The sequence below is a fragment of the Eurosta solidaginis genome, chromosome 2 (genome assembly GCF_040869045.1).
Source record: "Eurosta solidaginis isolate ZX-2024a chromosome 2, ASM4086904v1, whole genome shotgun sequence".
In the NCBI taxonomy this organism is placed as follows: Eukaryota; Metazoa; Arthropoda; class Insecta; order Diptera; family Tephritidae; genus Eurosta; species Eurosta solidaginis.
In genome coordinates, this window is record NC_090320.1 from 27,882,001 (window position 1) to 27,954,089 (window position 72,089).

The window sequence follows — 72,089 nt, forward strand, 5'->3', positions numbered from 1 at the left end:
ACTATTCGTTCTGTTGGCGGTTCTCCATTGCAATATGTTCTCTAAAAAAAAAAATTAAATAAAGTTTGACAATTGCCTTCGTTTAGTTGACGAGTAACGTAAAGCTAGGCAATGAACGAAACCGTAAGCTTCAGTTCGTTAAGCGCCTCGGTCGCCAAACAGAATGAGGCTAAATACTTCACATGAGTCAGCTTTTTGCGGCTGTCCATAAATTATTAATTCCATTTTGAACTAATTATTTACAAAACATAATTCTTATAACCTTTTCACACAAAAACTTAATCGAATCACAATTTTATTTAAAGAAATAATTAAGTTTCCCTTTTCATACAGGACCTTTTGCTACATTAAGCGAACATCTGTCAGCAGCCCCAAAAAAAATATTTCGTTTTTACGAAGAATTGTTAAAATGGAAAGCAGTCGTTCCCTTCTTAACTATAAATACAATCAAAATAAAATGCATGCGCAACTACCCATAGATGTTGCACCTAACCAACTATTTGCCTATTTTTGAAAAAGCCATTTTATCTTTTGCAGCAAATGCAAAGAAAATTTAATTTTGAATTTTTTCGTGTTTTTCTATTTTTCGTAAATTATTGAAAATAATTTATTTTTGATTGTCATTTGTTACATTGACAATAAAATTAAGCACCGAGCAAAACCAACTGGATTTTTCACTCGATTAGGCATTCAATAAAGCAATAATGAGATAATTAAGAATTTGTATTTTGTATGGAAAATTGAGTTCGATAAGGGCTTTAATATAGAAAACTTGACTAATTATTTTATTAAGCCTCTGTGTGAAATTGGCATTAAAGTATATACAAAAAAATGGTGAAAAAATATTTTTTCGAAATATGAAAAAAGGACCAAAATCAGAAACAAAGATCAACGTACAAAATCATTTTATTAGTACCAGATTTGGTACGAAAACATCAATTATGGCAGCACTGCACAGAAGCTTTCTTCCATTTGACACACGTATATGGAGAGCGATTTTGAAAAACATCACCACTCTGTATTCGAATTTCAATCTCTATTTCGGTGACATATCATCCCTTTTTCACAATTATATTTTTCCGGTACGTGTCCAAAGAAAAGAAAAAATGATTGCTAACCGACATATAATTTTATGTGTGGTCATTTTTGCCACTATCCATACAAATCAGGCAAAAGTTGTGAATAAAAATATAGAGCGCTCATTGGATATATCCAGCCAACTAGTTAAAGACGTCTATAAAATAACAGCAACAAACAGCGATGGCAAACCGATTAGCGTGTACACGTTTATTGTGCCTGCAGCAGAACGAAAGAATTTGGCTTTCATATCAGTAAAAGATGAAAAGAAGAAAGAATTGAAATTTACGGAAAAGTTAGTTGATGGAAATAATCAATTTATAATTGCATTCTCAACCTCAACAGCAACCGAAATTTTCACAATTGAAACGGTATACATTAAAAAGCTGACACCTCATCCCAGAGAAATACCACAATCAGGGAAACAACTTGTGCGTTATGAGGGTAATCTCTACTTGTATTCACCATATGAGACGGTCACACAAAAAACAAATGTATTGCTTAGTTCAGCAAATATACTTTCCCATACACAAGTAAAACCTTTTAATGTGGCAGCTAATAAAATTAAATATGGCCCCTATGAAAATATTGCCGGTAAAAGTTTGCCTTGGGATAACAGAGAAGTTATACTTATAAACCGTCCTTACAAATTTCTTTATATATTTTAGCTTTCACCAATCAGTCACTATTCATACACTATGAAAATGAACGCCCCTTTTTGACCACCACACGTCTTGAAAGAATTATCGAGTTGTCACATTGGGGAAATATTGCAGTAAAAGAAAATATTTTCATGGAGCATACTGGCGCTAAACTGAAGGGCTCATTTTCGCGTTACGACTTTCAAAAGGATGTACGTCATGGCAATGCTATTACAGCGTATACAACTTTATTACCCGCTGCGGCTGCTGATGTTTATTATCGGGATACAAATGGCAATGTTTCTACCTCTAATATGAAAATTTTGCATGATTTTGTTGAATTGGAATTACGTCCACGATTTCCACTATTCGGAGGCTGGAAAACTTATTACACTCTAGGCTACAACATTCCTTCTTTTGAATATCTTTTTAACACAGGCGACAAGTATATGTTGAAAATGCGACTTATTGATCACATCTACAATGACATGGTTATTGACGAGGCTGAGATTAAAATTATTTTACCTGAAGGTGTTTCTAATATCGAATTGCAAACACCATACCCAGTGAAACGTAGACCCAACGAAGTACATTATACATATTTGGATACTGTGGGTAGGCCCGTTGTAGTATTGTACACTAAAAATCTAGTCGAAAATCATATTGCAAATTTCAATTTGAAGTACACATTTTCGAAGGTCACTCTGTTGCAGGAGCCACTATTGGTTGTTGCTTTCTTCTTTATTTTGTTTATTATTGCTATTATAAGTTTACGTCTTGATTTTTCATTCAACACTACACATAGTCACAAAGACTAAACTAGTTTACTATAGCTATATGTACTCGTAGGAACAAAAATTAGGGTACTGCATTAACTAATAAATACATAAAACCTTTAATGTTCTTTTTTTCTGAAACACTTGTGGAAAGTTGTAAGGATTTGTATATAAGACGTCAACTACTAAAATTATATTTAATTGTAACAGTATGACATTGGATGATAAACACTTTATTGGGAGCACAACAACGGTCCTAATTTTATATCCGGGTTAATATAAAGGAAGAGTGGAGATTAGGCTAAGAAACACTAATAGATGTAAATATTGCCTGGGTTTTCAATAATATTCAATGACATCACTTCGTGCTTATAGCTTACTCATAGCAGAACTCCGTAACTGTATTTTTGGGCGATTCACAGTAAAACCTCGTTTGCGAGCTGCGAAAGATGAAAATCTAGGTAAGTGGCGAAAACTGAAAAGGTGCTCTAGAGCAGTAACTTCAATAATAAGAAAAAACATACCGAAGTTTGGCAATCAACGTTGACAAATGTGAGCGTTTCGAAAATAATCTCTTGTCGAAAAATATTACACAGGCATGAAATAAGAGCAAAAGTACATAATTCACGATGATTGCTACAACAACAACATGATCGTAAGATTCGTTTGGGACCTATTTATGCAAGACACCCCCCCCCCCCCCCCCCTCATTGTTTGGCTAGTACCACAAACTGATAACATATGATAATGATCAAGAAAAGGATTTCAAAGTCAGACATTATTCTGCCAGTTCGACGAGAAGTCACGAAAGAGCTGGCTGTCGTTCTGTCCTCATAGGAATAGAGAGGGATTAAAAAAAACACGACCCAGATTAAACTTGCCTACTTAATACTTTAGTTATGCTGGCTTTAAAATTATAAGGACTATTATTTGTTATTGATAAAATGATATATTTTAAATAAAAAGAAAAACTATTCAGTCCATCTATGAGTGCAATTTTGATTTGTACACACATAGTACAATCTCATTTCTTCTTCAGCACGACGTGTTTGCGCTTGAAAGAATACTGCTTCCCTGTGTGAACATTTAGGGCAGGCATGATCTTCGGTACGTGGCAACGTTGGATCCGAAATAACATCCGGTACAATATGCGTCAGTTCACTGCAAGCAACAAAAACATTTGTTTAGCCCACAAAATCCAATATGCAAGTAACTTAAAGGAATACTGTTGAACTTACTCAATTTCGTGCATAATTTTGTTAACATAAATGCAATTCGAATCGGCTTCCTGTTTGTAATCACAATTTCGACAAGCATACAATAGCACTTTATTGTCCTTATCCTCTTTAGGATATAACATATTATTACTGGAAAAAACAAAGGAAAAATATATATTTTTATACATTCTTCCAATGTGCGTATCTACCCACTTACCATTCTTGACAGAAACGGATACCCACAAAACCGGGGCCTTCTGAATTGGCATTATCGAATATAGACATTCTGGGGTTTTTTTTGTTCTATTGACTGGAGTAATGCAGTTTTAGCCGCTGATGTTTATGTAAAATAAAAAAGCCCAGAGAAAACAGAATCAACCTGTCGCTATTTGCAATAAACTTTTTGATAGTGGTGTGTAACAATATACCGATATTGCACAAATCCGTTCGATAATTAAAGCTGCCGCGCAACGCACAAATTTGCTTGATGGTTACCATAGCAACGGGTAGTTGTGTACGTATCGGGCGATACCGTGCTCACACGTATTTGTTGTCGGCTTCGCGTTGATGAAAATCAAAATTTTTATATCTTTTCGCTTGGCAGCTGGTCTATTTGATCGTGGCCGACATCATAGTACAGGTCTACAAGTAGGATACGTAGCAGCGCGCACATACACAGTCACGCTCACCTGATAAAATGCTTGTTCTTGTTCGTTTTTTGTGTAGATGCTATTTGGCACTGTTGTACTTCTTAGGTCCAAGAAAAGTGTAGTAGCTACTAGCGAAAACTGTGTAAAATTTTTATTGTAAAATTACAAAGAAATATCCTTATTTACTTTCAAATGAGGACTTAATTACATCTCTCTTTAAAATCCATATGTTTTGAACAATTTTAATTAACAAATTGTGATACTTTATTAACGGGGACGATTGCTAAAACACGACCAAAACCTGTTGACCAAACTTTTTTTTTCGCGGAAAACTTTTGAACGGGTACAAAAACTTAGCACTCGTGTTTGTATTCTTAATGCTCGAATAACTACGCGTCCTCAGATACCCCAAGTCAAGACTTTTGTATAATTTTCTGTAGGACGCATATAGGTGCAATACATTTTCATACTAAATTCGTTCAAAAAAATTTACCATCACGGCAATCCATATCTGATATTCCGCTCCTTTTTTTGTTTCCCTGCGTCGCTTTCCACGACAGCAACCGCGGTAATTTTGACACTTCGTTCAGTGTCAAACGCATGTTCCACTGAGTTCCACACTAGTTTGACACTGACCGAAGTGTCAAACGGCAGTGTGTTAGAAAGAGAAAAGAATTGTTTCCTTCTCATACATATCATACTTGTAAACCTGTACTATGGCCGACATGGTCGAAAAGCATTAATGTGTTAGTTTTTTGAGAACGTGCATTGAGCAACTTCGAGGAAGAAAAAGATTTTACGTTGCGGTTTATTGAGACCTACGAATGCTTACCAGCATTGTGGAGTATAAAGTGTGAAGCATATTCCAACCGTGATGAAAAAAAATAAACAATATAATATTTTTTCCATCCACAATTTTTTATTTTCTTTCTTTTTTTCCGCCAAAATAACTGCAGTTACAAGCAATAAAAAATCGTCATCCGATCACATGTTTACGTCCGCATGCTACGAATTTTCAATACAAATGGCGCTTGATGCTTTCTGCTTGTGTGGTGGCGGGCAAGGGAGGTTGTCCGCAGGGATCCATCTGTGGTCCATATATATGGAACATGATGATGGACTCCCTGTTAAGGCAACTCGAGCATCTTTGCAAACTCTGCGCCTATGCGGATGACCTCCTCCTATTAGTGGAGGGGGATTCTCGCGCCAGCATTGAGCGTACCAGTCAAATAGTGGCTGGCTGGGGCGCCCATGTTGGCGTAGATATTTCGGTGGACAAAACTGTGATGATGCTGCTGAAAGGCAGATTGTCACAGAATCGCCCACCGGTTGTCCGCATCAGATATGCGACGAAAGTCAAATACCTGGGGCTGACAATGGGTGAGCGAATGAACTTCCTACCACACTTGGATGCTGTCAGGGACAAGATGCAGAATGTTTCGGGGCAGTTACGACGTATCATTCGGAGTGACTGGGGCCTGAGTCGCCGTGCCGTTCGCACAATATATCGTGGCCTATTTGTAGCATGTGCTACTTTTGGTACCACCATATGGTACCGAACGGTCATGATCATGGTCAGAGACGCGTGCTGAGCATACAGAGGTGCATGATGCTCACATGCTTGCCCTTGTGTCGTACTGTTTCCACGGATGCGATGCAGGTGCTTCTTGGTGCCCCCCTCTCGACCTGGTGGTTATACAGCTCGCTGTTTCCTTCAGGCTGAGAAGGAGGGCAAGTTTGCCGCTGTTGGAGGATGAATGGGCCGCCGACGATAATGTGGAGAGTGGATGGTTGGAAAATAGGCGTCGATTAGAAGGGGTGGTTAGAGGGAAGTGGCAGGAGCGCTGGGACAATAGTCCCAACGGCAGGGTAACGTACGGGTACATCCGGGACGTTTCATTTGTGGCGGAAAATCCAGACTTCAGATTTAATCTGAGCCTGGGTTTTCTGCTTACTGGTCATGGTCCTCTTAATGCTTTCTTGCATAAGAGGAGCTTGAGCGAAACGGAGGGGTGTGTATGTGGGGCTGCATGTGAGGATTGGGTGCATGTGTTGTGCGAGTGCCCGGAGTACTCGGACATAAGGGATTTGGGTAGTTGTGGGGTTAATGTTGAAGAAGGTAGGGTTGATGTTAGTGGAGCGCTCTCCACTAGTCGGACTATTGATTTGCTCAATAGGTATGCTTTTGAGGTGTTTAGACGGAGGAGACGTGGTGGTGACCGTGGTGGTTAATTCGTGTGTGTGTTCGTGGATGTGAGGGGGGGGGGGGGGTTCTAACCCCACCTCACCCCTAGGCGGCCGGTCCGGAGTAGGTGGATACTCAACCGGAAGTGGCTTCGGCTGCGAAAGTCACACCAAGACTTTAAAGTGGTACCACGGGGAACAGATAGCCCGCGGAGCTTGCTCCGTTTCTGTTCGGTTGCGGTTGGCCCCTTTGGGAGCATCGTGGTGCCATGACCCATAGAATGGAAGAGGTGTTAGATAGGCCTCCAACCCCATCAAGGTGATGATGTGTCCACTCACATTATCGATTGGTACCAAGGTAAGCGAGCCTTGGGGGCTGGTCAGACCCGCTTTGACCTGTGTACTTGGTACATGCGTGAGGTTAGGTCTTCGAAGACAGGCACTCACGTAAAACCTACACTCGCTGTCCAAAACATATGGATTTTAAAGAGAGATGTAATTAAGTGCTCATTTGAAAGTAAATAAGGATATTTCTTTGTAATTTTACAATAAAAATTTTACACAGTTTTCGCTAGTAGCTACTACACTTTTCTTGGACCTAAGAAGTACAACAGTGCCAAATAGCATCCACACAAAAAACGAACAAGAACAAGCATTTTATCGGGTGAGCGTGACTGTGTATGTGCGCGCTGCTATATATCCTACTTATAGACCTGTACTATGGCTATGGTAACCATCAAGCAAATTTTGTGCGTTGCCCGGCAGCTTAAAATTTTTGGCATGTTTTCAGGCACGATTTTCCGTCAAGTTCAATTCAGTTTGTCAGTTAAACTACTATTAAACTTTTCATGTCGTAAGTCAAATTTAAAGGGCTTATTAAACTTCCGTAACTTTAACGCCATATTTTTAACCATACCCATATCCATAACCATCTCCAATGTGAACGATTAATGGTGCATTAACCTAAAAATCGTGAAAATTTCATAAAAATGAAGAAAATGCAAAAAATTACAAACATATTCCACAAAAAATAAGTCTCTTAGTCATAACGTATCCAAACCAATGAATAAAATCTACAAAAAGTTATTAAATTCACCAACTCAAATATTTTTAGGTTATGGATATGGCGAAAACCCAAAAACCAATTGGCTGGCTACGATATGGTTATGGCTTTAGCGTTATGGTATGGCACCATTAATTAATTACATTGATTTCCATAAGGTTGGTTCGATCAGCTGTTTTATCTGGTTGTGGATAAGCACAAATCAATCACAGAAGATTGCGCGGCCGCTATATTACGTTACGGCGAACTTCACCGTCTTCTTAGTTTCCACATGATTACTTTTACATTGCAATATTTTTGACAACGTAATCTACAGAGCTGTAAAAAGATTGAATCAATTGAGTATGTATTCTCTCAGCATTGTGATTTATTGGTTGTATATTATAAATCTCCATTCTTGAATGGATCAAAATATCTTAACTCAAATCTAAAGTGTGTGTGTTATTGAATGGTAAAATATAATTCAATATAGAGTGGGAATGTAGGAACCATTCCCAATCTTTAATGAATGCCATTCAGTACTAAATACTTTTTCCCCAGGGTTCTTTTTTTTTTTGTATACTCATTGTCATCAGATATGTTAAATCAATTTAGGAATTGGGTGCAAAAAAAGGCGTAAAATTTATCAATAGAAATAATAGTCCCTTGTAATTATTCAAGTAGTTTAATATTTAAGAATTCATGAGCTTAACACCGGCTTATAATAATTGAATATTCAATCATTATTTTTGAAAAGAAAGAAAAATTTACTGGTATACTGCGATTTTAACATTTCGAAAACCGCAACATAATCATCATCAGTCAATTTTGAATGTTATCAAAGGCTTCACTGATATTCGGACCGCGAATCACACGGTGAAACTGCAGTTGCCTTAAATCATTGAAATATGCCAGTAAATGTTTCTTTTCAGTTTCCCTTTAAACTTCGCAAAGACAATCTATTGCTTTCTTGCTATATGTCAAAATGGTTCTATATGTCCTACTTATTTTGCTATTGTAGTAAAATGGATATTGTATATGAACACATTGTGCATTGACCAAATACAGTAAATTGTGGATATTTTTGCCGATAATATAACAAAAACAGATACTTGAGTTTAAGTCGTTTAAATTTAAATACATCAAAGTACATAGGTCTATCGGCGATTTCGTTAGAGCTTCCTAATTCCGAGAATTTCGATAAATATATGTCTAATTCCATGGCATCGTCCTACAGCGTTTCAGGCTTTTACTATTCACCTGAGTCACCTTCTTAGTTTTCCTTTATATGTGCCACGAAAAAAAAAAATGTTTCATTGGGAGGAACTCTTCAGAAGTTATTATTTCCCTCCCGACAAAGAGATTGACTGGCTCCATCGGATTACGGTTTTTTACAGCTGATGTTTTGACAGTGCTTGACGGAATATAAATATAGGGCCCGAGTGATCGAGAAGGACCATTAGTCTCTCAGCCTATTTGCATGGCATTTGTAGGTTGAATTCTATCTTACTTGAGCAGATTTGTATTCAAAGTTAATTTTTTTGCTATCAACAAAGCTACAACTACATATAGAGCCTACTTTAAATGACTGTAATTACAAACTATTGTGTTTAGAAGAATATTTTTCTTAGAAAATAGAGAAAAATAGTATATCGCTGTTGCAATTTGGAAACTCACAAACCATTATCTATACAGTATTTGACCATAAACCGCTAGGAAGAATATATGAAGGAACGTAAGAGCTTTTATAATATATATCTTTCAATTGTTTAATCAACAACTGAAGACGTTCAAATGTAGATTAGTACTTTTTACTGCAAGACTTTTACATGCCACATTGAAAACACTTATTTAGAATGAAGACAATTTTCGGAACAGGTATGTTGAAATCTTTGTCATTTGCTTTTTTATTATTAAATTTTTAAGAAAATTTCAATAAGAATATTCTTCCAGTTAACTTCTTTGTGATTTATTACCATTTAAATATCGAAAAAAACTGGTCATTACGGACAATAATTAAATTTGTGTGTAGATATTTTGAAGTGGCTTTAATTCAATGCAACCATGTGATATTTGAGCGGGTTTTGTGCATGTACGACATTTTTCATAACTGATTGGTACTAGAAAAGTGTGTGCACACTCAGCAAAGGCTGCATTCATTTGAATGCTTAACCTGTGTTGAAAAATGTTTGTGTTTCATTCAATTACTTCATTCTTTCTTCGAATGAGTTCAAGAGTGCATTCTTTTTTTCCCACTACTGAATGAAGAATGGGTTGACTTTTAAGCCAGATTCCTTAACAAGGAATGAAAGAATGAAGAAACAGCGTTCTTAAATCAATGATTTAAAATTTCAAATGATTGCACACTTTTACAGCTCTGGTACTCTACCGCTGTGTAACGGCCACTATATAACGGCACCGCTTTCGGGGAAACCAAGCCTTTAGCGGAAGCACGAAATAAGATAAAAGTGAATATTTGAGTTATAAATCTAGTTCCTAGGTATGGGACATATCGCACACTAACTACAAAAGATGAAAATTTTAAATAAACGGAGAGAAGAAAAACGGTTTATGTGAAAACGCCTGTAATGTTATACTAAAATCCAGTTTTACAAAGAAGGAGACCTTCATTATAAAATGAATTGACGAAATTTTGTTGTAATTATTTGTTTACGGACAAAATATATATCAATTTTGAATTATGACTATTTGCCTGAAATATTTTTATTTTACGTTTGGTACTTATTATTGTAAAAATAAAAATACAATTACGTTTGGTACTATATCCAATTATGCCCCTTTAACTGAAAAATTTACTTACTCTTTACGTATAAAAAGACACAATTTTAATTAATACACAACAAAGTTAAAACTTTTTTGCAACAAGATAGTCAGAATTGAAAATAATACGCTTTATGCATAAAAAAACTGTTCACTTGTTCTTAAGCACCTTGACACAACTAAAAATAGTACTCATTAGTTGATACAGCGCAAGCGATGCTATCAACGCCAAAACTGGCATAACGGTAATTTTCCAGTTAAAGAAAATAATGACAGCGAAATTTAAGGGGCAGTTAGAGATGTGTACTATGAATTGGTTTATGGAAAAACCCGATTTTGAAAAATTTTAAGTTATGACTCTTTTGTAATTAGTGTGTGGTATATTAACGACTAGACTAACTTTTATGGATTCATCGTTCTTCGAGTTCTTGTTTTGATTCCAAAATATAAAATTTAAAACATTTCTAAGCTACATTATTTATATACTCAGCGTGCTTTGCACACAGTGTATATTAACTTTGATTGGATAACGGTACAGGTATAAAGGAATCGAGATAGATATAGACTTCCATATATCAAAATCATCAGTATCGAAAAGAAATTTGATTGATCCATGTCCGTCTGTCCGTTAACATTACTGTTTAATATATTGTCTTCAAATTTGGAATTGTATAAGTTTCCTTTAATTTCAAATGTATGTATGTACTAAAAAATTACAATAAATACGCCTTTAATGTGCCCCTATGTAATCTGAAAAATATAATTGAATAACTTAAAATTTAAGGTAACCAACAAAATAGTGTTTGGAAAGTGAGCCAACATGACAGCAAAAAAACGTAAGTACAGATAACAGGACTTTCGGTACAGTGTGGTCAAAAACCGAAGTCTTAATTATAGGCTCAATAAATATTTTTACACATACCAAATTTCATGATAGTAGCTATTTTTTGTCAGAAGATAATTACAAAGGGACTCCTACTGTAAAATTTACTTTTTGTTGGTTACACTTAAATTGCGGGAAGGGCTCGATATAGATAATGAAAAACTAATGTTTCAGTAAAAAAAGATTACCCCAAGGTGACCCTAAACTGTGTCTGTAAGACTGCTCTAGTTTATTTTTTGCCATTAGCTACGCAATATTGTATTCTTTCATCTGATAACAATTCTGGTTGTTTTTGTAGCGATAAGGTTTCTCCCCGAAGGCTTTGAGGAGTGTTTATAGATGTGATGGTCCTTTGCCGGATACAGATCCGGTACGCTCCGGTAACAGCATCATTAAGGTGCTAGCCCGACAATCTCGGAAACGATTTATATGGCTTAATTAAACCTTCAGGCCATCCCTCCCTCCCCACCCCCAAGTTCCAAGGTGTTTGTAGAGACTGACACAGACCGACTTCCCCCTCACAAAAAAAATAAAAGGGGATTGCAAAGGATTTCACCTTTATATACAACCAGATTAGCTTAATTTTCGTACTTAACTCCTAATTAACTAGATTTCCAATATAAATTTATCCTATCGATAATCAGTAATTATGAACAAATTAATACTATCATATAAAAAGTTCCACCTCTAATTGGAAGCACAAAACAAAAGAGAAACGATAAAATTTGACAGTAAATAACCTAGTTCCGAGGTATGGAGCATAGGTAAACACGTAGATTATCTATTGACGATTTATTGTAGATTAGGTCATGTGTAAACGTAGTCTTAAATTCTACAAAAAAAAAAAAAAAATCGACTATGCAAATGTTTTCACTAATGCACGAAATTCTCATCCTCAATTTTCCTCTTGACAATAAGCACCCTGTACAACTATTTATTTATCGTTTCCTACCAACAGCTGACAAGTCAGCGCTAATAATTAAATAAAATATGGTAAATTATTTTTTATTTTTAGTCGGTTGATACAATTTTCGAAAACTCATTTATACATTCAATGTGGATTGTTTCGAGAAGGTAGACTTATCGCACAGATTGGATGTTTCAGCAACTTTTGATTGCAAATTAAGAGGTCCATTATTAGACTAAGTAGATAATCGTGCCTGTTTTGCTTAACAAAGGATATTGATAAATGATATGGTAATTCTATACGACATCATGGCATTCTAGATACCCGTCCAAAAATATGGTTATAGGGAGTGGTACCAAAGACGTGTTTTGGACCCATTCCGATATTTTTGGAAGTATATTAAGAGTACAATGCTGTCTTATCGAATTAAAAATGATATCATTGGTGTATAAAGTCCAGTAGTCCTGCATTAAAGTTTACATTTTGAAAAATGAGGATATTAGTTTGTACGAGCCATTTCTAAAAATACTACCACTATCTCGGGGCGTTTTTATCAATATTAATTTTTTTTTTCTTAGATAACAATGAATATTAATTCTAATGCACATATGCTATTACTTTCAGGTCACATCAAGAAATCGTCCAGCCATTATGGATAAAATTTTAAAACAAGACGAGTTATGGACCAAAAATCTAGTTACATTCGTACTAAAACATATACCGTACAAGAAAATACATTTCTATAGCAAATGTTTGGAAATATCTTGCAATGGCATTGCTTGGTTATCATGCTGGATTGCATTCATTTGGGTCTTCAATTGGGAATCCTACTACGAACTGCAATTAAATGTGCTTTTTGGTCTAATACTCGACATAATTATAATTGCAGTATTAAAAGCAATATGCCGACGCAGACGACCATCAGTAACTACAGATATGTATACATTGGGTCCGGACCAATTTAGTTTTCCTTCTGGTCATGCATCGAGAGCCATATTTTTATTAATGTTTTTCGTTGTATTGCATCCTGTACATGCATTGCTACGCATGCCCATAGTGTCATGGGCATTGAGCGTGTGCCTATCAAGAATTTTACTTAGCAGGCATTATATACTGGATGTTGTTGGTGGGATGGCAGTTGGTGTCTTTGAAGCGCTCGTAATAACATTATTTTGGATAAGCCAAAGTACGGCTGCAAATATTATAAATTATGTTACCAATGATTACCTACCTGACGGAGGAGAAGTATAATTGTTCATATGGTAACCTTTTAACAAAATGTATTCACAAGAAGCATTTTTCATATTTGGTGGGTTACTAAAGTGTATTGCAAGTAAACACACCGTGTTTGTGATAAAATTGTCAAGACCTAAGATTTTTATTACTAGCCATGGCGGAACGATACAAGGTGGCAGCATGGTGACATTCCTACAAACATAAATAAAAATTTAATGTACTTTGTTTTTGTAAATTCGATGGACAAATATCAAAATCATACTTCGCCGGAAGTTGATGTATCAAATGAAATAAAAAAGTTTATAATAGGCTGTCCTATGCTGCCACCTTGTATCGTTCCGCCATGTTACTAGCATTAATGTACTTGAAAACAGAATAATAAACTTGAGTTAAATTTTTTGCGCTTTAAACTTTATTTTTTCTTCCTATGGTTAATGTTGTTGTAGCAGTGCTTCGCCCCACCTAAAAGGTGCGACTGATCACAAATTGTCATCAATATCCTCTAACGGGAGTCCAAGGAAACTTGCTGTTTCAACAGGGGTGGACCATAATGAAAGGGGTGTTGGAAGCGCTGGTTCCACATTCCAATTAAAGAGGTGGTTGGTGTCATGTGGGGACACATTGCAAGCGGGGCATACATTTTGTATGTCGGGGTTGATTCTGGATAGGTAAGAGTTTAGCCTGCTACAGTATCCAGAACGAAGTTGAGCTAGAGTGACTCGCGTTTCGCTGGGGAGTATGCGTCCGTCTTCCGCAAGTTTTGGGTACTGTTCTTTGAGTAATGGATTCACCTGGCAATTCCTGGCATAAAGGTCCGACGTCTGTTTGTGGAGTTCACTGAGTACCTGCTTGTGTTTTTTTGCTTCATACGGAAGAGTTCTCAGGTGCCGTATTTCCTCATAATGCTTACGGAGATTACTCCCTAAGCCCCTAGGCGGTGTTGGCTCATCATCCTATGGTTAATAGCAGGGGTCCGTTTTGAACCGTCCGAAATCGTCCAAAAATATTTGATCCGGAACGAAAACTGAACCACTTTTGGTTTTAGAAGCGGTTTAATGGAATAGTTCATTCGATTCCGATTAAAAGAGCTTCCATATAATTTAATTTATAATTAACATAAATACTTTATTTCGAAACATTGAATGGATATATAGAAAACAAAAAACACATAAGTATATAAAACTAAACATAAAACTTTTTATGATCCACAAGACATACATGCTTCCTTATTTTCGAGTGAACAAACCATATCTGCTATATTTTGGCTACGATTAAGCGATTCGTCTGCTGCCTTCGCTGGTGATTGTTCAACGTTTGCATCGCCATTCGTTTCCTTACGACTTTTATCAATTGTAAATTGTATAGCATTTGCAGCAGGTTTTGTACGTAAGTAATACATTCCTGTCTTGAGACCAGCTTTCCAACCATAAAAATGTATAGAAGTAAGCTTGCCATAATTTGGTTCGGCTACATGTATATTAAACGATTGACTTTGATCGATGAATGCGCCACGATCGGCTGCCATCTTGATTGTCGTCTTCACCGATATCTCCCAGACTGTTTTGTAAAGTTCACGTATTTTTGGTGGTATTGATTCAATACCTTGTATTGAACCACGACTTGAAATAATTTTGGATTTCATATCTTCATCCCACAAGCCCAATTCAGTAAGATCGCGTAACAAATGATGGTTAACAACTTGAAATTCACCCGAAAGTACGCGACGATTGTAAATATTTGAAGTATAGGGCTCAAACGATTCATTATTGCCCATAATTTGTGCAGTCGATGCTGTAGGCATAGGCGCCAAAAGTAACGAATTGCGTACGCCATGTTGTTTTATTTTTTCCTTCAATACAGTCCAATCCCATAGCTCAGTCGGTTTTTTATCCCACATATCATATTGAAGTATACCCTTACTGACTGGTGAACCCTCATACGTTTCATAAGTCCCATATTTTTCAGCCAATTCACAACTTGCTTCCAATGCGCCATAGTACAGAGTTTCAAAAATTTGTTGATTTAAGAGTGCGGCCTGCTCACTCTCGTATGGATAACGCATAAGAATTAAGGCGTCTGCAAAACCCTGTATGCCAATACCAATCGGACGATGTCTGAAGTTGGATTTCTTTGCCTCAGGCAATGGATAATGATTTACATCGATTATTTTATTTAGATTACGTGTGACAGTCTTCGTAACTTCCTTCAAACGCTTAAAATCGTAAGTTTTTTCTGGTGTTACAAACATATTAAGCGCAATTGATGCTAAATTACACACTGCCACTTCATCTGGTGCTGAATACTCAACGATTTCTGTGCATAAATTACTACATTTAATGGTGCCAATATTTTGTTGATTACTCTTTCTATTACATGCATCCTTGTACAGCATATACGGTGTGCCTGTCTCTACTTGCGATTCTATAACGGCAAACCAAAGGCTTTGTGCTTTTACTTTCTTATTAGCACGCCCCTCTTGCTCATATTTAGTATACAATTTTTCAAACTCATCGCCCCATACTTCATGCAAGCCAGGACATTTGTGTGGACACATAAGCGACCAATCTTCATTAGCTTCAACCCGTTTCATAAACAGATCTGGTATCCATAAAGCGTAAAATAAATCTCTAGCTCTATGCTCTTCTTTGCCAGTATTTTTCTTTAAATCCAAAAACTCAAATATATCTGCATGCCATGGTTCTAAATAAATTGCAAAAGCACCAGGTCGTTTACCACCGCCTTGATCTACATAACGTGCTACATTATTGAATACTCTCAACATTGGTACCAAACCATTTGATGTGCCATTGGTGCCCGCAATTGCTGTGCCTTTTGCGCGTATACAATGTACATTTAGTCCAATACCACCCGCTGATTTGGAAATTAAAGCACATTGATGAGCTGAAGTGAATATGCCATCAATCGAATCGGCAACCATAGTTAAAAGGAAACACGATGATAACTGTGGTTGTCTAGTAGCTGCAGCAAAGAGAGTTGGTGAAGCATGTGTAAAATAACGTTCCGATAGTAAGTTGTATGTTTCAATAGCAGCATCAATATCTTCACCATGTATACCAATGGAAACACGCATTAACATATGCTGTGGACGCTCAACTATTTTACCATTGAGTTTAAGTAAATAAGAACGCTCTAGCGTTTTGAAACCAAAATAATTGTAACCGAAGTCACGATCGTATATTATAGCTGAATTTAAGCGATCAGCATTTTTCTTTACCACTTCATAGTGAAAATCTGATATTATGGGTGTAGCTAAGCCAGTTTCGTCGCTCACATGATAATACAATGCACTAATCACATCTGAAGATAAGAAATAGACGCAAAATTTAAATACATATATCTTTCAGTAAGTGATAGATAGGGTAAGATATCACATCTTATACACTGCTACAGAAAAAACGTGTACGGACCAACATATACCACATAGTGCACCAACCTATATATGTATATATTCACATTCTACTCGGCGTACTCTTATCTAAACGGTTCTTCTAGAAAAGTGCCATAATTCAAAACATATATATACACATATACATTGGGGTAGCCCATAGATGGGTTTCATGCTAAGGGCCTATTTCCAATAAATCCTTGGTGCCTCGATTTGTCAGATAAGCGTTTCATAAGTCATTAACATCTCAAATTTTTGCTTCGCTTTACGTCCTACAAACTCTTTCAAACAATATCACAGCCAAACTTCACTTTGCACTCATCTGAACTTAAATATTTCTTTTTGTATAAACAACAATTAAATCCATAGGTACCGTGTTATCATGTCCTACAAAACAATATCATATCATTTCTACCACATCACATCATCCATCAGTCCCATTTCAACGCGCTATATATTATTAATTCCCTATATTATCATAGCCTGATCGGTCGCATCTATTGGATGGGGCGAAGCACTGCTACAACAACAACAACAACATTATCATATCCTACCAAATTATATCATATCATAGTTTATTGCATTGCATCACATCACAACGTATGACAGCATGACATCATATCTTGATATCTCATCACACCTTAATACATCATATATGTACCGCATCAAAGCTTCTTCGCTTTGACAATCATCAATAAGTTCTTCTTTTAGCAATGCTTCGCCCAATCTAATAGCTGCGATCATTCATAAATTGTTATCAATATCTTCTAACGGAAATCCAGGGAAACTTGAAGTTTTAATAGGGTCGGATCTTAGAGTCATTGCTGTTAGAGGCGTTGAATTCATTGCAATTGAAAAGATGGTTGGTGTCATGAGGGATACATTGCATGAGAGACATGCAATGCGTAAGTTTGTGTTGATTCCGTATAAGTAAGAGTTTAACCTATTGCAGTATGCAGATCAAAGTAGTGCCAGATAGATTAACTTCTAATTTTCCGTATTATTCAATTCACATCAAATTATATCCCCCAACTTTATTATCGTATGACAATGATTTCCTGACATGGCAATCTTCATCACTGCCAAGAAAAACTATTATTACGCTCCCATTTTTCATAAGTCAAATTCAATCTATTACATTTTGATATTAATACATAAACATGTTAATTTCCTGTCTGACTTACCTGAGAAAACTTTGTTCGTTTCTTTGTGTAAATTTGATATAGCAATACGTGCAGCTAGCGTTGCATAGTCGGCATGTTGTGTTGTAAGACTTGCTGCAATTTCCGCTGCCAAGTTATCAAGCTCTTGTGTAGTGACACCGCAATATAAACCATTTATTACCTTTAATGTGATGGCTACCTATAATACAAATTAAAGAATGTAATAAGAAGTTAAGTACATATCTATGTAAGGCAAAATAAGCTACCGGATCAACGAAATCCATGTTGAGTCCATAGCAAAGCTTTTGTACGCGTGAAGTAATTTTATCGAAGTGTATATCCTCTTTACGTCCATCTAAATTTGTAATAGAAACGAAATATAAATTTTTTGAATAAAATATTAAATTTTTACAAAATAAAATTATATTCCAATAATGACTTGTTGTGAGTACCCTTATGGTGAAATTCGTTGTATATTACCTAATTAATTTATAAGTAACAACCATTTTTTATTGAAGAATCAAAAGGCTACAATGCACGCAAAATTCAAATTTCAGTTTAAGAGTATTCTACATATAAATGAGCGGTGACAAATGTAACTTACAGGTAAGAGGACATGCCTATGTTTCTAGGACACTATGGCCGTAGCAACAAAATTTAAGAAACCCTGCGGAATACTAAGTTCTCAGCGTTGATATAAAACTTGTTGTTTTTGTTGTTGTAGCGGTAAGGTTACTCCCCGAAGGCTTTGGGGAGTTTTATCGATGTGATGGTCCTTTGTCGGATACGGATCCGGTACGCTCCGGTAACAAAGCACCATTAAGGTACTAGCCCGACCATCTCGGGAACGATTTATATGGCCACATTAAGCTTTCAGGCCATCCCTCCCTACCCCACCACCAAGTTCCATACGGAGCTTGGGAGGGCCAGAGCCTCGTCTGTTAATGAAGCGGGATTCGCCGCTCGAAGGTGAGGTTAACAATTGGGTTGGAGAACCTTTATATTGTGCTAACCAACCCCTTTAATCCTTGATATAACTTCTGAATGTTGAATGCTTGGAACTAAGACAAATCTATAAAACAAATAGCCGTCCTTTGGCTCATTTCCTCCGAGGCAATCTTTTCATTTCCCAGCAAGCTTGCATAGATCCCACACAGTACCCACGTTTTAAATACAATTGCTTTTGCATTAGACTCCATATTGCAAATCTTACCTCGCTTAATTACGTATAATTTAGGAGACTTCATTTTTACAATTTTATAACAAAATTTCTTCACAAATACTATCGGATCATGCAAAATGCGACTAATTTTAAGCGGAAAGTTGTCAAAGGCGGGAAAATGACATATCCAGTTTGCTGTCAGTTGGAAATGCGTTAAAGAGAAACAATACAGAGTGTAGCTAATAGCTGATCAAGGCTGTATTATAGGTTGGCTTATTTTATCAGTTGCTATTTTTTTTTTTTTTTTCAATGCACTGGAGTAGAAGTTATCAAAAGGTGATGGAGAATGTAAAATGTAACATGTATATTTAGGCAAGGTGCACACGAGGCTACGCGTCATAGACGCGTACAAGATATTTCATAAAGCTACAATTTCTCTACGCCTCACGATCTGCACACGAAGCTACTTTCGAGCGTCGCTACAAAAAGCAAACAATTATTGAAAAAAATAAAAAATTAAATTTCTTCAGCTATATCCGTCCCCGAAACCAAAGGAAAATAGGTATTAAACGTTGTTTGCATCCCCGTGCCTTTGTAAATTATGAAAGGAAATTTTAAGCCACCGCGGACTAGAGAAAAGGGCGATTTCTAGTTTCCAACACTTTTTAGCCTTTTAAATGTTTCAACAATGTTCAACCAAGCTGTTGTGGTGTTTAACACTATTTTTCGTTTTGCTAATATACCTTTCACGCACTTTTATTAACTAAAGTAACATTTTTTAACTAATTACACAAATTTGCATACAAAAAAATGTAAACAAACATCTTGTTCTTCTTTTTTTTTCAAGCGTACGTACGCTCAGCGACCAACATTGCTGTACGCTTAGCTACACGAAAATTTCATGCTTTGTCGCTTTTATGCAGCTCTCCCTTCAAATACATGTGTTCGGCATCAAAGCGTACAAATTTCGCCTGCAGCGTCTATGACGCGTAGCCTCGTGTGCACCTTGCCTTATTTACTGCTGTGGGAGGAAATTTTTTATTGAAAAGTAATTTCAAGTCCCTGGCAAAGGAACATCATTTAGAAACAAGTTTTTCCAATTAGAAAAGAAGTTTGTCTAATCGGTGTACCCCTCGGCAGTGATTTGGCAAACACTTTGAGCACAACATAAATTGGAAGAGAAGCTCGGCCTAAACCTCTGTTCGCTCAGCCCCAAACGCAGATTTTGACAATCTGAACACAGGTATGTTGTTGCTGTACAGATGAGTCAACCATATAGATGAACTACGAGCCCGCCATATATTGGACGTTTTATCGCGGAAAGGCTTAATTTTTTTTAGAGGGTCTCAAGTGGTAATTTTTTTTAAGGTTTTTACTGTGCAAAAGTGCTATGGATCCTTCCCCGTCCAGATCCGGGTTCGAATTTTTTGGTTTTTTGTTAAACTTTTCATAGAGACAAAATCTTTTATTTTCTGCCTTGAAATTACTGACACTAGAGTAAAAATGTGGCTCTTGAACGCTGATGAAGGGTAATACCTGAATTTTAAGCAGTTAATTGCATTTGGCTTTACATAAACGCTTTGGTCGCTTTGACTGCATTATAGGTAAATAGCCGTGTTTTTTAAATACTCCCTTGGTGTGACCAATTGGCGCCGGTTGGCGGAGCGAAGGAGCGACTGGCGCGCCTTGTTGGACGGCCATAACCGTTTAGACGGTTAAGCGCCAATTAAGTAAGTAAGTAAGTTACTTTTAAAATTTTGATTCAATTAGAAGAAAAATTTTCTAAGCGGTGTCGTTCCCCGGCAGTATTTGGCAAGCACTTCGAGTGTATTTCTGCCACGAAAAGCTGTCAGTGAAAACTCATCTGCTTTGCAGATGCCGTTCAGAGTCGGCATAAAACAAGTAAGTCGCGTCCCGCCCATTTGTAGGAAAAATTAAAAAGGAATACGACGCAAATTGGATGAGAAGCTATGCCTAAAATCTCTTCGGAGGTTATCGCGCTTTACATTTATTTATTTATACATCTGCATTTGCTGGTAAAAAAAAACGATTATCAACAATTTACATAATATTTAGGAGACCCATCTAGCGGCAATTATTGATAAACCCCTTGTATATACTTATCTTGGCCATAGTGTGTAACCTATATCTAAATCGGTTGCGATAGTGTGCGATTGTATAGAGATAAAATAAAGAGACACATTCCATTCCACGTGATAATGCATACTGAAATTTAGCCGTATTAATTTTCTGCGCAAAAATTTCATAAGTTGAGATAACGTTTAAATGGTTAAGTACATATTAGTGACGTGCATTATTACACTACAAAGTATTGTACAATGTAGTATAATTGATAAATACCTTGTATATGTTGTGCAAACGAAGAAGTTGTAAAGTAAATGTTGTGCTGTTGTCAAACAGATGGTTGTAGATGTTGTGTCGTTCTGGTTTGATCACTCTACACACAACATCGCATGTTCGTTCCACTATGTTGTATTGGGAACTACACAACATGCATTCATTTCTCTCTCTCATATACGCAAATACTTATTGTACTTATAGTGTGCTTGATCGTTGCAACGCGTGGCAAATTGTTTTGTGGAAAAGTAAAGTGTTTGTGGTAAAATTTCTGTGAAATTTTATATTATATTTGTGATAAATGAATAACAATGACATTAAAGCTAAAATCCTGTCAGGTGTTTATAAAATAAATATAAAGCGAGGAAGAAGCAAAGTTTGGGATTATTTCGGCCATATTATTGACGATGGAAATAATGAAATCCCAAACTTTATTGCATGCAAAATATGCAATAGCGTTTACAAATACTCAAAGTATGCGCTGTCAAATATGTCGAAGCACAAGTGCTTCGTTGGAGCACAAAATGAAGAAGGAGTAATACAAGTTGAGGTGAATGGAGATACCAAGAAGAGATGCACAGAAGTTTTGGCAGAATGGGTGACGGGTGACATTCGCCCTTATGCGCTGGCTCAGGATCGTGGCCTTAAAGAATTTACCAAATTCATACTCGAGGTTGGACATAAACATGGATCTAATGTAAATGTGGAAAACCTCTTGCCGCACCCCACTACAATTTATAGAAATGTTGAGCAAAGGTTTAAAATACATTTTTCAATTTTAAAAACCGATGTAACAGCGGTAGCTGAGACTGGATATGTGCTAACAAGCGATATATGGACGGACAATTTCCTAAAAATTTATTAATTAATAACAAAATGTGATTTATGTTCCTTTTTTAATATTCGAAACATGTACCAATCTAATGTGAATCAAAGCAATTTATGAAATCGAGTTATGTAAAATTTTTATTTATTTTTATGTTATGTTAAAATGAATACCTTTGAAAAATTAGTATTTTTTACTATTCACCTTTTCTGGTATAAATACAAAATGTTTCCATCCCAAAAACAAATAAATTTGTCTTTTTATTCTATTTTACTGCAGTCAGACAAAAATAGTATTCCACAAATACTCACTACATCTGTTTGAAATGAAATACTACTTTGTATTGTGCAACTTGTATGTAGTATTGTAAGTTGATACAACTCAACTACACACAACCTACGAGAGTAGAGCACAACATCTACAAATACAACATAAATGAAAACACGCACTCAAACTTACTCAAAAACGAAATCATGACCAACTTGCACGATGTTGTGTACCAATGCACGTGTATAGTACATATATGTAAAAAAAAAAAAACACAGCTACTATCCTAATTGCTCGCTTCGCTTTACAACTTCGTGTCTCTATATATATTACCTTATAGCGCTGTTAACTGGAAAAAAGAAGAAACGCAGCAAAAGCCTTTACGTGTTTCATGCCTAATACTAAGCCAATTTCCTACTTTTTACGACATCACACGAAAATTTGATGCTAAACAAAAAAATTTAAGTTAGTAATTAAGGCTGGGTGCGAGTTTGCCTAAATTGAGAAAGAACTTTAATGAGCGTACTTTTTAGCCTAAATTCAAACGACTTATGTATATAAAAAACAAATATCTAGTTTTTTTTATGATTCAAGCAAATGCAAATAAAATGTATGTTTGGCCAAACCAATTCGGATTAGTGGATGCATGTATTGGCTGGTGAAGCGTCCAGTGTGAAATCTGTGTAGGTTTTTCAAATCGTTCTTATCTAATTGTGGCATCGGAGGACTTGGTTCCTTACAAAAAAATGTGGGGCATTGTACGAATAAATTTGACTGGATCCAATGGTCCAAAATATGTTTCGTTCAACATCTTGGATGTCCCAATAAATGTGCTTTTCCACACCCGGCTGGTGGTACCTTGAGGCAAAATGCACATGAGGCATAGTTTCATAGACGCGTACAATATATGACATGAAGCTATTATTTCTCTACGCTTCAAGATCTGCACACGAAGCTACTTTCGAGCGTCGCTGCAAAAAGCAAACAATTATTAAAAAAATAAAAAATTAAATTTCTTCAGGTATATCCGTCCCCGAAACTAAAGGAAAATAGGTATTACAAGTTGTTTGCATCCCCGAGCCTTTGTTAACTATGAAAGGCAAATTTAATCCACCGCGGTCTAGAGAAAAAAGTGATTTCTAGTTTCCAACACTTTTTAGCCTTCTAATCGTTTCAACAAGGTCTAACCAAGCTTTTATGGTGTGGAATACTCTTTTTCGCTTTGGTAATATACATTTCACGCACTTTTATTGACTAAAATAACATTTTCTTACTAATTTCACAAATTTGCATACGAAAAAATGTAAACAAACATCTTGTTCTTCCTGTTTTTCAAGCGCACGTACGCTCAGCGACAAACATCGCTGTATGCTTAGCTACATGAAGCTTTCGTGCTTTGTCGCTTTCATGCATTACACCCCGTGTGCAGCTCTCCATTCAAGTACATGTGTTCGACATCAAAGCGTACAGATTTCGCATGTAGCGTCTTGTTGTTGTTGTTGTAGCGATAAGGTTGCTCCCCGAAGGATTTGGGGAGTGTTATCGATGTGATCGTCCTTTGCCGGATACAGATCCGGCACGCTCCGGTAACACAGCACCATTAAGGCGCTAGCCCGACCATCTCGGGAACGATTTATATGGCCACATTAAACCTTCAGGCCATCCCTCCCTCTCCACCACCAAGTTCCATGAAGAGCTTGGGGTCGCCAGAGCCTCGTCTGTTAGTGAAACAGGATTCGCCGCGGATAGGTGAGGTTGACAATTGGGTTTGGAGAAGCTATATATTGCGCTGGCAACCTGCGCTACACAGCCCTTTTAATGGCCTGTTACGACAGGCATACCTACCTGCTGGGGGTGGATGCAGCGTCTAATACGCGTATCCTCGTGTGCACCTTGCCTCAGTCAATGCATTTCCTTTTTCAGTTGTCTGGCGATATCTTCTATTAATCCGGTTCGATAACCTACAATTTTGATGCTCATCTCAGCTTAAGCGGCCAAAGTGGCAGGGTTAAACTCTAGTCAACCTTAATTAGAGATTAAACTCGCAGTGAAAAAACCTGCATGTCATTCTTCTACGGGAATTACGCACAAATTACACACACAAGATTGCGCATTAAACATAAGATCAGCTGTTTTTTATGGCCAATTTTTATTTCATTTTCCTTTAGCTCTTGTTTTTTTCTCTCTTTCTTTCATTCGCTCAAGCAGTCAACTGTGACGTATATGCACAGAACGAAGCAATTTTGAACTTGTGAATGCGCAATCTTCTGTGTGTGATTTGTGGGAATTACGTGCTGTTATTCAAACGCAGACGGATTTATCTGCTCAGCCCTAAATAGAGCAACAGTTGAAGCAACTTGGCCTCCCTGATATGGCATGGTTCTTGTGCAATTTTCATAACACATGGCAATACTGTACCCATGATTGATGTTGATCATTGCCTTGTAATCATCATGCTGATTGATTTGGTCTGCCTCAAATAACCGAAAAACTATAGTTTTCTTTTATTATGTTGAAATATTTGTGTGATTCAGTGGCTGATAAAAGTTTTGTACCCATTAAAACATTAAAATAAAGGCAATATATATACATAAAATTATAATAATAAATGTTACTAAAAATTGATAAGGACAACGATAAGAGGTGCTCTGTTTGCTGAAAAACACACAGGAGTTGGTAAATGTTGGCAACATCAATTTTTGATACGATGCAGATGCGTAATCGCTCAGAAAAATACAAAACGCGAAGCGGATATTCTACGAATAACTCCTACAATAAAGAGCAAACAAAAGCATATACATATATGCAAGCAGAAATGCCAAGTGTATTTTATATGTAAAAAAAGCGAAAGATAGATTGAACTAAATGTGAATGCGATGATTACATACTATATATTTGTATACATGTATGTGCACGTTTAGATTTTTATCACGATTTTATGTGTTGGTGTTTTTGCATGCAGTGCGTTGAATTATTTTCATGTAACGGAAACTCTGGTGGATTTTCTTTAGTGTACGTACATGTGTATGTTTGTGTGGCTCTGTGTATGAGAGAAATGTCTCAAAATTTCTTGTTCTTGCTGATGTGCTGAACATATCTAGTTTAGTATATCGCCTTCATTTCATATTAGATTTTAATATTGTGAATATTTTTCGAATGCGTTAAAAAGGCGTTTATTCTTGTTTTTGTTTAATTATTAATAACTAATTTATACATTTTTACATTGTTTTAAGAAGATTGTGAAGTGCTTAATTGTGTGAAAATTAAATTTCATTAAATCCAATAACTATGTGTAATGTACCACCTAAGTTCTTTCAAGTTTGTCGTTTATGCCTTACTTTGGTCAAAGAGCATGACGTTGAGGTGCTGCAAATATTTAATTCATCAACATCATCATCTGCAGCAGTCGTCCCAGCAACCGCCACAACTACGAGCGCGCCGACGACGACGACGACAGCACAATTTGTCTCTACTGAAAATAAAACAAACGTTGGAGCTCCTGCAAATACCCCCAGCAAACAATTTCATCAACATCATCAACTGCAACTGCAACATCATCACCAGCTACATGCTCATACGCATCAATTTGGGAGGCCACAAAATACTAGCTGCAGTAACAGTAGTACACAAAACGATTGTAGCTCTGCTGATAACCTATCTCTATCCACCCCTGTATCCATTTTTAAAAGTGAGGAAGAGATGCCAGATAATAATATAAGTACACTTGTGCCGTTTGTGCCTTCTAATATTGCTGTATCTGATAATTCTACATATGGAATCAGTCAATTGTTGTCTAAATCATTGGAAAATAGCAAAGTGGGGGTCTTTTCAACATCTAATCCACAAATACAAGTAAAAAATGCCACACATGTTCAACACAAGATTACATTATTGCCCTCGTCTTTGTCGTCCAATGATAACGTAGAAGAGGGCAAAAGCAACAATGGTGGCAGCAGCATGGCACTTGGTGAGGAGCAAGAGGAGGTGTATAAGAAGGCAAACCATGATGAATCATCACCACATATTACCATTCAAATACTCAGCTGTCTCTCTATAAAGGTACGTACGTAATAAGTAAAGAGATCCGATTACGGCACCACTGACAATAATTAAACACAAGCAGGGTTGCCAACTATCTTAGTGAGCTCTTACTAGATTTAAAAAATACCATTTTTTGTGTTTTTCTTCGAAGCAATATCATTTAAACACTCAAAATTTTTGACGAAAGGAAGCCATAAACTTATTTACAATACATTTTTCGCCTTGTGTATGTTTTCGTACACATTTGTTTATGTACGTAACCTAGGGCAGCTATTATCAATGCTATGTTTAATGGAATTATCAAATAGTATTAGAATATCCTTAAGTTGTTGTAATTCTGTAGATAAATAAATATAATGGCGCCTCATAGTTATAATGAAAATAAAATAGGTTTAAAATTTAGAGGATCGTGGCCTGATGCTTCCTTTTGCGGGAAACCACAATACAATTCTGGAATGCGGTTGACCGTTGAGGTTTCTTATTTTCTGGTTATTTCCACCAATAAAAAATCCGGTTTTGGATAAAATATCATAACATTAATGTTAGAACGCAAAAATATATGGTAATTCTATAGGACAGCATGACACTGGTAATACCTTGGGTGGGTCCAAAACCGGTTAGGATACTATATCCGCGGAAAACACTTATGTTCACAATTTTGTTTGTGCGTACCACAAAATCATCAAAATTACAACAACCACATGAAAAATTTCAAAATTTTTTTTTGCAAATATCTCTTTACAGACCCAACATTTTTACCTCCGCTTTCAGATTCGCGATACTGAATCCAAAACGCGTCTTTTGATACCCCTCTCGATATTTTTAGACGTGTATTAAGAGTATCATGCTGCCGTATAGAATTAACAAATATGTTACAGTTTGTTATATTTTTGTTATGAAAAAAACACCAAAATAAAAGAAATAAAAATGTGAGAGCAGTGAGAATTTTAAAATTTTTTTAAACGTCTATTCCGCTCTCACCGGTTTTACCTTGTAATATTTATACCATCGTTTGAACAACGCTATATTTCCGAATTTGTTTGAATTTGAGAGATAGGGTGATATTCGCAAGGAGATGAATTTTCGTAAGGAGGGTTAAATTAACTGGGGGTGCTTGCTAAAGCACTGCCGAAGGCCGAGCCCGCTTTTCCTAAGATTTTGATTTGCTCCGCCTACCACACCGAATATACTGGGTTCATCTCCCGGGAAAAGCAAGAACATTTAGATACAAGTGTTTTCAATTAGAAGAAAGGTTTTCTAAGCGTGGCCTCTCGTCAGTAATTTGGCTGACCACTCAGTGTATTTCTGCCATGAAAAGCTAATGAGTGAAAACTCATCTATCTGCCTTGCAAATGCCGTAAAACATGTAGGTCCCGTCCCATACAGAAGGACCACGACGAAAATTGTAAAGAAGCTCGACCTACTCTTCGGTGGCATATCGAGCCTTGTATTTATAAATATAGAGAAGCATTACTACAGCATACTTGCAAGCTTTAAAAAAAGAGGAAAAAAATGAAAAAAAAATGTATACATAACAAAACACAAAACATAAATAAATAATTAATATACAAAACATAAAAAGATAAAAATTAAAAAAATAATTTTAAAAATATATTTTTATTTGCCTTCAAATATTATAATTTATTAAATTTTAATGAGCTCGAGGCAGTTTAAAAAATTGAAACACAGTTTAAATTTTTATATCTCAATTTTATTTGGTCGATATTTCGATCTCATTCTGAGATCATCCTCAGGAACTGTGGACAAAAACAACAATTAGTTAACATGTAAACAATTTTCAAACCCTAAACATAATACCACTTACACAATTGAATATGTTTTACCGACTAACAAGATGTACGAAAAAAGAAAGCGTAGAAGTCAAATAAATATGAAAATATAAACAATTTAAAACACCGTAAGTATAAACAAAAATCTACAAAAACAACAATACATAGGATGACGAACAAAAAGACATAATCATTTGGAACATGTTCCAGGAATAACGGAAAGAATAAAATTTTCAAAGCTCTATGACAGAGATAAATATCAGATCGCGTCAACTTATAAACACACGCTAAGAAAACTCTACAGCAATACAAAGGATAGAATTCCCAAACAAGAGAAGTCTGATGTAGTTTACAGGATTCCGTGTAATGGTGACGGGTCCCACTTATGCAAAAAGGTATATGTGGGGACAACAAAAATGAAACTCAAGACAAGGATTTCCGCTCACAGGTCAAATGTGAAATTAAGAAGCAGTTTTTCGGACAATAAGACGGCATTGTCATCACATTGCAAAGATACCGGACATTATCCCGATTTCGATAATGTATCCATTTTACACGAGGAGAAAAATTACGGCAAAAGATATACTTTAGAAATGCTGCACATAACGAACACCCCTAATGACACGAAAATGAATTATAAAATAGACACTGATCAGCTGGCGCGCGTTTACCGCGACTTAGTTTTAAGACAACAACACCGTTCTAGTTAGAATTGCAGCTCAACACAACAAATGCAGTGGGATGACAAATATATATGTACATATGTACATTTGTGTGTTAATGCAAATGATTATGTCTTTTTGTTCGTCATCCTATGTATTGTTGTTTTTGTAGATTTTTGTTTATACTTACGGTGTTTTAAATTGTTTATATTTTCATATTTATTTGACTTCTACGCTTTCTTTTTTCGTACATCTTGTTAGTCGGTAAAACATATTCAATTGTGTAAGTGGTATTATGTTTAGGGTTTGAAAATTGTTTACATGTTAACTAATTGTTGTTTTTGTCCACAGTTCCTGAGGATGATCTCAGAATGAGATCGAAATATCGACCAAATAAAATTGAGATATAAAAATTTAAACTGTGTTTCAATTTTTTAAACTGCCTCGAGCTCATTAAAATTTAATAAATTAAAAAAATAAAATAAAATAAATAAATAAAAACAAATACAGAAAATAATAGTAAAACAGTCTCATGTGATTTTTAATAATTGCTATTCAGTTACTACTTTTGAGTAATACAGGCAAGTCTCACTTATATGTGAAAAATGAACAGACGCTTAAAATCTAAAAAAAAAATAAAATAAATGTAAGGCGCGATAACCTCCGAAGAGATCTAGGGCCGAGCTTCTCTTCCAATTTGCTCGTGCTCCTCTTGATTTTCCCTACAAATTGGCCGGACGGGACCTAAATGTTTTATGCCGACTCCGAACGGCATTTGCAAGGCAGTTGAGTTTTCACTGAGAGCTTTTCATGGCAGAAATACACCCGGAGCGCTTGCCAAACACTGCCGAGGGGCGAGCCCGCTTAGAAAAATTTTCTTCTAATTGAAAAACCTTATTTCTAAAATTTTTATGTTGCTTTGCCCGGGGTGCGAACCCAGAGCATACGGTGTGATAGGCGGAGCACGCTACCATCACACCATGGTGGCCGGCAGAACAAAAACAAATGAATAAATTGAAAGAAAAATTTAATATAAAATTAAAAAAAAGATTAGAACTTAAAAAAGTTAAAACGCATAGAAAAAAAAAATTTGTTAAATTAAAATTTCTGTTTGATTTAGGGAAATATTTAGGGGCAAAAAATTATTTAAATTACGAAAAAATCTTATTAGAAACAAAACCGAAAAAAATAAAAGAAAAAAGTTAAATCATTCCGTTCTAGTGCGGGTCATCCTCGGCTCAACTGTAATTTGTCGGGCTTTGTTAGTTGAGTCGGAAATTTTAATAGGCCTCAAGGTTGGCTTTGTGCTTCCTTCTGGCTTTTCGGCGGAGTTGGGAGATGCAGTGCTTCACTGATCTGGTGTCAGATAGTGGTTGTGCACTCCCAACAGAAATCAGTGAAAGTATAAGTGAAAGCATATTGAAAAATTAGAATTGATAACCTGGCGTGGGCCACATAATACCAACTCGATTTACGTATAACTGTCGTAACGGGAAAATGTTTAGCACATGGCGACAGGCCATATACTGGAAATTAAGGAATTATAACGCAACAAATTACGGATTATAATTTTGCTGATGAATAAGCAGCTCGTTTTAAAAGCTATGCAATACTGTGCATATCTATGAACACTAAATTGCAATTTTGATTGCAAAAATTTTAAAATCACTTTCTGTGAACATTAATTAATTATTTGACAAATAATAATTGACATCCATTCGCAAGCTGCTACACGTGGTTCTGGCCTATTTGAAATTACATCTAAAAAAAAAAAAAATATATATATAACACTAAATACGAAGACTATTAGAATATAACCTGGCGTGGTGCCATTTAAATACCATTTTACAAATCACGGATAGTCAAATACTAATAGCAAGCTGCTACACATGGTTCTGGCCGAATTGGTATTACCATTGTGTACTGGTGGAGCTCAACGTGCGTCTATACAACATTGGAAATTTTATCCATTAATTAAACAACATATAATATTGATAATAACCTGGAATATGGGACTTTTATTATAGTCCTCTCCATTAAACCAAATTTCAAAAAAAAAAAAAAATAGTTAAATGAAAAGAGTACAAAATTAGAAACCGAAATAAAAAGGAACGAGGATAAAAAAATTGGGAAAGCAAAATAAAAATGAATTGAAAAACAAAACTATTATACACCTTTTCCAGTTTAAGTTCAGAAATTTACAATTCAAGTTCAGAAAATTGCAATTCAAGTTCAGAAAATTACAATTCAAGTTCAGAATTTCCGATTCAAGTTCAGAAAATTACAATTTAAGTTCAGAAAATTACAATTCATGATCAGAATTTCCAATTCATGTTCAGAAAATTCCAATTAAAGTTCAGAAATTCCGAATTAAATTCAGAAAAATACAATTCAAGTTCAGAAAATTTCAATTCAAGTTCAGAATTTTCATATCAAGTTCAGAAAATTACAATTCAAGTACAGAAAATTACATTTCGGGTTAAGAAAATTATAATTAGGGTGTATTTTTTATTTTTTATTCCAATTCATACCGTAATGTAATATGTACTTACATGTTATTTGCGGAAGTGTTGATGCTTCGTTGACAATGGTGGAGGAGAGAGAAGAGAGGAAAAGGTTTTTTCTTTGCTATCTAATTCATGTGAGCAAAATAGGTTTAAGTGAGTTAAGAAGTCCAATGCTTCCTTAACAGATAGTAGGCCTTCATATGTTTGTATCAAATTATTAGCGCTAACATTTACCATCTGACAACCTTTCTGAACTTGAATTGTAATTTTTTGAACTTAAACTGGAAAAGGTGTAGTAAAGAAATATATTATAAAATGTACTACTTTAATTTAAGAAAAGGTAAAAATGACAATGAAAAAGGGAAACTTTTGATTTTTTGTATAGGATAATTTGCGCAAGCGCGCTTGAAAAAAAGCTCCTTCAGCTAACCTTTTTGGCGGAACCATACAGGTTGTGAAAGTGAACCAGCAAATTGATACTTTAGCTGCCTCCCACCACCTAAGGCTGATTTGTGGGAGGTTGATCATGGCTTTATATCGCTTTGAGTTATATCCTCCTATCAGTGCCTTTGTCTGCCGTAGTATTGGAATCCCACGGCAATGTCGTTCTCTGAGGCTTGTCTCTTTATGCCTGAAATCGTACCTTATAGTATGCCATCCTATCACCTATTGTTCTTTTGGTCGCTGCCTTCCTGGTCAGCCCGTCTGCGTCCTCGTTTTCATCCACCCGTCCGTGACTCGACACCCTAGTCAAGTATAGCTTTATGTGTACCAGAAATAAATTGTTTATTAAATTTAGTTATAATAACTAAGATAAAAACTAACTGAAATAAATTTATTTACAGATTTCACCGGATGATGGCCTGCCTGCAATTGTCTGCAACACCTGCAGAGCACAGTTGAATGCATTTTGGAACTTTCGTTTGATGGCTCAAAAAGCAGATTTCACCCTTAAAGAAATAACGAAATTCTCTAAGCAGGTGTGTTTGGTTTGGCCACTGTTGTTGCAATCTTTCCTTTTTGTGAATTCCAAATTTGATATTTTTTTTTACTTTTCTTTAGGACCAGATTTCTATAGAAAATAAGGCACATACTTTTTCAAGCATTTTAACATCACCACCATGCGGTAAGTCATCTTCAGAAAGGATGGCGGCAAAAGCTTTAACCGAATTAAGTAAATCATCCAAAGGTTATTTTGGGAATTTTAAACCCATAAATATATCTTCCGAAAATTATGTTGAAACTTGTAAAACCGCGGGCTCTGAAGATATTATTACTAAAACACAAGAATCAAATATAAATGAACATGTTGATGACAACAATGTTGATGATGATATTTATAATACTACATCTTGTTCGTCGAAAACTCCGCCCATGATGAAAATACCATTGGAAGCACTGTCACCAACGATAAGGCCTCCTCCAGAGCTACTGCCGATGATCGAACGATCAAATGAGTTAAAAAAATGTTTAGTTGCACATAATATTGTACCACAGCCAATAATAGCAACAACAACAGCATCAGTAGTAGTAGCAACAACAGCAACAGCTATGCCTATTACAACCAAGGCAGATGTAATAGAAGATCGTATGGGTACAACGGTTTATTTTGCTCCAAATGATAGTTTAATTAATTATGATGGTCTCATATCGCCGAATACAATTGCAAAAAATTTAATAAATATGAAAAGTGAAAATTTACCTAATATTGAGAAAATAAGAAATTTACAACAAAAATTAGAAACGGCTGCTGTGCTAATGGATATTAGTAAAAAAGTGATTATATCACCACCATGCTCGAATCGTCAATCTCCAAATTTACCTACAATGCAAATAGCAGCTACAGCACCAACAGCTACAACATCAGTTACAACAACAACAGATGAAAGTATTAAAAATTCTGTGATAAAAACTGAACGTCCATCAAATAATGAAAAGACAACTGTAAATGCCGCAACACTTACAGTTACAACACCAACAACAACAACATCCACACAACAATTAGATGGGAAGGAAATAGACTTATCAATTAAAAAACCGAAACATGAATTCTCAAACACACAACAACAAACTACAACAACTGTATCTCAATTATTACATTATGCTCGTCCTACAATACTCGAATTACAACAAAAACAACAACAACAACAACACCAAGCACATATACTACAACCTGTTAACCTAGATTTAGAAACTACAAGTATTATTAAAGGAGAAATTGCAAAGGAAACTAGACCTTGCAGTACTACTACTCAATTATCAATATCAATACCAAATAAAAAGGATACTCCAACAGCAGGAGCAGTAACATACTCAGACTCAGATGATAGTTCGGACTCAAATCGTTTGGAAATGGATATGAGTTCAATGTTAAATGAGCGTAAAACACCGGATAGTATAACATCGGAAGAACAAGTGACAGATATTGCGACTACACAATTGTGGCAAGCGCTTGCTAGATCAGCTGGTAACTTGTTTATAGACTATAGCTGAACTAATTCAATTTATATTTAATTACTATTATCTTTCAGCAAATAATGAAAATAATCAGTTATTACGGCATATGATACAACGATCACTTGTTTTTCCACCACCCCCATCAACAATTTCCTCTGAGAATGTACCTGAGCAACCGATGGCATTGTTAAAGGTAGAGTAATGTGATGAAATGTTGAATAACGACCGAGTGCTACTTTTCCAGACACGCTTTAACGAACACTTTTAATAATAAATAAATAATCGGCCTTATGCATAAAGAGAGAACCAGTCTCGATTTCCTCATCGAAAACTACAGTTTTTTTTTAAACAGAAAAACAGAAAATCTGCCATTAACTAAAAAATTTATTCTCTGCAAATGCTCGCTTCTAATGCATGATGCTCAACGACTAAATATTAAATTCCATAAGAATTCAGAAAGTCAATATATGCTGAGCGGAATTCTGCTCTATTTTGGCGCCTTAAAACAGCTAACTTTTGGTAAACGCCCTTATTTGAATTTGTGTGAAGAACGTATTATTTTAGAAGGTATTTCAAAAACGCTCTATGTACCTCATATAAGTTCAACAAATTTTAAGCTGGAAAAGGGCGTTTATTAAAAAACGGTATTGAGTCTTTCTCAATGAATTGTTAAAATAGTAAAAAAAAATAAACTTTGTTTGAGATAGGACTTTTTTCAAACAAATTCTGAATAAGGGAGTTTTTTAAGATACTATGCATTCAGGCGACGAAAAATTGGGTCAGACGTCCGCGATCCAAGCATTGGCGTACAAAGCTAAATAAGTGTTATACCTCGTTCGTTCTCTAAGTACTATGAATACATAACACTGCATTAATCAATTAATTATATAAATTGTTGTTGTAACGTTAAAAAACTTCACAAAGATTGGTAGAATATGAAAATCTATTGTTCGAAAAAGCCAACACTGCTGGAGCTTCATAACAATATATGCAACAGCAACGCTTTTAATTCACTTTTTATTTTTTTTCCACTTGCAGAATGATAATTTAAATAAACTTTGTCGTAGAAAACAAACATGCCCTACAAAAAATGATGCAATTGAACAATTGCCGCCAAACATTATCTCTGTTAATACACAAAATATCGAAATGAATGCCAATACCCACAATCAAGTTGCTGTTGTAGCTGCAGCGGCTGCTGCATCAATGCAAGATAAAAAGGTAAAACATATACAGCAGTATGATAATAATCGATTCATTATGTGGCAGCAAAAGTTGCTTTCTGACTCGAGATGACAAATAGTTATCCATATTTGTAATTATGTAGAGCAATTGAATACGTTGGTACAGTGTTGATAAAATTTGGAAACATTCGAAATAAAACATTTCAAGCTCGAACACTTGGAAACACACAATCTCCATGTCATTTCATTTCATAAACGTATCGTTCTTTAGCGGCCGCTGTGTTGTGGTGGTAGGCGGCTCCGCCTACTACACCGAATATCCTGCGTTAAAGCACCGGGCAAGGCAAAGTCGAATATTTGGAAACAAGTTTTTTCAATTAGATAAGAGATTTTTTAAGCGGAGTCTTCAGTGTATTTCTGCCATGAAAAGCTTCTCAGTGAAAATGCATCTCACTTGCAGATGCCGTTCGGAGTCTGGGTAAAACATGTAGGTCCCTTCCCGCCAATTTCTAGAAAAAATCAAAGAGACTACGACGCAAATTGGAAGAGAAGCTCGGCCTCAAATCTTTTCCGAGGTTATCGCTGCTTGCAGCCTTGAGCAGAGCTCACAGAGTATATTAATTTTGTTCGCATAACGGCACCCTGCAACGCCATAAACTAATTGAGATAGTATATATAGACTTCTATATATAAAAATGATGTGGGCGAAAAAAGAAATTCATTTAGCCATGCCCGTCCGTCCGTCTGTCCGTGAACATGATAACTTGAGTAAATTTTGAGGTATCTTACTGAAATTTGGTATGTAAGTTCCTGGGCACTCATCCCAGATCGCTATTTAAAATGAACGAAATCGGACTATAACCATTCGATATCGAAAATTTCGAAAAACCGGAGTACCGCCCACTTTTTAAAGAAGGTAGTTTAAAAGTTTTGCAAGCTGTAATTTGGCAGCTGAGTATGTAATGTTCGGTTACACGCGAACTTAGCCTTCCTTCCTTGTTTATGTATCGTTCTTTAACGAGTCAAATCGAACAATTGTTGGCTTCGGAATATTTTTTTTTTATTTTTTTCAAGTACGAGAACTCATAAATTGCTTTATGCAAAACACCTCTTGTTACCATTACTTGTAATTCACAAATGGACATTTCATTGACTTTATTATTTTACATTTTTCATCCCGAGTTTGAGTAAAAGTGACCTTTAAAATACTGTTAAATTTGTGTTTGCAAACATTTCTCATACATATTATTTTTTTTATTTAGAATAACAAGAATACCAGCCCAAGCTCAAGCTCCGGCATAATTAACAATCCAAAAGATATGTCCTGTTCGAACTGTGGCACTTTAACAACGACCATTTGGAGGCGTAGCATACGTGGTGAGATGGTGTGCAATGCTTGTGGATTATACTTCAAATTACATGGTGTAAATAGACCGCATTCAATGAGACGCGATACTATACATACAAGGCGGAGACGTCCGAAGGAATCAGAAAAATCAAAAAAGAGTAAGTATTAAAATTGAGTTTGCAAATACATTATATACTTATGCAGTATTTAATAAGATCGCATGGCAGTTAATTAAAATGAAATTCAATTGAGGATTAAGTAAACAAAGTACTATCTCCGTTTTTCGAAGTTAGCCTCCCAAAAATAGATATTGGCTTTCGAAGTTCGAAATTCTATATTTCGAAATTTAATTTTTTTTGTTAAGCGTTCACAAAAAAAGTTTGCTTAATAGCAAAAAGCACAAAAGAGTTTGCTTAATAGCGAAGACACAAACCTCTGTGCTACGGCGTGTTGTTTAGTTTTTAAACGGTTTTATTTAGCTTGACTTGACAGGTAGGCCGCACGGCCGCATCCACGGCCGTTGTGAACGAATTGTGTTATTGAAATTTAAGTAACTTGCCGATAAGCTACAATCTTGAAACTTGGAAGTTCAGAACCCGATGACAATGCAATAATAATAAAAAAAAAACCGCTAGGCGGCGCAAGGATCGAGATATTCACAAAAATCGTATTTGGGGTCCGATTTGGCTCATATTTGGAACACAATACATACAAGAATAGAAAGCGACCTATGAAAATAAATCGCCGCTAGGTAGCGCAAGGATCGAGATATTCACAAAAATCGTATTTGTTGTCCGAGTTGGCTCATATTTAGAACACATAATACATACAAGAATAGAAAGCGACCTATGATGTCCGATTTGCCTCATATTTGGAACAAATATTACATACAGTCCGGTAGAAATGACATCAAAATATTTTGGAGTTGGAGGAGGAGCATACGTGGCGCAGAGTCGAGTAAAGCCTTTGGAAGGATTATGTATTGAGGACTTAGATTGTGACAAATTATCAGGAAAGAGTCCTTGCAATTATGAGTCACTAAAAGAACCAAATAGAATGAGAAACAATAGGCAATTAAATAAAGACTAAAAACTTGAAAATAAAATAATTAAAAAAAATTTTTTAAGTTAGCGGTTTTATCGAAAACAATACTTACATGAAGTAATAATAATACTAAAAGCCAGAAAATAATTAGGTAGGTCCTAGGTACTAGTCATCACACTTCTCATCAATCTAGGGCGTTGATCAGACAATTAAATAAAAGCGTTGGGCGCGTGTAATTTCTAAAAATGTGAGGCGTAGCATAACCTGATTAAGGATCAGTTATATATGACTATCAATAGAAATTTGACGCGTCCAACGCTTTTATTTAATTGTCTAATCAATGCCTTGATGAGGAGTGTGAGGCCTAGTACCTAGGACCTACCTAATTATTTTCTAGCTTTTAGTACTATTATTACTTCATGTAAGTATTGCTTTCAATAAAACCGTTTAACATAAAATTTTTTTTTAATTATTTTATTTTAAACTATATTTATGTTATTTACTTACTTTCTAATTAAGCAATCTTGTAACAAAAAATTATTTTCTACAATTACGTATATATTTTCGCCTAAACATATAAAATAACTCAACTTCTAATATTTATTTTATTTTATTTAGAAAACAAGCGAGCAAGCTCCCCTTCGGAAGTTCTTTGTAAAATGCCTATTTGTGGTGCAAGTGGTGCAGGTGTTGAGCTCAAACAAAATATGTTCTTAGCAGTCGAAAATCCAGAAACAACTGTTTTTTCTTTTGCTGTAAGTCAATTCATAGTCTTTTTTTGTTTTACATTTGTTTACGTAAAAAAAAGTAGTTTTAGTTTAAAGGACGGTTCTTACATATTTTGTTTTTATTTATTCGAAATATGCATAAACGGCTCACATTTTCAATATATGTTATTTAAAAAACCAACATAACCAGTTTTTAGAATGCGCTTGAGGTTAACTTAAAATGTATTTACTCAAATGCCGGTATTCTGCCGCATGTTCTATAAGAACATTTGTATATTTCAGAACTAATTTCAAAAAATCATTGTTTAATCAACAAACAAGTAAACCAAAAAGCAAAATACGATTATCTGAATTTATAGTACCTATCACTTATCTCGAAATTCGTCAACGCTAAGTAATGTAAAATAAACATATTAACGTATACAAAAATTTTCCCCCCTGAAGATGCTAAGATATTAGCGAAACGTCGGGTTGTACTAGTGGAGTCTTTTGACTTGCACTAAAGCACATATTGGTCAAATAAAGCCTATTTTTATTAATTACTTTGGAAAAACGAATTGACCGGCTACAAAAAGTTTAGCTTCCTGATCAGTTTTTTTTTTTCAGAAAATCTACCTAGACTATGTATCAAATGTGAGACCACTCATATCTAAGCGTATGGACCTAAAAAGCTAGCTAGGCTAAAGATGTTCTATTAAGGGCATACTACGAAGGTAGTTGACGAAGTGTTAGTTCTCTGGCAGCAGTACGCTCGGGTATCAACACATTTTGATATTAGTCATCTTATTAAATTTCTTTTTCTGAGTGTATATGAAGCTGAATTCAGTACCAGGTGTTGTTATCCCAACAGCTGATTTCTTCTACTTGATTATGTACCATACAACGTCTTGTACAACAATGTGTCGAAATCAATGAAAATTTTCCTTTCTTTACTTCACATACTTCTGCACGGCGAATTGGTTGAATTCGCTTTGCCATTACCTTGTATAGGGTCGCCTTGGTATGTATTGTTTGAAAATCCTTTAATTTCTTTCGAGAGTTTGCAATTGTGAAACTTGACTGTAATTTTTTGGATTTTTAAATTTACATTTATTTTTCTTTCTCTAAAAAAACAAAGACAGAAAATCTCGAAAAATCGAAATTTATGATATATTACCTTTTTCAAAATCTTTTCACTTAGGGCTGTTTCTCATATGAAATTTAAAAAGTTTCTTCCATTTATACATTACATTACAAAACGGCCCTCGTGATTTTTCGAGAAAAAAAATCTGTTAGTAAGGGCTTTTGTGAGTTAAGCTAACGATATGTAAATTTTTCGAAAATATTTGAATCAAAATTTGTCTGTTCGAAAAGTCGAAGTTTGCTAGATTTAACTTCTTCGCAATTAGTTTGCTTTTATTTTTGAGGAAAATGACTTTTGATGCTTTTTACAGCAACAAAAGTTGCTTGCGAAGACAATGTAATTGTGAAACAACAAAATATTTAACTTCGAAAATTTCAAAATAAAATTTTTTATGATTAAATTGCACATATAATTGCATTACACGTTACTAGTCATTATATTTAAAAAATTTTGTTAAATGTTAACATCAATGTAAACAATCCTCTTATTTATTCTGCAGAAATACAAGCGACACATAGACGAGGAGCAAGCAAAAATCATAAAAGAGGGCTTATTAAAGAAAAGAAAACTGCAACAAGGTTCGATTAAAAGTGATTTCAATCAAGTGGATGATTTTTTAGTACCTCTAAATCTTGTCTCCAGTGAAAATAATACTAAGTTAACATAAAACTCCAAATCAGAAAAAAGCAAATCAAAATAACGAAGCAAAAACTCCAAAATAAAAAAGGTTACAAAAATAAAAAAAATATTGTATAAAAAATAAAAAAAACCGAGAACGCGAGAAATTAGCAAAGTAGATTATAACGAGTGCCGCGCCAACAGTAAAGCTATTAACAAAAGATGTAATGCAACAAACAAATATTAAGAAGTATGATTAAAAAAGGGAAGAAAAGTGCAGAGGAAACAACAGTAAGAAAAGAAACTAATACCAAAACAGATATAAAATAATGTTTATATAGAGTGCGAGGTAAAGCAATGATGATGTTTTAACATTAAATAATTGATTATTTACTTGAACCAAGGGCATATATACTTAACAAAAAAATCAACAATTTTATAAGTTAATAATTTATTATAATTAAAAGTAAAAAAAAGAACAAAAAAAAAAAAAAAATCGAAGCTTCAGTATTTTTTAAACCACAATGACAATTGTTTATTACTTTACCACATTACTTAAATAATAGGAATGCTTGTTTTACAAATATATATGAAACTAAGAATTGTACATATTTAAATATTAACAAATATATGAAAAACAAAATGAAAAGATTTGAATCTTAACAAGAAATAGATAATACACTCACTCACTTTAAAAATCTCTTGCCTATATGCGAATCATGTGATAATTACTTACATTTAATCTATAATATCGAACTTATTAAAGAAAAAAAAAAAACAAGAAAGCAATACAAATTTCACATACAGGGTGTTTTTATTCGCATATATTAATGGACAATCACAGAAAGGTCTTATTACTCAAAGTTCAAACCTTTTGTTACTAAATTTTTTGATTTGTTTTCGAAATAGATATTGTAGGCAGAGTGGATGAGCTGCTGATTCGGCGTTGCGCGTTGAGTTAATGATGGTATGTAACTATTTTAGACTTTGGTTGCTTAACAGACTCTAATTGTAATTTTGTTTTGTTCCGTTTACTACATTGGATTTACATAAGTAAAAAGTGATAGTGCATTTTTTTAATGATGCCAATTCTACTTTGCTAAAAAAATTTTTGCACAATTAAAAATTTTGGCAGAAAATTCGAAATCGAAAGCCAAATTTTACATGTTTGAAAATTCGAAGTTCATTTTTTTTAATTATTTTTAATAACAAAGTTGCAATCTTTAAATAAAAATATGTATATTGCATTTAAATAGACATGTAATGCTCGGCGAGAAAAGGCTGTTAACTCAAATGCCATGGGATTCAAAGGGTTGATAAGCGCAATACAAAGCTTCAAAGCTTTCGCAATCCAATTGTCAATCTCACCTACGCGAGAGTAATCCTATTACAAATATGAATGTATCATATACATGTTTAGCAGGCGAGCCTCTGGCGACCCCAAGTTCCTCAAGGCACTAGGGTGTGTGTGTGTGGGGGGGGGGGGGGGGCGGAGACGTTATGGCCTAGAAGGTTTAATGTGGTCATATTAATCGGTACCGGGATGGTCGGGCTAGTACCTTTATGGTGCTTTGTTACCGCAACGTCCCGGATCTGTATGCGGCAAAGGACCATCAACATGGATAACACTCCTCAAAACCTTCGGGGAGTGTCTTTATCGTTAATACAACAACAAAAACCACTTGAATGCCGTTGATTTTACACAGCGAGCAGGCAAGGTGTGGGTTAGCTTTTGCATAATGGCGCGTATACGGCACAACTACTGCGAACTATGACTGCTCATGAACTAAAAAGTAATTCAGATATCGATCTGCGGTTTTCATAAACTTCTAGAACGAACTCTAATTTTTATTTTAATTGTTACAAAAGAAAAAATGATTTTTCCGAGTATGGGTCTTTTCTCGCGGGGCGTCTCATATATTCATTGAGTTACAGCATTTTCGTAGTCATGAAAATACGTGTTAGAAACCAAATCTGAGTTATAATTGCGTTACTTAACCAAACTCTGATATAGGGTATACTATAAAAGAAATTCTAAAATTGCTCTACCTTCCACTCAGCTAACAAAATACAAACGAGAGAAAAGAAAATGAATATGAGAGTAATGTTTAACATTAAAAAAAGAAGCAAAAAATATAAACTAAAAGAAGAAACATATTAAATATGTATACATACTTACGTATATACATAAATTTACTTATATATAAGCTTGTATTCGTCCCTATTTATTGCATATTTACTTATAACTACTTACTTTTCATGGTAGTACACCAAAAAAAAAGTTATAAAAGAGATAAAAAAATTAACATAAAAAAAAAAATATGGTATCTGCACCACTTATGTAAATCGTTAATTAATAAATATTTACGTTTTCGCTGTTTTATCAGTATTAGAGCAGATATATACATTTGTATTAACGTATATATGAAAATAATAATAATTTTTTTTTTTTAAGTTACACTTAACTAACGCTTTCAGTATAAATATTTGCTTAGGTTTTTTGTTTAAAATAAGCTCCTCAATCTCTGTAGCCCTTTTGCAGTTATATCGATGTATATGTGTCCCATTTACGCGCTCATTTACTTATAAACTCTCTTGCGAGAAAAGCTCAAAGTATAGCGAATTTATTGTGAAGGTTTTGTAACTTAAATCGTTGAACGATATAATATATGAATATGCAATTTATTTCTTGTGTCTGTTGCTTTATTATTATTTTTTTTTTAATAATTTTTTGTACTGACAGCTTTTAAAAATATAAAAACTATATTTTTTTCAATTATTTTTATTTTAAAAAATTGGTTCAATTTAAAAAAAATATTTTTTTCAAACTTTTTTGTTTTATTACTGTGGTTTTCAGGCAGCATCTTAGTTGTAATTTTTGTTGTATATAATATCTACATACCAAGTTGATTTATTTAAAAAAAATTAATATCTAAATCCGAGCCGGGCCAAAACCAGCGTGGGTGCAGCTTCTTTTTTTTCTAAAAAAAAAAGAAAAACCATGTATACAGCAAACGAGTATTAATCCTTTAGGCTTAGCGCGCTATACATACATACACACACATACACATACACATGATTACATATACGATGGAGCGCAATTGAAATAAATTTTTCTTAGCTTGGGAGCGAAAACTTAAATTTTAACTTAAAAAAATTTTTTATGAAAAATATTTTCAAAAAAAAGTTAAAAAAAGAATTTACAAAAAAATTTATATTTAAATTTTGAATTTTGTCAAAAAGATTTTCAAAAAATTAGCTGACTAAAATTTTTTAAACATATCAACGCTTTCTAAATTGTTTATCCCATAATTTATTGAAAATCACTTAACAATACGACAACAACACATAATAGTGGCCATGTTTTAATTTATTATTATTTGAGTTTTTGTTTTCAATTTAAAAAAAATTATTGAATTTGATTTTTTTTCATTTTCTTTTTAAATATTTAAAAAAAAATTTTCTTTACTGGTTTATTTTAAAAATTAACTTAACATGGCTTTTTTATTAACATTTTGATTTTGTAATTTTATTTAAATATACTGTAATTTTTAATCATTTTTTATTTTTCTCAATTGATTTTTTTCTTTTTAATAAATTTGTTCTTAAACCAGAATTAATTTTTTATCCATAGTTCTGAATCCATAAAAACATTTTGTAATTTTTTTTTTTAACCAATGCTTTTTTTGTTATAAAAATATTTTTTCCAATTTCCATTTTCATTAGCTGCAGCTCAGTAAAGAGAAAAATTTGTTAACACAAGGTTCTTCTAAATTTTTAAATAATTTTCGATTTTATTATACATTCTTTTTTGATTATAAATTTTTATTTAAATTTTTGATTGCTCAAATTATTTGGATTTTTTTTCACAATTTCACTTTTCATGAAAAGTTGTTATTAAGTCAGTTTTTCTGAAATTTCTGGATTTTTTTTCAATTTTCCTAAAATTTGTAAATTTTGTTTTATTTAATTTGTTTTTTAATTCCCATGTTCATTAGCAAAGTTCTTTCTCCCAGCTTTGAAAAAAAATTTTATTTCGTTTGCCCGTAAAACCTCAGCTACAAATACTAACATAAAGCAACATAGCATATACACACAAAAATTTTGTGAAACGGGTAATGGTTTAAACAAATTAGACCTGCCGCTGTATTTTATATTTAGATCAAATTGACATGCTATGCTAGGTTTTGTCAAGTATGTGCAATTGAGGCTTAACATAAACCATATTGTTTTTTAGAGTTATAATACAGAAATGTTTATGTTGCATTTTACCGTTTTTTGTGATTTTATTGTAACTTCTTTTAAATTGATTTTTATAAAAATTCACGTAAAAATGCATATTAAAACGAAATAAAATAAAAAAATTGTATCGCCTAAAGTTTAATTGACAAATAGTTCATAAGAGGAAAAATCGAAAAACTCGATTTCGAATTTTAATAGTTTTTTAAAATTAAAAAAAATTTCAAATTTTAAATTTGAAAAAAAAAAGAAACCACATCGCATTATAGCTATAAGGCATTTGAAATTGCATTCTCAAACAAAAAAAAAAAAAAAAAAAAAATAATAATAATAATAATAAAAAATAAATTTAAAAAATTTATTAAGAAAGCCAACTACTCAACAGAATGGAAAAGAACAAAAAAAAAAAAACAAACGAACAAAATTTTACTCATAAACATTTTTTAAAACTTATTTTCCTAAACAATTAAGAAGTGATCCACATTTTATGCGTATGCATTAAAATTGAAATTTTTCTAAATTTAAAAAATATATATAGAGAGCGTTTCTGCATAAACCAATCTAAAAAAGTAGTATATAGTAGTAGGCAAGACTTCGACTTAGGCATACGGAATGTATGGAGTCTTTAAAGGTAAAAAAAAATTGATAATCAAAAAGAAACACGAAAATTAAATATTCGCTATTACCAGAACAAATTAGGCAGTTTTTTTTCACTTTAAGTATGTATAGCATTAAAAATTTTAAAATACATACATATATTTGATATATACAATAGTTCAAAAAACAAGAAAACCTTATTTTGTAAAAAAAAAAAAAAAAAAAAAAATGTAAGCCCACGCGAGGCCGAGTGACAATTTTTGAGCACTTACAAATTGAGATTACTTAATTTTAAAGCACAGATAAACATAGATATATAGATTTTAATATCTAAATATATACTCTGCGTGGTACTGCGCTCTCTTTTTCGTGTAGCTTCAAAGCCACTAAAACAGCTTTAGGCCTTTCTGAGATGTACCATATAATGTATATCACTGCATCCTGCTTGAGTAATTATTTTATATATATTTAATAAACAAAGAACAAAAATAATTAAAAAACAACATTAATTTTAACAAAAAAAAAGCGTTGAAAATTTGTAAATTATATTATAAGTGTGTACATCGATTTTTTACACATAAATATATATATATAAATATTAATATATATATATACAATTAAAGATTCGACTAACTACTTAAGTAGATTTTGTTTAATTTTTATTACTTATAAAATATATATACACATGCATGTGTATATTGAAAAATTACGTCATAAAATTGATCTGAACAAAAAAAAAAAGCATTATTCAAACGTGTTTGTTTGTTTTTTTTTCTACTAATATCTATAATATTAATAATTATGATTAATAATAATAATACACAAAAAATTATTACGCCGCAAAGCAAACAAATATTAGTATGTTATAATGACACAAAAACAACACACAGAAAAGAATAAAAATATTTTAAAACTAAAAAAATAAAAACACATAAACTAAAAAAACGCACGATTTTCTACAGTTTTATTTATTTGGTTGGCGGGTATAGTTATTTTAAGGCTGCTATTTTCGAGTTTTTTTGAACTCAAAGGCCTTCTGATTGCAAATACTACAAAAACTACTCGGTAAGTAAAAACAACCTAAGGAACTCGAAAATAGGTTCTTATGAAAGAAATTTATGCCACCCATCGCTGATGATTAACGCCAATTGTGAGCACCAATGCCTATCGTAAAAGACGACTAAAATACTCAATGGGTCAAGGTGTTGTTCAGCCTTTGAAGGGGTTGCATTCGAAATTTATAACTTCTACAACACAATTGTCAACCTCACCTACACGTGGCGTATCATGTGTTTTTAGCAGGCGAGGCTCTGATGACCCCAAGCTCCTCATGGAACTAGGTGGTGGGGGCGAGATGGCCTAGGAAGTTCAATGTGGTCATACTAAATTGTGCGCGAGATGGTCGGGCTTATTACCGGAACGTATCTAGACTATATCCGGCAAAGGTCATCAACATCGATAACAATCCTCAAAACCTTCGAGGAGTGTTTTCATCGCTACAACAACGACAATAACAACCAACGGATAGCGCTAGACTTTCAAAATTGTTGACACAGTCGTTACTACAAGACTTGGGTGGGTCTACCCTACATCCTAATCTTCAAAGGTGGACTGCAAGCATCGGTGCAGTTTAGTAATGGAACATTAAAAACACAGAAGAATTAAACAAGGTGAATGGAGGGTAGTGTCCTATCCCCACTTTTATTTAAATTTTACATATCGAAGCTCCCTTCCCTACCAGAACGAGTTACCATTGTATCTTACGCCGATAACTGCACGATAATGACAACAGGTCCTGGCCCATTCGTTGATGAGCTATGTTATATAAGTAATTACTACCTCCTTAGTCATTGCTGTTTTTTCTCCTCGCGTAATTTGTCACTGTCGGCGACCTCATTTAAAAAGTGGACGCGGAAAATGGCGGCAATATTGGACATCAACTTCGATGGCATAACGCTACCGACTGTCCTACACCCAAAAATACTGGGTGTGACGATCTGGATACTGTAAAAGGGTAAACTTTTACCTATCTAGAATCAACCCTGACATACCCAATGAATGTCCCGCTTGAAACCAACCATCCTTAACCATTTTTTCAATTGCAATGTGAAGTCAACGCATTTAACACCCTAACACCAAGTTTGTTTGTACTTCCGTTAAATAATATTAAGGACAATTTTAAGTAATTGCACCTATTGAATGGGGCGAAGAACTACTACAACAACACCAACGATGATAGAGTATTTGTTGCCCTATATTCATATCTGCGTAAAGCTCATACAGCTAATCATCAAACTTCCTTCGTTACTTCCCACGATACAAGAATTAAAACTTTCGAAAAACTTTCGATTTTTTGTAAGTTACATTAACAAAGGAAAATAGAAAAGAACGGTAGAAAGTAGGCGAAATATAAAAAATAACGGATATAAAAGCTTTAAAACGAAATTCTATCAAAAACCGTAGGAACAGGTAGGACACACATAGAGAAGCCTCACTTCGGGTAGACACTATCAGCGCTTTAATGTAGAACGAGAATGCGTAGTCTTTGTCAGGATTGCACCTTAAATCAAGGGAATTTTGTATTTAGAGGGTAACTGTAATAACCACCCCACTTACTATAGAGCCTGTGACGGCCCAATAAATGGAAGGTACTTATATCCATTTTTTTAATTTATGCAACGGCCTGGCTTAAGAACGGTTGGCCAAATGGGGTTTGGTTTAAAAATTCGGGGGTTTCAATCTGCTTCTGCCTATAGAAAAGTGGAGATAAAAAAATCGATTTAAGTTCATGAACTTTATAAGTTCTTCCCAAACGTGCTGGACCACAATACCGACTTAGCATTGGATTTTGGCTCCCAATTCCCTGGAGGCTGTCGTGCATTCAGCATGCATCCATTACATGATATTTGCCTGATATACTATTTACCTCCTTCCTAAAGTTCGCCGCATACTCAACCAGTTTTTGCTTTCCCAGCTTTTACCTTTGATCCATTCGCATAACAATTATTCGCATTCCATTGCGGTGGAATTTGGATCATAGAAGATATCGTTAGCAAACAATATCTTTTCCCCAGCTTGATTTACATCTTAATAGGTCTGACGGCTATTCCAACAGACTTTTGAATTTTACACTTGATTTCATTCACACTCAATGTTCCTCATAAAAACGAGTTTCTTACCCCCTGATGCGAATTATATTATTAATTAAGAAATTACACATAAATTTGCTAAATATTTTGCAGATATTCAATGTAATTTATGTATGCCATTTCTATTCATATTTTGGTTAAAATTTAAATTTTTTCTTCGGTAAAATTTGTGCATAGCGTTAAATAGAGATGTCGCGAATATTCGTATTCGTTAAAATATTGTGATGAATATTAGCATCACGTGGTTACTCCCACATACACACGCGTATGGCTATAATCTACAAATATGCATGTACTCATATAACTAATTACCAAGCAGGAGATACAAGAGTTCTATAAGGTGAAACGTCTAGACCTTTGGAGAAATATGAGAACGAAGCAACGGAGAGTATAAAAGCAGCGCAAGCTGAACAATCAGTAATCAGTTTGATTTAAACACGCTATTGTATAATTGTACTACTACGCGAAGTATAATTGTACTACGCGAAGTATAATTGTACTACTCCCAAAGTAGTCTAATAAAGACCATTTTGCAATACAGAATATTGGACTTATTTATTCGACAGTTCAGCGATACGACCGTTACCAGAAGGTTGCAAATAAGCGGAATTTCCCAAAATTCGTTACAATATGTTACTATGTAAATAAAGTGCGGTAAAATTTCCACATCTTTATCGAACCGGATGCGGTCGAGATGCATCATCCATCTACATCAATCAATAGTAACATACGTAGCAGATTCAAGGAGTTAGCAGCCTCCCAACTGGTACTCTTCGCTCACCTGCAAAGATAAAAAAGCAAACCTGGCCGAATAACGAGGAGAGTAGAGGTTCTACTAAATAAGTGTCAAGAAAAGAAGTCGCACATTACTTGTGTGAATGCTCAGATTTAGCGCACACTAGGTTTCTGACTATTGGCTATATACTGCCTGAACTTAAGGAAGTAGCTAAATGCTATGTAAAAAATATCAGCACGCTCATTGTCCGCACCAAATGGGCGGACGAAATGCATAAAATGCCGCGTGCGCTACTTGGGCTAGGATCTTTGATGTCCGGGCGGCACAACAACCAACCAACCGAACCCGAAGCGACCATAGGTGGTACGTTTGCAGCTATTCGCATATATTGGCAACAACGCTAGATAAATGGATATTGACCTATTGGCGATTGTTTCGTAATTAGCGAATCTCTTCATCATTTCACAATTAAGTTATATATTTTATGGACAAGTTTTTTGTTTCCAAGCAATTTGGTGTTAATTTATGAAGCGAAAATAAGGTGGTTTTCAAGAGCACGTCCCGCGGTCACCATCAGATGATTATAATGAACTTTTTTTTTAACATTAGAGTTGTAAGTTCCCGCGTATTTAAAAACCAACTCCGTGCGAAACCGGAGCAATTTTGATTCCGGTAGTTACGTTGGAATAGGTTTTTAGCGATGGTGTATTGGTTTAAGTATCATTGCACTGTTTCGCTCTGATGAGTTTGGGAAGACAGCAAGATAGCAATTGACAATGTTATATCGTCATTCTGACCTTGGTGTATGCAGAGGCTGTCCAGATGAAGAAGAAGGTTTCACTCATTCTACTGCTAGTCTGCGCAGTTTATGAGCTCGGCGCTGATGATGGAAGTATGTGGTGTGATCATTTCCTCTTGATTAGTCACAATCATTTCCTACGCTGACGATTGCACGATTATGGCTACAGGACCAGGCCCTTCAGTTGACGAATTTTTGTCTAAAATAAACAGCTCCATCCCCGATCTTTCCGGTTTCTTCACCTCGCGCAACTTGGCATTATCACCGTCAAAATCCTCGGCCACCCTGTTTACGACGTGGAAGGAACAGATGTCGCAAATATTGGACGTACGCGTCTATGGTGTCACACTACCTTCTGTCAGTGACCCAAAGATATTAGGGGTAACGTTCGATAATACTCTAACCTTGAAGGCTCATGCCATCGAAATTGTTTCTAAAGTACAAATGCGCAACAAAGTCCTCAAGTCGCTTGCCGGCAGCACATGGGGGAAAGATAAAGAAACGTTGCTAACCACGTACAAAGCAATTGGAAGGCTGCTCATGAGCTACGCGTCACCAGTCTGGTCGCCTAGTCTTAAAAATACACACTGGAAAAGGCTACAGGCCTGTCAAAATGCTGCAATCAGAATTGCCACCGGATGTCTCCTTATGACTCCCGAACACCATCCACACAGTGAGGCCAAAGAGCTCAATATTAAAGAGTACAACGAAATGCTGAACAAGCAGTTCTTGCTTAATTGTCACAAACCAGGAAATCGTAGCAAACAACTGCTTGATTTAGCACCGCCTCCACGGAGATTAAGGGAACATCTTCTAAAGCATTATAACGAGATCCGGCGTCTGCCAATACAGCCGTTTGATCCAGGCAAGCATAAGCAGGCCCTTAGCCAAATCCACACAGAATCGGCAAAAGCCTTTGTCAGGACGCGCCCGGTGAACCCCGTTATTAATATGCAATATCCCACACCTTGCTGTTCCCGGTTCTTTTCGAAGCCACTTGAACAGCGCAAGTTTCGGATAGAAAAATTTGTGTTCAATCTGGAGGCCGCCTGTTAAAGAAGTTCGCCGGAGTTTTTCATAAATATCAGCTTCCACATCGTGAAAATTGAATTTGCATTTCGTCCATATATAAACATATTCCTTTTTATTGGTATTCCTATAGTTTCTTTCAAAAAAGGTCATAGGGCAGATATAATGCGGTGATAAAAAGACCAATAATTCAACAACAAGTCTATAATTCACCTCTCCTGTATAAATCTGATTTTCTTACAACGGCGACTATAGCAAGTTAGAGCCTGACAGATATGTTATTCACCAGTCTTACCAAGATTGCACCCGCAAGTTAAGGGCTTATAATGTTTCCGCGTAGATATGCCTGTCGTATCCAAAAACCCGAAAGCTCGAGAGCGCGATACAAAAAGATTTCGAAGCAGTCGCTCTAGCACCAAAGGCCCCCATTCCGTATCGGAGCTTACAGAATCTAATAGGACAAAGGACTGCCCATATTCGTAACACTCACAAAGTAGGGGAGTATTTTTGTTTGCTAAAACCACAACAACGATCGCTGATGCCCATCGATCGCATGTCGTAGTGTCGATGAAAAAATAACACGCTTGAACGAAATCAACTTGAGTGTTTACGAATCGAATGTTTTCATTTTTGAAAACCATGCCCAATGCAATACAGATTTCTAACTGATCGTGCATTTATTTTTTTCTTAGTATGAGTTTGTGTGTGTAATCTATTTCAACCGTCGAGCGCAAAGCAGCTAACTTTGCCGACGCATACGTGAATGATAAGGCAAAAAAAAAATTTGTAGGCTGAGTTGGCAATAGAGATGGGTACTTTGATAGATCTTTAATCCCGATCTCGCACAAACTGACATTGAAATTTTAAGTCCCGAACCTGCTTTGTGCTCTAAGAGATCTGGCTTTCGCACTGTGTTGCGTAGCTGCATTAAGCTCCGGTGTTAATAGATCTAAAAATAGATCTAGAAAAAGCAAATCTTCATGCGTTCTCGCAGAGGCGTGAAAAATATGATGCCTTTATTAACAGCCGATGAGCTTAGAAGATAATTTTCCTAATACAATGAGTAGGTTGACATCAGCTTGAGACATTTGTTTCTCGCCTACGAAGTTTCATAGATGACGCGGATGCTGGCACAAATTTAACCAATACTAAATAAAATTACTAATTCCAATTTTAATTGATTAATAAAATTAATTACTGAGAATAAAATTTAAAATATTAATTATTAAAATAAATAATCATAAATACAAAAATTTATATATAAAATAAATTTATAATAAAAAAATAAGCCAAAATAAAACTATATTTAAATATAATATTTATGAAAATTATGAAAATGATTAATAATTCTTAAATTTAAATAACAAAAATAATTAATTTAAATTATGAAAATGAAAATTATAAAAATGATTAATAATTCTTAAATCTTGAATTTTATAAAAAATTGAAATTTTGTGAAAAATTGAAAATTGTGAAACTAAATATTTTAAAGTAAAAAATTTATTTTAAAAATAATAAATAACCATATTTAATAATTAAAATAAAATTTTAATTTTTTGAAATCAATTAATTATTTTCAAATAAATAATCTAATATCATAAACTTATTTAATAATAAAAAAATAGTAAAAAAATAAAAAATATAAAAATGATTAATAATTCTTAAAATTTAATTTCAAATAAATAATTAATAATTACCCCCTAATTGATTTATTAATAAATATGTAATGAAATACATATAAGTATGAAAATGATTAGTAATTCTTAAATTTTAATAAAAATCAGTTTCATAACAAAAATTAAAATAAAAATTAATCAAAAATTGAAAAATATATTTAAATTTCTATATTTAATAAAATAAAATTATTTAGTTTTAAATTATAAAAAATTAATATTTAAAAATAATAAATAAGTATATTTAATAATTAAAATTAAATTTTATTTCTTTTTTAAATCAATTAATTATTTTCAAATAAATAATCTAATATAGTACTTAGCTTAATAATTAACCCCTAATTAATTATTAATAAATATTTAATAAAACAAATAAAATCTATGAAAATGATTAATAATTCTAAAAATTTAATTTCAAAAAAATAATTAATAATTAAACCCTAATTAATTTATTAATAAATATTTAATGAAATAAATATAAATATGAAAATGATTAGTAATTCTAAAATTTTAATAAAAATCAATTATATAACAAAACTTAAAATAAAAATTAAAATTTCTATATTTAATAAAACAAAGTTATTAAGTTTTAAATTATAAAAAATTAATATTTAAAAATAATAAATAACTATATTTAATAATTAAAATAAAATTTTTTTTTAATCAATTATTTTCAATAATTGCTAATATCTCGCCCAAATCTAGGAACTCAATACCGAACATACATTAAATAGCTGGTAACTGGAACGAAGTAAGCTTTGACTCAGAGGCGGTTGGCACATTCGTTATGTGCAGCGGCAGATGTCTGTTCACCTGAAAGTCACCGCGCTCCCTTTTCACTGGCGAATGAATGCTTGTCAGATTTAGTTTGGCTCGAAAACTTTTCTTAACATTACAAATTTGGCTCATTAGATCGGTAATTTTTTCACGGGTATGTGCGACTGATTTAACAAAAATGTGGAAACGAAGAAGGGGATTAGGCTCCTTGACCACCCACACCTACAATCGCCTAGTTCTTTCGAAAGGCGGGAGTAACAATGGGCGCAATCTAACTTTTAAAATTTACACCTAAGACAAGAACTTAAGCAAAGGAAACAAAACTTGCATAGTAGAAGGTTCACTCCGGGTGGAAGTCTCAAAGAATTTTAAGAGTTTCACTGCTTTCTTTTAAGTTTGACAGTTTTTCTAAGGTTTCGAGATCTTCTGATTGTATCAGTGCGACAGTTTTCAAAACACAGGACGGTAAAAAAAATATCTTCGAAATACTTCCCATTTCGGCCATTTCAAATAAGTTGAGTAAGTTAAGTTGGTCCCGATGTCGAGCACCCATCTCTAGTTGGCTATATGGAATATCGAAAAATTAAAAAAAAGAACAATCTCATTCACCGAAACAACTGACTCATGCATGCTGGAGCACCGACAAACTCGAAACAACTACGCTAGCCATAATCGGTACTCGTATGCACTACATAAATACCACTAAAGCCACAATGAGAGGAAAGCACTTGAAACTCACCCGCATACTTCCCAACCAACCGATTGTACTGCCCACTTAGATTACAGAAATTGACGAAGTATGAAGTGGAGTATGCATGAAGGTGTATTAGAGATTGCCGCCGTCGAACGCGATTAGCGGATCGAATCATAAATTGAAATCGCTATGAAGTGCTGAGTACGGCGGCCATTGGAGACTTCACGTCGCTCCATTACGTAGCGTAAATCAGCATATTTTTCGCTTGTTCCGCTTTCCGATCTCGCCACCCTCTAAATGTACGAGTAGTATGTATATATGCAGTCAACATTACATATCGAATTCTTCTATCAGCATTATTATGCCGAATCATTGGCGAGTACCTACGATCAAAAAGATTTCACCGCCAAAAAAGAAAAAAAAAAATGTGAGAAGGAAATCTCGCATGCTCAAATATGTAACCGTATAGCGTTCAAAGAGTTCAAAGTAATCAAAGTGATCGAAGCGACGTATGTACATATATATACATCATTTGAACGATCAGCACCAAACTGTCTAACAGTGTTGGAATGCAAAGTAATCAAGGCTGCATGAGTAGTTGTAATTAAATCGTTGCAAGTACGAGGTTTGACAGTGAAGTATAGCAACTTGAATATAACCAGAAAGTCTCTTTTGCATAAGACTGAGGAGTCTTAAAAATAAAAAACCTCCGAAGTGATTTAAGGCTGAGCTTCTCTTCCAATTTGCATTGTGCTCCTTTTAATCATTCCTACGAATTGGTGGGACAGGACTTACATGTTTTATGCCGACTCCGAACGGCATCTGCAAGGCAGATAATATTTTACTGAGAAGCTTTTCATGGCAGAAATACACTCGAAGTACTTGCCAAATCACTGCCGAGGATCGCCCCGCTACCTTCTTATTGAAAAAACTTGTTTATAACATTTTGATGTTGCTTTGCCCGGAGCGTGAACCCAGGATCATAGGTGTAGTAGACGGACCACGCTATCACCACACCACGGCGGGCGCTTATTTCATAGGAAGAGTCTTATTTCTTATAAAAGTATGTATATATCGTGAACGGAGGGGAAGATTGCCGATTGTCAATGAGGTATACGATACAAAACAAATCTAGAATTAATAAGCGGAATAAGTGGGAGCTCGCTGTACTAATAAAATTTTTTGCGGGTTACAAGTGCAAATGGTGAACCCATTCAAACACTCTGGAATGGTCATATTCATATCTATGTGGCTGCTGATGGCTCTTCGGGCTTTAGTGGCAGGAACAATCACATCGAGGTTGGCTAGTCACTGCCTATACTGCGAAAATATGGTCGACGTACACCATACATTCTTTGAATGTGAACACTTTGCTCAACAGCTGATCAGGGTAGAAAAGGCACTTGGTGATGATCTATCCCCTGGCAGTATCACTAATAAAATGATCTGCGAAAGTAGAAAATAGGGTATCAAATTCGTTAGGTTACATACTTCTCTCTTCACAAAAGGAAAAGATGGTTTCATCACTCCATTAGCGCGCTCCGTACCCGAGATTATGCTAAATACGGTCCACGTTGCCGAAAATTGGGCAGAGTGTGAATGGCTTGGTTGTTGTTCTTGTAGCGATAAGGACCCACCCCGAAGGTCTTGGGGAGTGTTATCGATGTTGATGATCCTTTCCCGGATGCACATCCGGTACGTTCTGGTAAAAAGCACCATAAAGGTACTAGCCCGACCATCTCGGGAACGATTTGGTATGACCACATGAATCCTTCTAGGCCATCCCACCCTTCCACCCCCTAGTTCGGGGTCGCCAGAGCCTCTGCTGTTAATGAAACAGGATTCGCCACGGGTAGGTGAGGTTGAGAATTTGCTTGGAGAAGCTATATATTGTACTGGCAACCCCTTGAATCAATTTGGTATTTTAATCGCTTCTTACGACAGGCATACCTACCGCGGGTATATTCTAAGCCCCCTAAACCGCTGGGGTAAGAGAGGCTTGGTCTTAGTGGATAGCCATTCAACAGCGGAAGGTAGTCCTACATTCGGAGATGCTTGCAGTAAGGGTTAAACTTCCACTCGAAAAAATTTGTGTACATTGACAGTGCCACCAGTTTCCTCCCGTTGGTCCTTAACGAACCACTTGCTTCCACTGATGAACATCTGCCAGACTATCGAAAAACCGTGCACCCAGAAATCTGGTTCGCCTTGTTTGCAGTCCTGGATACCTGCAGAGAAAGTGATCAATCACCTTCCAAGTATTCGTGGAATACGTAATGATCTGTAAGCAGAGAAAGTGACCAATCACATTCAAAGTATTCGTGGAATATTGATCTGTAAAAACCCGAAAGTACTCTCACTGCAGATTGTTTTACCTTGAGAAGGATGCTAGGTTCTTTTTCTATACATACATAGCTATAAGCACATAGAGACTTTGCAATCATCCGGATTGGTACACAGCGAGTCCGTTGCGCTAATCTCATATTCCTCGATTTTCCTTAATCGATTACCCAGCGGCGGTGGTCGTACGGAGCTCTACGCTGCGCTTATTCCAATTTCGGAGCCGTTCCTCGCCATATCATCTGCAAATTCAATATCGCTGTGCCCCGGGGCGCAGAAAAGGGAGACATTAAGGTGTCTTATGGAAAATGGACGATGGACGATAGTGAGGCTCGACCCGAGCGATATCGGAATTTACCTTAAGGCGACCTGGCTGTCTACAAAGATCGTTACATTGATATCTGGGATCGTACAATACTGGAGCAGTCTGGTTACTCTCTATGGCACAGACCTGCACCTGGAAGACACTTCATGAAGCAGAAAGTCGGTATGATTGATTTACCCGCAGAAGCTTTGAGTCAATTCCTGCTCCAGCTCCTTTTTATACTCAGTTGAGCAGACCTCACAGAGTATATTAACTTTGATTGGATAACGGTTGGTTGTACAGGTATAAAGGAATCGAGATAGATATAGACTTCCATATATCAAAATCATCAGGATCGAAAAAAAATTTGATTGAGCCATGTCCGTCCGTCCGTCCGTTCGTTAACACGATAACTTGAGTAAATTTTGAGGTATCTTGATGAAATTTGGTATGTAGGTTCCTGAGCGCTCATCTCAGATCGCTATTTAAAATGAACAATATCGGACTATAAACACGCCCACTTTTTCGATATCGAAAATTTCGAAAAACAGAAAAAGTGCGATAATTCATTACCAAAGACGAATAAAGCGATGAAACTTGGTAGGTGAGTTGAACTTATGACACAGAATAGAAAATTAGTAAAATTTTGGACAATGGGCGTGGCACCGCCCACTTTTAAAAGAAGGTAATTTAAAATTTTGCAAGCTGTAATTTGGCAGTCGTTGAAGATATCATGATGAAATTTGGCAGGAACGTTACTCCTATTACTATATCTATGCGTTATGAAAATTAGCAAAATCGGAGAACGACCACGCCGACTTTAAAAAAAAATTTTTTTTAAAGTAAAATTTTAACAAAAAATTTAATATCTTTACAGTATATAAGTAAATTATGTCAACATTCAACTCCAGTAATGATATGGTGCAACAAAATGCAAAAATAAAAGAAAATTTCAAAATGGGCGTAGCTCCGCCCTTTTTCATTTAATTTGTCTAGGATACTTTTAATGCCATAAGTCGAACAAACATTTATTAATCCTTGTGAAATTTGGTAGGGGCTTAGATTCTGGGACGATAACTTATTTCTGTGAAAAAGGGCGAAATCGGTTGAAGCCACGCCCAGTTTTTATACAAAGTCGACCGTCTGTCCTTCCGCTCGGCCTTTAACACGATAACTTGAGCAAAAATCGATATATATTTACTAAACTCAGTTCACGTACTTATCTGAACTCACTTTATATTGGTATAAAAAATGGCCGAAATCGGAATATGACCACGTCCACTTTTTCGATATCAAAAATTCCGAAAAAATGCCATATTTCTATACCAAATACGAAAAAAGGGATGAATCATGGTATTTGGATTAGTTTATTGACGCAAAATATAACTTTACAAAAAAATGGGTATGACACCTACCATATTAAGTAGAATGAAATGAAAAATTTCTGCAGGGCTAAATAAAAACCCTTGAAATCTTGGGAGGAATACTGTTCGTGGTACTATATATATAAATAAATTAGCGGTATCCAACAGATGATGCTCTGGGTCACCCTGGTCCACATTTTGTCGATATCTGGAAAACGCCTTCACATATACAGCTACTACCACTCCCTTTTAAAAGCCTCATTAATACCTTCAATTTGTTACCTATATCGTACAAACACATTCTAGAGTCAATCCCTGGTCCACCTTTATGGCTTAACATCTTTCATTTGATACCCATATTGTACAAACATATTCTAGAGTCACCCCTGGTCCACCTTTATAGCTATTTCTCGAGAAGGCGTCCACCTATAGAGCTAAGGCCCACTCCCTTTTAAAATACTCATTAATACCTTTCGTTTGATACCCATATTGTACAAACGCATCTAGAGTCATCCGGGTCCACCTTTATGCCGATATCTCGAAAAGGCAACCACCTATACAAATACCACCACTCCCTTTTAAAACCCTCATTAACACCTTTCATTTGATACCCATATCGTACAAACATATTCTAGAGTCACCCCTGGTCCACCTTTATAGCTATATCTCGAGAAGGCGTCCACCTATAGAGCTAAGGCCCACTCCCTTTTAAAATACTCATTAATACCTTTCATTTGATACCCATATCGTACAAACATATTCTAGAGTCACCCCTGGTCCACCTTTATGGTGCTATCTCGAAAAGGCGTCCACCTATAGAACTAAGCCTCGCGCCCTTTTGAAATACTCATTAACACCTTTCATTTGATACCCATATCGTACAAACATATTCTAGAGTCACCCCTGGTCCACCTTTATGCCGATATCTCGAAAAGGCGACCACCTATACAACTAACACCACTCCGTTTTAAAACCCTCATTAATACCTTTCATTTGATACCCATATCGTACAAACACATTCTAAAGTCACCCCTGGTCCACCTTTATGGCGATATCTCGAAAAGGCGTCCACCTATAGAACTAAGGCCCACTCCCTTTTACAATGTTCATTAACCCCTTTCATTTGATACCCATATCGTACAAACAAATTCTAGGGTCACCCCTGGTCCACCATTATGGCGATATCTCGAAACGGCGTCCACCTATGGAAATAAGGATCACTCTCTTTTAAAATACTCATTAACACCTTTCATTTGATACACATGTCATACAAACACATTGCAGGGTTACCCTCGGTTCATTTTCCTACATGGTTATTTTCCCTTATGTTGCCACCATAGCTCTCAACTGAGTATGTAATGTTCGGTTACTTTGGAGACGTCAGTGTGAGTTGTAATGACCCGACCACTGTCAGGGCCTTCCTCCCATTTACAAACTAACTAACCAACGTAAGAACATCGTACTATTGTACCCTTAGTAAGCTTTTAGTTCAAATGCAAGTTTCCGCAAGCTGCAACATGTCGACTCATGCACATATCGATATCTGCTTGATTAATTTGGATATTGCTACACGAGCTTAAGTTGAGCGGAGAGTTGACTAGCAGACCCATATAACAATCAAAAACGAAATCCAATTAATCAACATTAAGATTTATAACATGAACAAAGTGTCCAATAGCTGTCACTCACTTGAGTGGGTCCAATTTCAAAAGGGGACCACCTTGTTTAATTATCAATGCTGGATAACAAGTATAGGAGCTCAATTGTCCACTACAACCCAGCCATAGATAACTATTGATAGCAATTTTTTCCGCTTAAATGTCTCTTAATTGAGCAACCATCAAATGACAAAATTTGACAAGACTGAGGCCACCAAAAGGCTAGAAATCTCGCCTATTAATACAGTCACGAGTAGCTACACTTCAAACATGAGTTGATCGCAATGCGTCACAATGATTTGTGTTGGAGTTGTTGTAGCGGCGCAACAAAAAAATATCACTGATCGATCAATAAAATAATTCCTTTTGACTAACGCATAGGCCAGAGCTTAACGCTATACAAAATCTGGCAGCAAAAAAGCTTTCGACAAAAGTCCTAAAGTAAGAAAAAAAAAAAAAGGAAAGTCTAGCGTCGATCAGCCAGACGGTGGGCGTTGTCAAAACTGCTTATCTACAATCACAAGTGCAATCGTAAATATTTTCTTTACTTATTTATGAAAATTAGTTTTGACAGTCGGCAAAGTCTGTCAAAGCTCGCGCGCCTAATTGTCATGGAAAGTGTTATTTTGGCACCACATCTCATTTAGGTTTGTGCGTTGCCTAAGTAGGCTAAAATGTAAATTAAGTGATCGAACTCCTTGTCCTTGTGCATCATGAATATATTGGTATATGGTCATGGATCAACTTGACAAGCCTGGACCTTTTCTGAACTAAAATCACTTGTTAAAACTCAAATACAGACATATAACTTTAGAAAGCTTTCTGCTTTCTGAATTTACGGTATCCAAATGCTCCGTAAAGGCGCAGTGATCAGTGCCGGAGATCGTTATATCAAAATATCAATACAAAAACTCACTACATGAATGCTATGACATATAGAGACAACAATTTCCAGGTCATTTGATCCTATCAAAGATCGACATTCTTTGGCTTCGAGTGTTATTGGCTAAAGTTTTTTTTTTATACTCAGCTGAGCAGAGCCCACAGAGTATACTAATTTCGTTCGCATAACGATACCCCTTACCGGCATAAACTAATCGAGATAGATATAGACTTCTATATATCAAAATGATCTGGGCGAAAAAAGAAATTCATTTAGCCATGTCCATCCGTCCGCCCGTCTGTCTGTGAACACGATAACTTGAGTCAATTTTGAGGTATCTTAATTAAATTTGGTATGTAAGTTCCTGGGAACTCATCTCAGATCGCTGTTTAAAATTAACGAAATCGCCCACTTTTCGATATCGAAAATTTCGCAAACCCGAAAAAGTGCGATAATTCATTACCAAAGACGGATAAAGCGATGAAACTTGGTAGGTGGGTTGACCTTATGACGCAGAATAGATAATTAGTAAAAGTTGGGACAGTGGGCGTGGCACCGCCCACTTTTAAAAAAAGGTAATTAAAAAGTTTTGCAAGCTGTAATTTGGCAGCTGAGTATGTTATGTTCGGTTACACAGGAACTTAGCTTTCCTTACTTTTTTTTTTTTTTTTTCTCGGACGTTGTGGCAGCGCACTGCCCTCAAGTGGATCGATGAAACCAGGCTAATTTTGTTAATTATTATTATTTTTATACTCAGTTGAGCAGAGCTCACAGAGTATATTAAGTTTGATTGGATAACGGTTGGTTGTACATATATAAAGGAATCGAGATAGATATAGACTTCCATATATCAAAATAATCAGGATCGAAAAAAAATTTGATTGAGCCATGTCCGTCCGTCCGTCCGTTAACACGATAACTTGAGTAAATTTTGAAGTATCTTGATGAAATTTGGTATGTAGATTCCTGCGCACTCATCCCAGATCGCTATTTAAAATGAACGATATCGGACTATAACCACGCCCACTTTTTCGATATCGAAAATTTCGAAAAAACCGAAAAAGTGCGACAATTCATTACAAAAGACAGATAAAGCGACGAAACTTGGTAGATGAGTTGAACTTATGACGCAGAATAGAAAATTAGTAAAATTTTGGACAATGGGCGTGGCACCGCCCACTTTTAAAAGAAGGTAATTTAGAAGTTTTGCAAGCTGTAATTTGGCAGTCGTTGAAGATATCATGATGAACTTTGGCAGGAACGTTACTGCTATTACTATGTGTACGCTTAATAAAAATTAGCAAAATCGGAGAAGGACCACGCCTACCTTTAAAAAAATTTTTTTTTTAAAGTAAAATTGTAACAAAAAATTGAATAGCTTTACAGTATATAAGTAAATTATGTCAACATTCAACTCCAGTAATGATATGGTGTAACAAAATACAAAAATAAAAGAAAATTTCAAAATGGGCGTGGCTCCGCCGTTTTTCATTTAATTTGTCTAGGATACTTTTAACGCCATAATTCGAACAAAAATTAACCAATCCTTTTGAGATTTGGTAGGGGCATAGATTTTATGACGTTAACTGTTTTCTGTGAAAATGGGCGAAATCGGTTGATGCCACGCCCAGTTTTTATACACAGTCGTCCGTCTGTCCTTCCGCATGGCCGTTAACACGATAACTTGAGCAAAAATTGGCATATCTTTAATGAACTTAGTTCACGTACTTACTTGAACTCACTTTATCTTGGTATGAAAAATGAACGAAATCCGACTATGACCACGCCCACTTTTTCGATATCGAAAATTACGAAAAATTAAAAAAATGCCATAATTCTATACCAAATACGAAAAAAGGGATGAAACATGGTAAGGTAATTGGATTGTTTTATTGACGCGAAATATTACTTTAGAAAAAAAAAGCTTTATAAAATGGTTGCGACACCTACCATATTAAGTAGAAGAAAATGAAAAAAGTTCTGCAGGGCGAAATAAAAAACCCTTAAAATCTTTGCAGGTACTACATATATAAATAAACAGATGATGTTCTGGGTCACCCTGGTCCACATTTTGGTCGATATCTGGAAATTGCCTTCACATATACAACTACCACCACTCCCTTTTAAAACTCTCATTAATACCTTTAATTTGATACCCATATCGTACAAACTTATTCTAGAGTCACCCCTGGTCCACCTTTATGGCGATATCTCGAAAAGTCGTCCACCTATAGAACTAAGTCCCACGCCCTTTTAAAATACTCATTAACACCTTTCATTTGATACCCATATCGTACAAACATATTCTAAAGTCACCCCTGGTCCACCTTTATGTCGATATCTCGAAAAGGCGAACACCTATAGAATGAAGGCCCACTCCCTTTTAAAAATACTCATTAACACCTTTCATTTGATACCCATATCGTACAAACAAAGTCTAGAGTCACCCCTGGTCCACTTTATTGCGATACCTCGAAAAGGCGTACACCTATAGAACTAAGGCCCACTCCCTTTTAAAATACTCATTAACACCTTTCTTTTGCTACCCATATTGTTAAAACAAATTCTAGGGTCACCCCTGGTCCACCTTTATGGCGATATCTCGAAACGGCGTCCACCTATGGAACTAAGGATTACTCCCTTTTAAAATACTCATTAACACCTTTCATTTGATACCCATATCGTACAAACGCATTCTAGAGTCACCCCTGGTCCACCTTTATGGCGATATCTCGAAAAGGCGACCACCTATACAACAACCACCACTCCCTTTTAAAACCCTCATTAATACCTTTAATTTGATACCCATAACGTACAAACACATTCTAGAGTCACCCCTGGTCCACCTTTATGGCGATATTTCGAAACGGCATCCACCTATAGAACTAAGGCCCACTCCCTTTTAAAATACTCATTAACACCATTCGTTTGATGCCCATATTGAACAAACAAATTCTAGGGTCACCCCTGGTCCACCTTTATGGCGATATCTCGAAACGGCGTCCACCTATGGAACTAAGGATTACTCCCTTTTAAAATACTCATTAACACCTTTCATTTGATACCCATATCGTACAAACACATTCTAGAGTCACCCCTGGTCCACCTTTGTGGCGATATCTCGAAACGGCGTCCACCTATGGAACTAAGGATTACTCCCTTTTAAAATACTCATTAACACCTTTCATTTGATACCCATATCGTACAAACGCATTCTAGAGTTAACCCTGATCCACCTTTATGGCTATATCCCTAAATGGCGTCCACCTATAGAACTATGGCCCACTCCCTCATAAAATACTCTTTAATGCCTTTCATTTGATACACATGTCATACAAACATATTCCAGGGTTACCCTCGGTTCATTTTCCTACATGGTTATTTTCCCTTATGTTGTCACCATAGCTCTCAACTGAGTATGTAATGTTCGGTTACACCCGAACTTAACCTTCCCTACTTGTTTATTTATACATTTTTATTTTAATTATAATTTTTTTTTAATAATATATAATTAAGTTTTTATATATAAGCAAAGCAGTGGGATTTAAGTCCTCTATTCTTTGGAAAGTTCTATACAAGTTCTAGCGAAAGGTTTCTAGCACACAGAGTTTTGTAAAGCGGCAAAACTGAGTAGATATTGACAAGCTAACAGGTTAGGTTAGATTAAGCAGTAGCTACCCCGGCTCGCTTATACTTAATGAAGGCCAAAAACGCTCTACATAGTACTTCTGGATAACGCTATGACCGTGAGCGATTTCCGTCCACCGCATTATCGATAGCTGCGGCTTCCGCTTGGAGGGCGCTACACTTCTCTCTAATACCCTCTAAAGTACAAAGCTTAAGTGTTCTTAATTCAAGGCTCTTGATTGCTTTAGGAGTGCATAGATGTGCAAATCTTGAGATTCATGCCGTCTCGTTGAGAATACAGGACACGCCCCTGAAAATTTGCACTTTTTACATCTTAATATTTGTATAACTCAGTTTGTCTGGTTATAAAGGCAGGTGGATCCTCCACTCATCACATTTTGTTAAACTACCTGCTGACTTTATCAGCGTGTTGAGAAACTATCGTCTCGGGAACATCAACACCAATCCAAGTACTCAATTACTTACAGCGACCACGTTTTCAACGTTTTAAAGGTTATCTTGAACTTAACCTACATAATAAAATAATCGCCTGATAATGGGATAAAAGGGATATGAAGTACTGAGAAGGAACTTTCAACAAATTTTGAAACATGCGAAAACTTCGAAAACCTTACCGAGGCTATAAATAGTTTTCTTTGTTATGGATATGGATCTATGGAACTCGTAAAAAAATGTTAAAAAGTAGGGAGTGTGCAGGCCCGGATATAAAAATTTAGCGAATGGCGAAGTGGGGCGACGAAATTAGTCCCGTTCACATAGTTATCTGAGCATATGTTGAGGTTAAGCCATTTTTTTGCGGGGATGCTGGTGCAATAATAATTACAATTATGTTCATGATAATGATTTTACTAGTTTAAGTAGATTTACGTTACAAATAAAAATAGAAAATATACACCTTCTTCGAATGCGGGCACTTCTCCGATCAGCAAAGGGAGGGAGAAGAGGTACTTGGCGACCTATCCCGGGACAATGTCATCAATAACATGACCTGCCGAAGAGACAGATGGGTCAGCACATATGTGAGGCATATACTTATCAGTAAACGAGAAGACGCATGCCTAGCCCATTAGCGTGAGAGTAGCCATAGAGCTCATGTAGCGCGCACCAGTACCAAAAGTAATGCTAAACGCGGTACCAGGTACGGGGATTTGCGCGGGCCGTGGGAGGTTAGGTTTTAGTGGGTAGCCCTTCATGCAAGAAGGGAGTCCTACACTCGGAGAGTCTCGCTGTAAGGCTTAAATATCCCGGTCATTGCATAAAGCATTTCCTCCTTCCACGAAACACAAAAAAAATATTGCAATAACAAAAACAAATTTATAATAAAAACAAAATCTAAGAAAAAAGTAATAAGAAAATTAAAGAAAGTCAGACACGAACATCTAATGGCTTTGAAAAGCTGGTACCCTCAAACGAGTAAGTGTGATCGGATAGTCTTAAAATAAAAGAAGTAAAAATATAATGAATAAAAAAGTTACGAAAAAATGGAGACAAAAAAAGTTGAAAATACTGATAAATGAGTTGAGTAAATGTTGAAGTAATGACTGAGTGAAAAAAGGAAACGCAGAGTATGAATGCGATATGTGCGTATACAGGCGGTCATGAAAATGGATACAGGTAGTTTTTAAAGTTAAACGAGCTGGCCGAAAAGTAGTTGATTTTGCTGTGAACGAGCGCAAGACGAATTATTTGCTGCACTCAATGAAAAAATTGGCGCATTCGCAGCCAAGTTAGGTTAGGTTGAACTGGCCGGTCCACGAGGACCTCACGTAAACTGAATGAGTCCGTAGTGTTACCAGAAGTTTGTTTTTAACGACCAAACTGCAAAAACCTATCAAAAATCAGGATATATGTTATAAAATAACTCCGTTCTCTTGGCAAATACTAGTAGCTTTCTAGGACTTAAGCCACTTGCTGCTTCTAGATCTGACAGCTGTATCACTCCTAATAGCAGGAGTCTTAGCACAAAACGTGCTCGATCGTTTCCTCCTCCAACCCGTACTTCCTACATCTGCTACCACTAACCAAGCCTAATTTAAAGGCATGTGACGCCAGAAGACAGTGTCCAGTCAGAATACCCGTCATGAGTCTACAGTCCTAATTTTTTAATGATAGAAGCAACTTTGTTAGTCTAAGGCTGTAAGACCTACACATAATCTTCGACACTTTACAGCCCCGCGCTTGAATCCAAGCCTTTCCCGCTTGGTCGATCATGTGCACCTCTCGCCTTCGCTTAATCTCATCCAATCTCATTGGGACGTCTACGTAGAGAGCTTCAAAGGATGCGCCCTTTTTAGCTAGTTCATCTGCTTTTTCATTCCCATCTATTCCCATATGCCCTGAGACCCAATATAGATGTATGCTTCACCCTGTCCCGATTCTTTCCAGATACTGCTTACACTCTAACGCACCCATGTTACTGCTGGCGAATATAAATTCGAAACTTCGAAGTACTTCATCTGTTTGAGAACAAGATAAACAGCGAAAACAGTGGCAGCCTAGAAATGCAATGGAAAATCACTCTTCACAACAAGTGCTACTTTAGACTGTGAAGTCCTCTCCCGAGAACCAAATATAACGTTCTTCTTACGTCACCCAATCATGGACGGTGTTGAGAAAAGTTGAGACGGCGCTAGAAGTATTCGAGAGAAGTTTTTCGGAAGATTTATAGTCCTTCTCGTAATGACATTAATGTCTATCGAAGGAAGCTTAATAATGAGCTGAATGAAGAAAAATCGTTCCAAAATCCATCACTTTATCTCCCTTATGCTATCAATGGGTATCAGTTATCACAAATCAGGGATGACTAAAGCGCCAATTACTATCAGCGTCTGGTTTTCGATATAAATAGATGCCTTAAAGCTAAACGCCCAATAGATTAAGCCATAAACGCTCAAAACTCGGTGAAACTTACTGAGGCTCATACGGAGACTTGATGGTACAACATGTGAAATATTGACTCAGCTTCACTGGACAGTATAGAAAAATTTGAGTCAAAAACGCTTGATAGCATCCATAGAAGACGCGAAGGCCAAAATACGTCTTTCGAAGAGGTCTCTGAACAAAAGACACCAAAAATATTACGATAAGTTGGGCTACACTATGCTAAAGGACAGCCACTAAATTCCACTCTGTAATAAAGTCCGCGCTGATATATTAGCCGTCGTAAGATCGTTTTTAAAGTACGAAACATTTAGGGACCTGAGAATAATGAGAAAACCTAGAGAAGCAATACGGCAGTCAATAGACGGTCCAATTACCAGTAACGTTGCTACTCCTCTAGAACTAAATTTTCTCGTCTTCTGGAAGATTTAGCACGATAGCAATCTCAACTCCATAGTCACAGCTGCTCCCGACAACATCCCGGAAGAATGTCGAAAGTGGATACAGTTTAAACGATCACTTAGCGCAATCACTAAGAGCGACTCAAGGGGTTAATAAGCGCAATACAAAGACTTCTAGCTTCACAGCTTCCGCAACCCAATTTTTAACCTCACCTACCCAAGGAGAATCCTGTTACAAATATGAATGGATAATACACATATTTTTAGGACGAACCACATAAGAGTCAAATAGAAGAATAGATATATAAGGAACATAGTAACATAGCCCACTACCGGGAGGTTGAACTGGTCGGTCCGTGAGGACCTAACATAGACTGAATGAGCCCATAGTGCTACCGGGAGAGTAAGCGTAGATATTATCTAGCGCGTCACTTTGTCGGAGTCCAGGATCTGAAAAGCCAGACCGATGGTAAAAAGCAATGGTATGATAATGGGGGTCCAAATGTTTTTGCTGTTTCAGAAGTATTCTCAATATATAAATCCGGGGCATTTAGGTTCAATTGACTTAGCTATACTACGAAATATTTGGGGACTATTATCGATGGTGATGGTCCATTGCCGGATATAGATTCGGTACGTTCCGGTAACAAGCACCATTAAGGCACTAGCCCGACCACATGAAACCTTGTAGGACAAAACGCATATCCACCCCGTCGCCAGAGCCTCGGCTTCTAAAGGAACAGGATTCGACACGGGCAGGTGAAGTTGACAATTGGGTTGGGGAAGCTATAAATTGCGCTGGCAACCCCTTGAAAGGGCTGCGCTACACTGTTACGATAGGGATTCCTGCCGGGGGTATAATCTAAGCCCCTTAATCACTGGGTGTAGTATGAAAGCATTTCGATGGACAGAGGTGCGCCGTAAGTTATTGTCAAGACACTATTCGTATTGAGAAAGAGTAGGCAAGAAGCGAATGGTAGACCAAAATCGGAAAGGCGACGAAGACGCTGAAGCTTATTGTACTCTTTGACTGCTGAGAGCGTTTTGTCAGGTAACATCCAAAGTAAGGAAAACACAGAGAAGGCAAAAGAAACGCAAAAAATGCCGAAGTCAGTTCGCATGGCATTACAAGGGCCGATCCTCTATCTACAGAGCTGGAAAAGCATATTCAAAGGCTATTTATAGAAAATAGAGCTTATGCTGAGTACGCTGAATATTGAATGGACTTGAAGTGTAGAGTCTTGTTAGAGGCTCGAAGCCAATGGTAGCCCTTTAAAGGAAAATCCACTAGACGAATTAATAAACTGCAAGGTTTGAGGGTCTTTCAGAGAAGTAGAGAAATACAAAGACGTTCCGATTTGTTTGACCCTTGGTGTCCGTACATGTCTTAATTTACAATTTCACCATCATAATACGTGAATATTTTGTGGTTGGTGGGAATGATGATGGCCTTCGCGGAAAATATAGATTATGTTCTATGATTTTAATATTTTTCAAATGTGCCGCAACGTCAGCGCGTCGGTGTCAGTGTTGAACTGATTGATGAACTGTCATTAGCATGCAATGCGCGATGATGCGAGCAATCACTTCATCAACGATGCCGATGCGAGGCCGAACTTCAGCAACTCATACGCACGTAAATACGCACACCACAGCTTACTTAGCAGAGGTATGAGAAAAATTGAAGATTTAAAAAATAAATTCATCAAAAAATCAAAATGTATTTTACATACTTAAATACATACATACAAACATCAAACTTTTTTCAGCGTTACTCATTGAAGTTGCAACAGAAGTGGTAATAATGATGTCTCACTACCTCTTAAGCTTCATGTACGTATATGTTTATGGAGGTGCTAGACACCTTAGCTCCTCTTAACCCTTTGGTTTGGTGTACTCAATATGAATGGTTGCGGTGTGAATGCTGCACCTTCACGCCACCAAACTTAATTGAATGCCAGCAACATATTTGATGCCGAAATGTCTGCATAGCTTCGCATTGAGACTGAGATGCTGTTGAGATATTAAACTAATCAGAAGTCAACCTCTGCATTCTGTATCGCTTGGTTGCCATCTTGAAGTTTTGTAGCAAATGTCTTCAATGGCTTGGTTTCGAAATGTGGTAGTGGGCTGACAACAGCCGTAGAAGTACAAGTGCGTATAGCGTAGGTGTTGGCCTGGTCGGGTATGAAAGTATGTAGACATTCTTAAAAAGGTCAATGACGAATAATAGAAAAACTACTTGGCATACTCAATCGTTGAGTTAGACACTGCAGTCGGAGATATTCGATGTTTTTAAGAAAATACTAACGACAGTGCTCCCGGTTCCCGGCTCATGCCAACTAAGTGCTTGCCTTTCGCTAAATCATGGGCCAAGGACCTGGATTCTAGCAGAAGTAGGCTAGAGCAGGCGATAGAGAACGCTTATTCCAATAGTTAAACAAATAAATATTTGTAAAGCTCCTTGCCGACTCGAGATGCTCTGCGAAATGCGATGTTGAAAAAGCTATGGAGGCGCTGCATAAAATAGCCAGGACGACAAGTTGAATGAAATAAATGTCCTGCATTTAATGCGAGCAGAAGTATTAATCGTTATAATTGGCTATTGGTGACCATAAGATACCCGAGATCGTTCTGGAACAGCATTTGGACCACCTTGGGCGATTTTGGGCAAAAAAACGAGAACACGCTTAAGGGCAAGAGAACTATAGCCTTTAAATATATTAAAATCTCGTTTGAGTGTTTGAATGATAAATAAGTGGTAGTAAGGGAGCTTATTAAGTAGGCGTTGTGGCACCTAGAAAGTTTCTAATGTGCCAACACTGTCCGGGGAAAGGTATATTATTTCTGGTAGAGATCAGACTACACAAAGAGGTTGTTCAAGGAGCTACAAAGGATTGGGTGTTCAGGGTACCACGAGATCATATGGGCTGACATGCCTTTTTGAAATACTAGTCGAGTTTTGAAAGTATTGAATAAAGTCCTTCCCAGCACCTGGAATAAATCTCACAGATGGTTATACTCAAGTTATTACACGGAATTAGAAGAAAGGTATTACTTTTTTACAAAACTATAACGTTTTACAAATAGCCTGAGAATTTCACACCTATTTGAACTAAAGCTATATGAACTAAAGCTTTCATTCGCACGCCATATGCCAATTCGAAATCTAAGCGAAGATTTTAAAGCGCTCGTACGCCATGTGCAGTAACCTATTATCTTCCAAGGTCCGCTTCTCAACTTACTGCTGAAGGCCGCCTGCATTGCTACGCTGCGCGTACCAAGCTCCGCATATTTGAATATAACTCCAAGATGGCAAATTCGAAATGAGTCTGTAAAATGAGAAAGAGAAAGGAAGCACCACTTTAATTTTTGGCTAAAGCGTCATAAACGTACAAACAGCTCTCTATCGGACTATGAATTGAAGTGCATCTTAGAGCAAGCGACCACGTCTTGCCAAGTATTGGACGAGAAGATAATGCAGAAGATTATGCTAATCGAAAATTTTCTTTTGGAGTTCAGACAAGGCAAGATTATGAACATATTCAGTCTATGTGAAGTCCTTGGACCTCGTAACAGCTATTGGCTCAGTCATTATTCTCAGATAGTCTCGCATAGCACGGGAACCAGTATGGTAATGAGTGTGAATGCGACAGAAGGATATCTTCACCCATATTGAACTTTAACAGGAACTTTAAAGTGGGGTTTTCCTTGTGATTGGAGTTGTCAGTCTATAATGTACTCATTAAGGAAGGGCATCATCTCACTCTACACAGACGGATTCGAAATGAACCGCGGTGTTGATGTAAGGGTTTTTTATGAACAGCTTGAAGTCACACACTATATCCGTCTCTTAACTCAGCTGGAATCTTTTAAGCAGATGAACAAGGAACATAGAGAACATGTTGCTTCTTATAAGATAAACTTGTAATGGTTAGAGAGGAATGCAAATACGCAGAAAACCAAATAGCGGTCAAGGCGTTGGATTCACAATGTATGTACTCTCGGCTCACGGTACGTCGTATACTTCTATTAATGCAGGAAACGGCCATTCGAAATGGATATTCTAAGGACACGTGGAAGATCACATAACAAACGTGGCCTGATGAAAACCATAATAGAATATTAAATAGGTCAAAAGAGGGGTACACTATGCTGAAGGACAGCCACTAAATTCCACTCTGTAATAACTCTGTAATAAAGTCCGCGCTGGTATATTAGCCGTCGTAAGATCGTTTTTAAAGTACGAAACATTTAGGGACCTGAAAATAATGAGAAAACCTAGAGAAGCAATACGGCAGTCAATAGACGGTCCAATTACCAGTAACGTTGCTACTCCTCTAGAACTAAATTTTCTCGTCTTCTGGAAGATTCAGCACGATAGCAATCTCAACTCCATAGTCACAGCTGCTCCCGACAACATCCCGGAAGAATGTCGAAAGTGGATACAGTTTAAACGATCACTTAGCGCAATCACTAAGAGCGACTCAAGGGGTTAATAAGCGCAATACAAAGGCTTCTAGCTTCGCACCTTCCGCAACCCAATTTTTAACCTCACCTACCCAAGGAGAATCCTGTTACAAATATGAATGGATAATACATATATTTTTAGGACGAACCACATAAGAGTCAAATAGAAGAATAGATATATAAGGAACATAGTAACATAGCCCACTACCGGGAGGTTGAACTGGTCGGTCCGTGAGGACCTAACATAGACTGAATGAGCCCATAGTGCTACCGGGAGAGTAAGCGTAGATATTATCTAGCGCGTCACTTTGTCGGAGTCCAGGATCTGAAAAGCCAGACCGATGGTAAAAAGCAATGGGATGATAATGGG

At 35.8% G+C, this 72,089-nt stretch overlaps 5 protein-coding genes across 9 annotated transcripts; 3 read left to right on the top strand and 2 right to left on the bottom strand.

Annotated features, from left to right (window-relative positions):
• Positions 1-1,019: 1,019 nt before the first annotated feature.
• Positions 1,020-2,617, top strand: LOC137239465 (dolichyl-diphosphooligosaccharide--protein glycosyltransferase subunit 1). The gene is made up of 2 exons (XM_067764790.1): positions 1,020-1,671; positions 1,746-2,617. Exons 1-2 carry the CDS (start codon positions 1,107-1,109, stop codon positions 2,534-2,536), a joined length of 1,356 nt encoding a protein of 451 aa, XP_067620891.1. The 5' UTR covers positions 1,020-1,106; the 3' UTR covers positions 2,537-2,617.
• A 625-nt stretch (positions 2,618-3,242) lies between these two features.
• Polr2I (RNA polymerase II subunit RpII15) lies at positions 3,243-4,266 on the bottom strand. Its single transcript, XM_067764791.1, has 3 exons — positions 3,929-4,266; positions 3,733-3,861; positions 3,243-3,655 (listed from the first exon to the last, which is right to left on the bottom strand). The coding sequence occupies exons 1-3, from the start codon at positions 3,994-3,996 to the stop codon at positions 3,466-3,468; spliced, it is 387 nt and encodes a 128-aa protein (XP_067620892.1). The 5' UTR covers positions 3,997-4,266; the 3' UTR covers positions 3,243-3,465.
• A 7,869-nt stretch (positions 4,267-12,135) lies between these two features.
• Positions 12,136-13,804, top strand: LOC137242039 (polyisoprenoid diphosphate/phosphate phosphohydrolase PLPP6). 5 transcript variants are annotated; one of them, XM_067769401.1, is made up of 2 exons: positions 12,136-12,244; positions 12,783-13,804. In XM_067769401.1, the coding sequence occupies exons 1-2, from the start codon at positions 12,242-12,244 to the stop codon at positions 13,407-13,409; spliced, it is 630 nt and encodes a 209-aa protein (XP_067625502.1). In that variant the 5' UTR covers positions 12,136-12,241; the 3' UTR covers positions 13,410-13,804. The 5 variants fall into 5 exon arrangements, with proteins under 5 accessions (XP_067625502.1, XP_067625504.1, XP_067625505.1 ...); XM_067769403.1 differs by having other exon boundaries at positions 12,195-12,325; XM_067769404.1 differs by lacking the exon at positions 12,136-12,244 and adding an exon at positions 12,247-12,380.
• Positions 13,805-14,493: 689 nt separating this feature from the next.
• RnrL (Ribonucleoside diphosphate reductase large subunit) lies at positions 14,494-19,315 on the bottom strand. Its single transcript, XM_067764792.1, has 4 exons — positions 19,177-19,315; positions 18,230-18,318; positions 17,985-18,162; positions 14,494-16,712 (listed from the first exon to the last, which is right to left on the bottom strand). The coding sequence occupies exons 1-4, from the start codon at positions 19,208-19,210 to the stop codon at positions 14,593-14,595; spliced, it is 2,421 nt and encodes an 806-aa protein (XP_067620893.1). The 5' UTR covers positions 19,211-19,315; the 3' UTR covers positions 14,494-14,592.
• Positions 19,316-25,030: 5,715 nt separating this feature from the next.
• Positions 25,031-45,439, top strand: GATAd. The gene is made up of 9 exons (XM_067764793.1): positions 25,031-25,153; positions 25,813-26,635; positions 32,422-32,556; positions 32,639-34,043; positions 34,108-34,226; positions 35,072-35,254; positions 36,480-36,723; positions 38,228-38,364; positions 39,960-45,439. Exons 2-9 carry the CDS (start codon positions 25,865-25,867, stop codon positions 40,125-40,127), a joined length of 3,162 nt encoding a protein of 1,053 aa, XP_067620894.1. The 5' UTR covers positions 25,031-25,153; positions 25,813-25,864; the 3' UTR covers positions 40,128-45,439.
• Positions 45,440-72,089: the final 26,650 nt, after the last annotated feature.

What these genes read in the sequence shown, in the direction of transcription:
- LOC137239465 (XM_067764790.1), top strand. Translation starts at nt 1,107, where the DNA reads ATGATTGCTAACCGACATATAATTTTATGTGTGGTCATTTTTGCCACT. An exon ending in CCCCTATGAAAATATTGCCG is followed by an intron (nt 1,672 to 1,745) that starts GTAAAAGTTTGC and finishes TATATATTTTAG; the next exon opens with CTTTCACCAATCAGTCACTA.
- Polr2I (XM_067764791.1), bottom strand. Translation starts at nt 3,996, where the DNA reads ATGTCTATATTCGATAATGCCAATTCAGAAGGCCCCGGTTTTGTGGGT. An exon ending in ATCCGTTTCTGTCAAGAATG is followed by an intron (nt 3,862 to 3,928) that starts GTAAGTGGGTAG and finishes TGTTTTTTCCAG; the next exon opens with TAATAATATGTTATATCCTA. An exon ending in AAAATTATGCACGAAATTGA is followed by an intron (nt 3,656 to 3,732) that starts GTAAGTTCAACA and finishes TGTTGCTTGCAG; the next exon opens with TGAACTGACGCATATTGTAC.
- RnrL (XM_067764792.1), bottom strand. Translation starts at nt 19,210, where the DNA reads ATGAAGTCTCCTAAATTATACGTAATTAAGCGAG. An exon ending in ATTATACGTAATTAAGCGAG is followed by an intron (nt 18,319 to 19,176) that starts GTAAGATTTGCA and finishes TTACAAATTTAG; the next exon opens with ATGGACGTAAAGAGGATATA. An exon ending in AACGAACAAAGTTTTCTCAG is followed by an intron (nt 16,713 to 17,984) that starts GTAAGTCAGACA and finishes TCTTATCTTCAG; the next exon opens with ATGTGATTAGTGCATTGTAT.
- GATAd (XM_067764793.1), top strand. Translation starts at nt 25,865, where the DNA reads ATGTGTAATGTACCACCTAAGTTCTTTCAAGTTTGTCGTTTATGCCTT. An exon ending in TCAGCTGTCTCTCTATAAAG is followed by an intron (nt 26,636 to 32,421) that starts GTACGTACGTAA and finishes ATTTATTTACAG; the next exon opens with ATTTCACCGGATGATGGCCT. An exon ending in TAACGAAATTCTCTAAGCAG is followed by an intron (nt 32,557 to 32,638) that starts GTGTGTTTGGTT and finishes ACTTTTCTTTAG; the next exon opens with GACCAGATTTCTATAGAAAA.